This window comes from Triticum aestivum, chromosome 5D (genome assembly GCF_018294505.1).
Source record: "Triticum aestivum cultivar Chinese Spring chromosome 5D, IWGSC CS RefSeq v2.1, whole genome shotgun sequence".
NCBI lineage: Eukaryota > Viridiplantae > Streptophyta > Magnoliopsida > Poales > Poaceae > Triticum > Triticum aestivum.
In genome coordinates, this window is record NC_057808.1 from 538,581,382 (window position 1) to 538,642,994 (window position 61,613).

At 51.8% G+C, this 61,613-nt stretch overlaps 1 protein-coding gene, 1 non-coding gene and 3 pseudogenes across 4 annotated transcripts; all 5 read left to right on the forward strand.

The window, feature by feature from the left end:
- Nucleotides 1-21,501: 21,501 nt before the first annotated feature.
- On the forward strand, nucleotides 21,502-26,672 carry LOC123123613 (4-hydroxybenzoate polyprenyltransferase, mitochondrial). Of its 3 annotated transcripts, none has more exons than XM_044544150.1 (9): nucleotides 21,502-22,055; nucleotides 22,150-22,280; nucleotides 22,361-22,461; nucleotides 22,781-22,916; nucleotides 24,092-24,192; nucleotides 24,690-24,776; nucleotides 25,209-25,322; nucleotides 25,943-26,023; nucleotides 26,436-26,672. In XM_044544150.1, the coding sequence occupies exons 3-8, from the start codon at nucleotides 22,391-22,393 to the stop codon at nucleotides 25,953-25,955; spliced, it is 522 nt and encodes a 173-aa protein (XP_044400085.1). In that variant the 5' UTR covers nucleotides 21,502-22,055; nucleotides 22,150-22,280; nucleotides 22,361-22,390; the 3' UTR covers nucleotides 25,956-26,023; nucleotides 26,436-26,672. The 3 variants fall into 3 exon arrangements, with proteins under 3 accessions (XP_044400085.1, XP_044400086.1, XP_044400087.1); XM_044544151.1 differs by having other exon boundaries at nucleotides 22,361-22,458; XM_044544152.1 differs by lacking the exon at nucleotides 22,361-22,461.
- On the forward strand, nucleotides 23,194-23,269 carry LOC123126352 (uncharacterized; annotated as a pseudogene).
- LOC123126354 (uncharacterized) lies at nucleotides 23,548-23,623 on the forward strand (annotated as a pseudogene).
- LOC123126358 (uncharacterized) lies at nucleotides 23,735-23,810 on the forward strand (annotated as a pseudogene).
- On the forward strand, nucleotides 23,896-23,978 carry LOC123126918 (small nucleolar RNA SNORD24). Its single transcript, XR_006462121.1, has one exon. It is a non-coding gene; the product is annotated as a small nucleolar RNA SNORD24 (small nucleolar RNA).
- Nucleotides 26,673-61,613: the final 34,941 nt, after the last annotated feature.

Genomic DNA, 61,613 nt, shown 5'->3' on the forward strand with positions numbered 1-61,613 from the left:
GGCTCGCCTCCAAGCCGCCCCAGCGCTTGGCCCGCTCCGGTCGAGCATCCCGCGAGCGTCGCCTGCAGCGCCTCCGCTCGCCTGGTCGGCTGCCGCCCTACCTTCCGGCAGACTCCGCGCTGCCTACCACCCGCCACGCCTGCCTGCGCCGACTGCCTGGTCGCGTCGCTTCGCGCCCCCGCCTTCGCGCGACCGGCCCTAGGTCGGCTTCCCGCCGCCAGCACCGGCTCCGGCTCCTGCCCGCTGCATTCGGCTGGCCGGCTCCTGCCCGCTGCCTAGGCCGGCTACTGCGCCCGCGCATTCTGCTGCCTGCAGAGAGAAAGAAGATAGAGGGGCCGGCTGCCCCAGTGGCCGACGGGAAAAAGGGTGACCGAGTGCTAAAAAAAAGCCGACTGCCGACAGCCGACTGGCAGCGAAAAAGAAAAAAGAAATATTGTGTACATGCAGCATCATGCATGGCCGGCTGCACGCCCACATACGCGGCCGCGTGCATGGCCGACTGCACGGGCAGCAGTCCCGTCGGCTGCTCTGGTCGACTGCTCGCGTCGCCGCCTGGCTAGTAGCTGGGACCGCCCGGCCGCCTGTTCGCCTCGACACCCGTCCGGTCGAGCCTGACCGGCCGGGACCCCCGTCGAGCACCCGGAGGCTCGAAGGCCACCCCCAGCGGGTACGCCGGCGCGCTCCTCGAACGTCAAGCCGCGCTGGCTGTCTTCTTCAACCTCCGCCTCGTATGCGTCAAAGCAATGTGAGCTCCTCACCCGCTTATTTTCGCACCGCGTGCAAACCCGGATAACCCCGAGCGACGCTCGGGGACCACCTCCGCTTTATTTACAGTTGCACCATTGTTCGCCCCGGCGCCAGCCAGAGTTGGCCCGGAGGCTGGCCGCTTGGCCCGAGACGTTCGTTCCCGCAGACGGCTTAGTAGTGTGCGCGGTACCAAAGGCTCACTCTCAGCCACAGACCGCAGAGCGGCTGTTCGGCTAGCGAGAGCAAACGCTGGAGGCCACCCACGTGAAAAATGTCCGGGGAGAAAAATGGTTCGGGCGACCCGGTCATTTCCTTTATGAGTATCCGCTCGGTTAAATTCGCTCCCAGAGTCTGAGTATTGTACACTCCACTCTGCGGCCCACTCTCAGCCACAGACCGCAGAGCGGCTGTCCGACAAGCGAGAGCACAAGCCAAAGAGCGGAGGGAACATGAAAGAGATTGAAGGGGGCTTGGACGAAACCGAGTCGGCACCCTCCGCATAAAATTTTCAATGCTAAAAGCAAACATTTGATATATCTGCGCGGACTAACTTTGTTTTTTGCATGATCATTTCCGTGGGAAACCCGCCTCCTCACTCAGAGGCTCGGAGGCTACGCCCAGTGGGTAAGCTGGCGCGCCCCCACTGGAAGCAAACCGCGCCGGCTGCAGCCCGCAGCCGGCTGTCAGCAACAGCATCAGTCGGCGGACCTCGCGTCCGCGCCCAACACCATTAGTCGGCAGACCCCGCGCCCGCGCCCGATAGCACCGGTCGACGGATTTCGTGTCCGCGCCCGGCACCCTCGACGCCATCGTCTGCACCAACAAACGCGAAAAGCCTCCGCCCAACATTTCCAGGTTGCCCAGAGGCTCAGAGGCTACACCCAGCGGGTGCGCTGGCGCGCCCCCGCCCGAAGCAAGCTACGCCGGCTGCGGCCTGCAGCCGGCCATCATCGACATTTTCTACATCAACACCCGCCAAAAAACCTCCGCCCAACTTTGCCCAGTTGCCCAGAGGCTTGGAGGCTACTGACGGAGTAATTGATCACGGGTACCTCGAAGACGGCGAGACGATAATTCAAGACATCGGGGCTAGCAAAGCCCCTCAGTCCGACTGCCCGGCCGGTCTTGCCGGCTCCCCGTCCGACTGCTATGCCCGGCCGGCTGCTGGCTACTGACTGCGCCAACCAGCCGGCTGCCGACTGCAGCCCGATCCAACACCGACAAGACACCGACGAGACGGCCGTACCCGAGCACTATTCACGTGTCACCCCAGCCATCATGTACAGTGTCACTTGTCCCTGGGCACTATTTATGAAGTGACCCAGGGGACAAGCATGACATGCACCATGCCCTATACATGGCTTGGCTTGTAAGCTACCTAAGGTAGCTTACAACCAACGCCATGTCCCATGCCCACTACACACTATATATAGCTAGCTCTATCCATCCATCAGGGGATGGACTCACACTCCCACACACTCACGCATGCATGCTCATGCACTTGCGGCCATGCACACACTTGTGCTCATATGCATATACAAAGCCAGATGCCTATGGCACTGAGCTCAGATACAGCTCCAGGAGCAACTCTATACCAGATATACTACAGATACTCAGACATGCAGGAGTAGGGGTATTATCTCTCCGGAGAGCCCCGAACCTGGGTAAACTAGCGCGTGCTACTCGCATACCCGCTCCCGGTCCTATCAGCAGCAGTCTTACCCTCACACTAAGCCCTTGTGGCTTCTGTTGCCTCGCACCTCCCCCGTGAGAATACCACGACATTGAAGGAGCATATCACCGCACTCAATGGCATTATCCGCAAATTGGAGGATCTCCTACGCTCGATGTGCGACTATCCACCATCACCACCATCTTCTTCACCTCCAAAGAAAGAGACATAATCACATGGATATGGGCACTCCCCTTGGCAACTGCCAAGCTTGGGGGAGGTGCCCCGGTATCGTATCACCATCACACTCCTATCTTTACCGTTTTTCTGAGTTCAATCCTTCTAGTAATATCTTGATCCAGTAGAATAAAGTTTTAGTATGATTTAGTTTTGAGTTTTTCTTTATATCCTTCTATGTAATCGAGTCTGTGAGCTATATATAATAAAGATTAGCATTGAGTAAAGGGCTTGATTATCTTGCTATGATCTTGAGGGAAGTAAAGAAAAAGAAAGAATAAAAAGAAATAAAGAGATCATATTGATATTATGGAGAGTAATGACTTCACATATGAAGAGTATGATGAATAAAAGTTGTTGAGAGTTGACATACATAGTTTTGGTCATCGTTGCAATTAATAGGAAGTAATAAAGAAAGAGAGGTTTTCACATATAAATATACTATCTTGGACATCTTTTATGATTGTGAGCACTCATTAAAATATGACATGCTAAAGAGTTGATGTTGGACAAGGAAGACAACGTAATGGGTTATGTTCTCTTATATCTGAAATAAAGTATCTTGTCATGGATCATCCAACATGTTGAGCTTGCCTTTCCCCCTCATGCTAGCCAAATTCTTTGCACCAAGTAGAGATACTACTTGTGCTTCCAAATATCCTTAAAACCCAGTTTTGCCATGAGAGTCCACCATACCTACCTATGGATTGAGTAAGATCCTTCAAGTAAGTTGTCATTGTTGCATGCAATAAAAATTGCTTTTTTAATATGTATGATTTATTAGTGTGGAGAAAATAAGCTTTATACGATCTTGTGATGTGGAAGAAATAAAAGCGACGGACTGCATAATAAAGGTCCATATCACAGGTGGCAATATAAAGTGACGTTCTTTCACATTAAGATTTTGTGCATCCAACCATAAAAGCACATGACAACCTCTGGTTCCCTTTGCGAAGGGCCTATCGTTTACTTTTATCTTATACTTATGAAAGAGTCATGGTGATCTTCACCTTTCCTTTTTACATTTTATCCTTTGGCAAGCACCTTGTGTTGGAAAGATCCTGATATATATATCCAATTGGATGTAAGTTAGCATGAACTATTATTGTTGACATTACCCTTGAGGTAAAAGGTTGGGAGGCAACACTATAAGCCCCTATCTTTCTCTGTGTCCGATTAAAACTCCATAACCATAAGTATTGCGTGAGTGTTAGCAATTGTGAAAGACTAAATGATAGTTGAGTGTGTTGACTTGCTCAAAAGCTCTTATATAGAATCTTTTCGATGTTATGATAAATTGCAATTGCTTCAATGACTGAGATTATAGTTTGTTTGTTTTCAATGAAGTTTCTGATTCATACTTGACATTGTGAATAGATTGTCACTTGAGCATAAGAAATAGTATGACAATATTTATATATGTTGCTGTTATAAGAATGATCATGATGCCCTCATGTCCGTATTTTATTTTATCGACACCTCTATCTCTAAACATGTGGACATATTTTTCGTTATCGGTTTCCGCTTGAGGACAAGCGAGGTCTAAGCTTGGGGGAGTTGATACGTCCATTTTGCATCATGCTTTTGTATCGATATTTATTGCATTATGGGCTGTTATTACACATTATGTCACAATACTTATGCCTATTCTCTCTTATTTTACATGGTTTACATGAATAGGGGGAATGCCGGTAGCTGGAATTCTGGGCTGGAAAAGGAGCAAATATTAGAGACCTATTCTGCACAACTCCAAAAGTCCTAAAACTCCACAGAAGTTATTTTTGGAATTAATAAAAAATACTGAGCGGGGAAAATACCAGAGGGGGGCCACCCACCATCCACGAGGGTGGGGGGCGTGCCCCCTGCCCCGTGGGCCCCCTGGCAGGCCTCCGGTGCCCATCTTCTGCTATACGAATTATTTTACCCTGGAAAAAAAACATAAGCAAGCTTACGGGATGAAACACCACCGCCACGAGGCGGAACCTTGGCGGAACCAATCTAGGGCTCCGGCGGAGCTGTTCTGCCGGGGAAACATCCCCCCGGGAGGGGGAAATCATCGCCATCGTCATCACCAACGATCCTCTCATAGGGAGGGGGTCAATCTCCATCAACATCTTCACCAGCACCATCTCCTCTCAAACCCTAGTTCATCTCTTGTGTCCAATCTTTGTCTCGAAACCTCAGATTGGTACCTGTGGGTTGCTAGTAGTGTTGATTACTCCTGGTAGTTGATGCTAGTTGGTTTATTCGGTGGAAGATCATATGTTCAGATCCTTTATGCATATTAATACCCCTCTGATTATGAACATGAATATGATTTGTGAGTAGTTACGTTTGTTCCTGAGGACATGGGAGAAGTCTTGCTATAAGTAGTCATGTGAATTTGGTATTCGTTCGATATTTTGATGAGATGTATGTTGTCTTTCCTCTAGTGGTGTTATGTGAACATTGACTACATGACACTTCACCATTGTTTGGGCTTAGAGGAAGGCATTGGGAAGTAATAAGTAGATGATGGGTTGCTAGAGTGACAGAAGCTTAAACCCTAGTTTATGAGTTGCTTCGTAAGGGGCTGATTTGGATCCATATGTTTCATGCTATGGTTAGGTTTACCTTAATACTTCTTTTGTAGTTGCGGATGCTTGCAATAGGGGTTAATCATAAGTGGGATGCTTGTCCAAGAAAGGGTAGTACCCAAGCACCGGTCCACCCACATACCAAATTATCAAAGTAACAAACACGAATCATATGAGCGTGATGAAAACTAGCTTGACGATAGTTCCCATGTGTCCTCGGGAGCGTTTTGCTTCATATAAGAGTTTGTCTAGGCTTGTCCTTTGCTACAAAAAGGATTGGGCCATCTTGCTGCACCTTATTTACTTTCATTACTTGTTGCTCGTTACAAATTACCTTATCACAAAACTATCTGTTACCGATAATTTCAGTGCTTGCAGAGAATACCTTACTGACACCGCTTGTCATTTCCTTATGCTCCTCGTTGGGTTCGACACTCTTACTTATCGAAAGGACTACGATAGATCCCCTATACTTGTGGGTCATCAATATTCAGGGTACCACCAGATCAAGTTGAACCCGGCTGATAGGCTGAAGACCTCTTTCATCACACCATTCGGAGCCTTCTGCTACCTGACAATGACGTTCGGCTTAAGGAATGCCGGCGCCACATTTCAGCGTTGCATGCAGAAGTGCCTGCTCAAGCAGCTCGGCAGAAATGCCCACGTCTATGTGGACGATGTTGTGGTGAAGACGGAGAAGCGTGGAACCCTCCTAGAAGATCTCAAGGAGACTCTTGAAAATCTGCGCCGGTTTCAGATCAAGCTCAACCCAGAGAAGTGCGTGTTTGGAGTACCAGCCGGCCAGCTCCTTGGCTTCCTGGTCTCAGAGTGCGGCATTGAGTGCAACCCTGTGAAGATCAAGGCCGTCGAGAGGATGGAGAAGCCTACCCGACTGAGAGACATCCATAAGTTCGCCGGCTGCTTGGCATCCATCAGCCGGCTAGGCGAGAAGGCCCTTCCCCTGTACCAACTCCTGAAGAAAACTACTCACTTCGAGTGGAATGACAAGGCGGATGAGGCTTTTCTCCAGCTCAAGAAGATGTTGACCACGCCGCCTGTCCTGGCCGCGCCGGCTGCTAAGGAACCCATGCTCCTCTACATCGCCGCCACCAGCCAGGTGGTCAGCACAGTCATAGTAGTTGAGCGCAAGGAAGACGGCAAGGTTCTGCCGGTCCAGAGACCGGTGTATTACTTGAGTGAAGTGCTGTCGGCTTCCAAGCAGAACTACCCCACACTACCAGAAGATGTGCTACGGCGTGCACTTTACCGCCAAGAAGTTAAAGCCCTATTTTCAAGAGCACCCCATCACGGTTGTTCGCACTACTCCGCTTGTTGAGATCATAGGCAACCGAGATGCTTCAGGCCGAGTGGCCAAATGGGCCATCGAGTTGGCCCCCTACACCATCTTCTACGAGCCTCGCACCACCATCAAGTCCCAAGCGCTGGTCGACTTCCTCGTTGACTGGGCCGAGACCCAGTACCTGCCGCCAGCACCGGACTCCACCCATTGGTGGATGCACTTTGATGGTTCGAAGATGTGCACCGGTTTGGGAGACGGCATCGTCCTCACCTCTCCCAAAGGAGACAAGCTCAGATACACATTGCAAATCCATTTTGCTGCCTCCAACAATGTGGCCGAGTATGAGGCACTAGTACACAGACTCCGGCTTGCCAAAGAGCTCGGCATTCGCCGGATTCTGTGCTACGGTGACTCCGAATTGGTGGTCCAACAGTCGTCTGGTGACTGGGACGCCAAGGATGCAAACATGCCAAGCTACCGCTTCGTACAGCAACTCAGCGGATATTTTGAAGGGTGCGAGTTCCTTCACGTACCATAGAACGACAACGAGCAAGAAGATGCCTTGGCACGGATTGGCTCCACCCGGCAAGCCATACCAGCCGGCGTGTCCCTTCAGCGCCTCGTCAAGCCGTCCATCAAGCCTTTGCCAGAATCAGATTCTATCTTCATGCCGGTTGCTCCTGAAACAGTTGAATCCGACTCAAAGGCCGCAACAGTCGGCTTGGGGACTTCGGCAGGCGGCTCGGGGACTACAGCAGTCGCACCCGGCCCGGGGACTCCAGATCCCGGCCCGGGGTCTACACCAGTCGCACCCGGCCCAGGGACTTCAGATCCCGGCCCGGGGACTGCAGCAGTCGGCTCGGGGACTTCAACGACACAGCAAGCAGCGGCCGACTCCAACCCGCCACCTCCCAACCCAACCACCCCAATACAAGTGGCAGTACGGACAGTGGAGGAAATCACAGCACCATCATGGGCTCAGCCCATCCTCAACTTTTTGGTGAACAAAGAGCTGTCCGCCGATGAGATCTCGTCCCGACAGGTGCAACGCCGGGAAGCAGCATACAACATCGTCAACAAGGAACTCGTGAGGCGCAGTGTCACTGGTGTATACCAGCGCTGCGTAGAGCCGGAGAAGGGCCAAGAAATCCTCAAAGATATCCATCAAGGCGAGTGTGTCCACCACGCGGCCTCAATATCACTTGTTGCCAAAGCATTTCGCCATGGTTTCTTCTGGCCGACTGCTCTAGAAGACGCCAAAGACTTGGTCAAGAAATGTAAGGGATGCCAGAAGTTCAGTTCCAAGCAACATTTGCCGGATTCTGCACTCAAGACCATTCCCCTTGCCTGGCGTTTTGCCGTTTGGGGACTGGACATGGTGGGAACGTTCAAGACAGCACGCGGCGGCATGACTCATCTGCTTATCGCTGTGGAGAAATTCACCAAGTGGATTGAAGCGAAGCCAATCAAGAAGTTGAACGGTCCGACTGCGGTGACTTTCATCGCAGACATCACCACTCGGTACGGCGTACCTCACAGCATCATCACCGACAATGGCACAAATTTTGCCAAAGGCGCCTTGGCCCGTTTCTATGCGACGCAGGGCATCCGACTGGACTTAGCATCTGTTGCCTACCCACAGTCAAACGACCAGGTTGAGCGAGCAAACAACCTCATTTTGTCCGGAATCAAGCCCCGACTGGTCGAGCCTCTGGAATGTTCGACTGGCTGCTGGCTCGATGAGCTGCCGGCCGTCCTTTGGAGTCTGCGCACCACTCCGAACAAGTCAACCGGCTTCACACCCTTCTTCCTCATGTATGGTGCGAAGGCCGTCATCCCAACTGACATCAAGTTCGACTCACCTCGCGTCACCATGTACACAGAGGTGGAGGCAAAGGAAGCACGAGAAGATGGCGTCGATCTGCTGGAAGAGGGTCGGCTGTTGGCACTCAGCCGGTCCGCCATCTACCAGCAGGGTCTACACCGCTACCACACTCAGAAGGTCAAGCCAAGATCCTTCCAAGAGGGAGACCTTGTGTTCCGGTTGATCCAGCGAACAGCCGGCCAGCACAAGCTCTCCGCCCCTTGGGAAGGCAATTTCATCATCAGCAAAGCCTTGGGCAACGACTCCTACTACCTGATCGATGCCCTGAAGCCTAGGGCGCACAAGAGGGATGACTCCGGCAAGGAAACAGAGCGCCCATGGAATGTGAATCTCCTTCGAAGATTTTACAGTTGATGCAGTATGTACCACGCTACCTTTTGTATTAAGTACGAAGACTTCGGGTCCCTCGAGGAGCACTCGGGGCCACCCCTTTTTATCTATATGATAAGTATTATGCCTATGAATGTGTTATTTCATTCCTCCGCCTGAAACCGGGTTCGACCAGTCGGCCCGGGGGCTTGCCGCCTTGTACTATGTCAATGTTTCCTGCAGTCGGACAAGTAATGTGCCAGCACCTAAGCCCTCTCTTGCCATAAGCTGTAGCTCACAGAGCGACTATTCGATTGGCAAGAGTTAAAGGCAAGAAACAAGTGCCCACATGAAAAATGTCTAAGGACCAAAACATTGACATATGACAAACCGGCCCCTCGCCTCACCGATCGGCTGCCGAGCAGCCGGCCGGACGGCTTCCCAGTTCTTGTAGCGTCCCAGTCGGCCAAAGTACTTGTCCTCCCAAAATGGTGAAGTCCTTGACCAGGCCGCAGTCCGCCGAGCAGCTTTCCAGCTGGCAAGTAGATAACCAAGGGAGGGCGGCAAAGGAAAAAGCCAAGGAACAAAAAGCAAGAAAAGTCGGAACTCGGCAAAAGCATAGCTTGTGTGGGAAGTAATTTACATACCAAAAGGCCCTCGGCCAACATTCAACATAGTTTGAATACACCCCGCGGGTGGAATTGTGCAAATTTAACAAAAGTTTATTGAGAAGACTACTAAGCAGGAAAAGCTACGATAAGTTGGCGGCCTAGACCAAAGGGGCAGCACGCGAGTCCGGCAAGTTGGTAGAGTCGGGGGGCGCCGGCTGGTGGAGTGGCCGGCTGGCGAGTCTCAGTTTGGTCGCCTTCAGCAACAGTCGGCGAGCTTGCACGCGGCTTGGTGCTGGAGGCACGGTCGAGTTGAGGCTGGCCGCCCGCTCCAACCTCCGGCGCACCATCTTCATCATCTTCGTCTTCCTCGTCTTCACCTTCGTCGCTCGAGGTGATTTCCTCTGCCGAGTCTTCGCCATCATCTGGGTTCAGTCCGAACCATTCTAGCGGCGCCTAGGCGCCGTTCTCGTTTAGCTAATGAGGGCACGCTCCACTGCCACCAACTCGGTGCTGGCCTCCTACCGAAACGTGGCCAGCTGGGCTAGATCTAGCCCAAGATACCACGCCTTGGCAAACTCCAAGGCCCGCCGCGCTCCTGCCTGGGCTGCGGAGCCCTTCCACGCCTCAAGACGGCCGGCAGCCACTTCCAACCAGTCGGTGGTCCGACCGGGTTGCGTGGGGCCTGCCTGTCTGGCCATAGGGCATAGATCGCCTGAGCCCCAGCACACTGCAGCCGGTGGAGCATCCGGTGGGCCGGCTGGAGACGAGCTTGAATACTAAGGAGCTGCTCGCCAAGGGTCCGAGGGGCGTTGGCAGCAATCTCCGCGCCTTCCGCCCTTCGCTCCTCGCGGCGAGCCTCAATGGCCTGGTTGGCGACGATGGAATGGCCGGGGAAGAAGTCTGCACAAGCAAAGCAATAAGTCAGAAATCAGAATCTAGAGGCCAGTTCACTTAACAGCCGACAGGTGAGAGAAAGAGAAGAAAGCTCACCATCAACTATGTCTTCGATCTTGCCATAGCCGGCAGTCAGCGCTGCCTCCGTCTCAGCCCAACCTGAGCGCTCAGTCTCAAACTCAGCCAGGAGCCTGGCTTCGTTCTCTGCCGCCTGCTTCAGGGCCGCCTTGTGAAGTTCCGCCTCGTCCTTCAGTTCCTTGGCCAGGCGGTCGCGCTCCTGGGCCGCCTTGTTGCACTCGTCCTCCTTGGCACGCAACACGGTGTTGGCTTTGCCCAGTTGCTGCTGCAAGGCGGCGTTTGCTTCTGCAGGGACAAGAAAGAAAAGATATCAACAATCAAGAAGGAAGAAAAACAATTGCCGGAAGATCCGACCCGACTGCTCAGCAGTCGGCCCGCATCTCAGGGACTACAGCCCGCGGGTGCGCTGACGCGCCCCCGCAGAGGGAAAAGATGGAGCGCTTACTCCGGCTTTCCGTCAAGTCGGTGGTCCATCGGTCCAGCTCCCGGACATGGGCATTGAAGGTGGCCGCGCGGATGTTGTGGTAATCCTGCAACAAAGCAACAGAAAGAGTGAGTCAGAAGCCCAGAACCCACTGTGAAGTTCCAGGCCGCCTGCTCAGCAGCCGACCCAGAACTCGGGGACTACACCTAGTGGGTGCGCTGGCGCGCCCCCACCGAAGATTACAGGAATCAAAAGCAAGAAGCAAGTCACGTACTCGAACGGTGGCCCGCGTCTTCCCAAACGCATTCATGCATTGCGAAAGGGCGGCGGCTTCGGCTCTGAAATTGGCCTAGGCGTCCTGCGCCGCCTTGATCAAGGCGCTCGTCCCGCCCTCGTGCACCCACTCTGTTGGCGCAGCGCTTGTGGCTTCGGCTTCAGGGGCCGACGAACTGGCGCTCCCGACCTCCATCGGCCTCGGCGCCGATGCCGCTTTCTCCTCACGGCGGCGCACTGGAGGGCGGGCCGTGGGAGCTGACCCCACCACCAGCGCGCCTCCGGCTGGCGGCACCAATGGGGCAGCCGGCTGGCTGCCCTGCGCATCTGCAGTGGGCGGTTGCGGAGGCGCCTCCATCTCTGGCAGGATGGCATCACCGCCTTCCCTTTCCATGACCTGCTGCTCGTCGCCAGCTCCTCCAGCTGGCGCTGAGGTCTCTGGCGCTGGTGGCGCAGAGCGCAAAGGGGTGATGAGCCGCGGAGTCTAGTGACGCGCGGCATCCTCTGCCCGCTTATTTGCCGCGGCGTTGGCTCGGGCCTTGGCCACGGCGTCTGCATCCGCTTGCGCCGCCTTGACTACGAAAGCCTTGTCGGCCTCCGCCTTCTTGGCGGCGGCTTCTTTCTCCTCCCGCACCTCCCGTGCATTCCTTTCCTGCGCCTCCCGGAGATCGGCGGCCGGGTCTATACGGCGGGTATTGGTGGGGCCCTCCGCCGCCCTGATGACAGAGGCTGAGATTGACCGCTCAAGAGAGAGTGGGGCCCTACTCAAAAGAAAAGGAAAAAAAGGAGATTCAGAAGGAGTCGACAAGATAAAAGACTAGAAGAAGACACAAGGAAAGTTGAGAACTTACGCCGACACCATCGGAGGCTGCTTGGGGGCCTTCTGAAACTTGGCCGCCTTCGCAGCGACCTCACGCCGCTTAGTCGCGGCGGCCGTGTTCTTGGCGGCGGTCGAGTGCTTGGGCTTCTTGGGGTGGCTGCCAAATAGCAGCGCGCCTCGGCGCTTCGGCCCATCGCCTGGTGCGGTTGGTGCGGCTGAGGAGCTTGGACCCGCCCTGTCGGGCGGCGGCGGACGGCGAGGCACCTCCTCCTCATCATCATCATCCGACCAGTCCTCTACGCTGCCTCCTCCTACGGAGCCGCCTGCCCTGCCACCACCGCTGGTGGCGTCTTCTTCTAGGGTGGCTGTCCCCAAGTCGGGGTCCACCACGTCGCTCACATCCCGGTCCGGCAGGTAGTCAACGATGGCCTCCGGTTGGGAGGGGAGGATCTGCATCATGGTCAAACTGGTCAGTCGGCAAGACAGAGCCCGGCAGGAAAGAACCCGGCAAGAGGGAGAGAAAAGAATCAAGAGCTTACCACAGGCGGCGGATCTGCGCGGGAGTACGACCGCTTGCCGAACCGCCACTCCTCCTCCTCGAGCTTGCAGTCTGCGATCTCGTTCACCAGGAGGGCCACCTCTGCAGTCGGCATCTCCTTGGTGCACATCTGGCATGGATCACGATGCCCGCTCATCTGGCTTATCATATGAGGCCGGCCTTGAAGCGGGAGGACCCGGCGCACCACGAAGGCGACTAGCAAGTTGGACGCCTTGAGGCCCTCCAACTCCATCATCACCTTGAGGCGGGCGATGGCGGCGGAAGCGTCGGGCGACAACGGCTTCGTCTTGAAGCCCCAATTGGTGCGGGGCTCCGCAGGCGGACCAGCCACATAAGGCGGCAGGTTGACGAAGTCATTCGCCGGGTTGACATTCTTCACATAGAAGTACGACTTCTGCCACAGCTTGACCGACTGTATCAACTTGATGGCTGGAGAGGCATTTCCAGCACCTGGACGCCGCACCGCAATAAAGGCTCCGCACTGGGCCGCCTCGTCCTTGACGGCGGTGCCAAGCTTGGTGTAGAAAAAGGCCCCCCAGAGCTCGATGGTGGGGAGGATGCCAAGATAACCCTCGCATAGGGTGACAAAAGCCGACAGCAACACCACCGTATTCGGTGTAAGGTGGTGCGGCTGGACTCGGTAGATGGTCAAGAAAGAGTGGAGGAAGCCGCAGGCCGGCAGGCCAAAGCCACAGAGGAAGTGCGAGCGGAAGATGACGCACTCGCCTTCCTCTGGCGCCGGCGAGATCTCGTTGGCGGGTGAGGGAGTCCTGGACTAAGGTGTCCTCAGGTGTCCGGCCTATTAGCCATGGGCCGGACTGATGGGTTGTGAAGATACGAAGACCGAAGACTGCACCCGTGTCCGGATGGGACTCTCCTTGGCATGGAAGGCAAGCTTGGTGGCCAAATATGTAGATTCCCTTCTTTGTACCTGACCTTGTGTAACCCTAGATCCTCCCGGTATCTATATAAACCGGAGGACTTAGTCCGAAGGGGAGATACTCATTACCATAGTCATAAAGGCTAGGCTTTTAGGGTTTAGCCATCTCGATCTCGTGGTAGATCAACTCTTGTAATACGAATATTCATCAAGATCAATCAAGCAGGAAGTAGGGTATTACCTCCATAGAGAGGGCCCGAACCTGGGTAAACATCGTGTCCCCCGTCTCCTGTTACCATCGACCTTAGACGCACAGTTCGGGACCCCCTACCCGAGATCCGCCGGTTTTGACACCGACATTGGTGCTTTCATTGAGAGTTCCACTGTGCCGTCCCCAAAAGGTTCGATGGCCCCTTCAATCGTCAACAATGACGCTGTCCAAGGAGAAACCTTTCTCCCCGGACAGATCTTCATGTTCGGCGGCTTCGCGCTGCGGGCCAACTCGTTTGGCCACCTGGAGCAGATCGATAGCTACGCCCCTGGCCATCAGGTCAGATTTGGGAGCTTGAATTATGTTGCGGACATCCATGGATATCTGATCTTTGCCAGGTTCGAGACCACGGCGACTGCTCCTGGTCACCTTGACGAACATGACCTAAATCTGTCGTCAGACCGCATCCAGGAGATAGCTCCTGTAACCACTCTGGCCTTAGATCCAGAGCACACTGTGGCATCCAAGGATTGGAGGCTCACCCCACCATGGAGGCCACAGATTCCCCGGCGTTGGAGCCGCACATGGACTTAACCTCACACAATACTCGTGTCTCCGGAACTCCAGACTCTTCTCCGGGTATAAGTTCCGAACCATGTGAGTCTGCGGATACCGAACTCGATCGCTTATCGATCTTCGAGTTCAGTGCCGCAGACATCTTCCAGCACTCGCCCTTGGGCTATGTGCTGAACTCATTAAAGAACTTGTCCTTGGCAGGGGACTCACAGCCGAACTATGTTCGGTACGAACTAGAGGCTGATGATGGAGAATTTTGCTTCCCACCCGCCACCCACTTCATAGCCACGGTTGAGGATTTAACCGACACGCTTGATTACGGCTCCGAAGACATCGACGGTATGGACGACGATGCTGATGAAGAGCAAGACCAAAATCCGCCATATACTGGACGCTGGACGGCCACTTCTTCGTACGATGTGTACATGGTGGATACACCCAAAACAACCAACGACGATGACCAAGAAAATCCAATCGAGAATAAACCTCCTGAGACACAGCAAAAACGCCGGCGTCCTCAGCGCCGCTCTAAGTCACGTCGTTCAAAAGAAAACAATGCTGGCACTGGAGAAAATAATACTCCGGACGATGCCGAAAACAATGAAGACCTTGCCAAGGTAACATCCGAACAGGAGGAGCAAGAAAACGGGCAAGCAAGCCCCGACGAACAAGCCAGGCCCAACGACTCGGAGGACGGTAGTTACCATCCGCTCTCGAAGGATGAGGAAAGCCTCGGCAATGAAGATTTCATCGTGCCGCAGGAACCTCTCGAGCAGGAGCGCTTCAAGCGCCAACTAATAGCCACCGCAAGGAGCCTGAAAGAGAAGCACCAGCAGCTGCAAGCTGACCAAGATCTGCTCGTCGACAGATGGACTGATGTCCTGACAGCCGAAGAACACGGCCTCAGACGCCCAGCCAGGAGTTACTCGAAGCGAAGGTTGCTACCTCAGTTCGATGAAGAGGCACCGGAGCCCATACTTCCCACGCGTAATGCAGCCGACCGAACGCTACGCGGTCGAGACAGTGCGGTGGACCGACCACCTCGTGGTCGGGATAGAGAGGCAACTCAAGCCGAACAGCAGCCTGCCCCGCCGCCATGAAAAAACAGAGACAAAATAGTTCGGGGTCATACATACGACCTCCGGCAAACCCTGGATAGTAGAGCAGGATATACTCGATCGATCTATGGATCGCGAGGACGTTCCCCGACACGTGATGATGGCTACCTATTTGGACGTGACAAACCTAGTCACACCCGAGCCAACAACCGCAGACGGACTCCATTGGAGCTACGTCGCGACGCGGCCCGATATAGAGGCGCAGCACACCCTCTTTGCTTCACCGATGAAGTAATGGATCACGAATTCCCCGAAGGGTTCAAACCCGTTAAGATTGAATCATATGACGGAACAACCGATCCCGCGGTATGATCGAGGATTTCATTCTCCATATACACATGGCCCGCGGGGATGATCTTCACGCCATCAAATATCTTCCACTAAAACTCAAAGGGCCAGCTCGGCACTGGTTAAACAACCTGCCTGAAAACTCTATCGGCAGCTGGGAGGACTTGGAAGAAGCCTTCCTCGATAACTTCCAAGGTACATATGTCCGGCCACCAGACGCCGATGACTTAAGCCACATAGTCCAACAACCCGGGGAGTCAGCCAGGAAGTTCTGGACTAGGTTCCTAACTAAAAAGTACCAGATCGTCGACTGTCCGGATGCAGAAGCCCTGCGGCCTTTAAACATAGCATCCGTGACGAATGGCTCGCCCGCCACCTCGGCCAAGAAAAGCCAAAATCTATGGCAGCCCTCACGGCACTCATGACCCGCTTTTGCACGGGTGAGGATAGCTGGTTGGCTCGTAGCAAAAACACAGCCAGCGAGGCAGGCCCCTCTGAGGTTAAGAATAACAACGGCAAGCCCCGACGTAACAGACACAAACGCCAAAGCAATGGTGATAATACCGACGACACTACAGTCAACGCCGGATTCAGTGGCTCGAAGTCCAGCCAGCGGAAGAAACCATACAAGAGAAACAATCAGGGACCATCCAGCCTGGACCGCATACTCGATCGCCCGTGCCAGATACATGGCACCCTAGACAAACCAGCCAATCATACCAACAGAGATTGTTGGGTTTTTAAACAGGCCGGCAAATTAAACGCCGAGAACAGGGAAAAGGGATCACAAAACGAGGACGACGACGAGGAGCCCTGGCAACCGAACACAGGGGGACAGAACAAGTTTCCCCCTCAAGTGAAAACAGTAAACATGATATATGTTACACACATCCCCAAAAGGGAGTGCAAACGCGCACTAAGGGACATCTACGCGATAGAGCCGGTCGCCCCAAAATTCAATCCATGGTCATCATTCCCGATCACCTTTGATCGTCGGGACCACCCGGCTAGTATCCGTCATGGTGGTTCAGCCGCACTAGTCCTCGACCCAATCATCGATGGATTTCACCTGACGCGCGTCCTTATGGACGGAGGTAGCAGCCTCAACCTGCTTTATCAGGATACAGTGCGAAAAATGGGCATCAATCCATCACGGATCAAGCCGACAAAGACTACCTTTAAAGGAGTCATACCAGGTGTCGAGGCCCGTTGTACGGGCGCAATCACGCTAGAAGTTGTCTTCGGGTCTCCGGACAATTTCTGAAGCGAGGAATTAATCTTCGACATCGTCCCGTTTCGCAGCGGCTATCACGCACTGCTCGGACGAACCGCGTTCGCTCAATTCAATGCAGTGCCACACTATGCTTATCTTAAGCTCAAGATGCCCGGTCCACATGGCATCATCATGGTCAACGGAAATACGAACGCTCCCTCCGTACAGAAGAGCACACAGCTGCCTTAGCAGCAGAAGTACACAGTAGCCTTCTCAAGCAGAACCCTAATTCGGCTGCCGAGCCCTCGGACACCGTTAAGAGGGTCCGAACTACCCTGCAGTAGGACAACTCGGCTCATCATGAGCTCGACTAGCAATCTGGCCTCCGTCTCAGTCCCGATCAGGCGGTGGCATTCGCGCCGCGCATACATAACTACGCCCTCGAAATTCCATGGGCATCGACGGAGGCACAGCTAGCTTGTGACCCACACTAGGGCTCAACCGGCACCAGATACACAAATACTTTCACTTTTACTTTTTCCTTTCAGGTCTCAATCCCGCGGACCTCATCCGATGGCCTGATCAAGGGTCCTCTTGAAGGACAAACACACCAATACGGCAAGAATAAGAGCGGTTGGGACAGCTGACCCTGTTGGATGGTATTATACAAGCTCGGCACGGGAGAGCCGCAGACATATGTGGAACTTCTCTAGGTGGTTTCGTTCAACGATCACTCTACCTGTTCTTCAGGACCCATACGCAGCTCTCTCTTGGTGAAGGCATAGTAAATAGCCATTTTGCTTATTGCGCTACTTGCATAAACGCGCTTAAACACACCAAATGAAATTATAATAGAAACAGTTTGCGACCCAAATTTCCACGGCTCTACCTTAGCACTGGTTCTTCCTCTTTCTTCCTTTTTGCCTTTTCCTTCCTGGTAATTTTATCATATAACACCCGCACACTCGGCATGTTCCACCTTGCGAGGGGCTTCATAGCACCCCACAACATGGCAACCCAAGTCCGAACACTTTTACAGTATAGTTCGGCACCCCGAATTTAGCATTATATGCATTGGCACTACAAGAAATATGTCAACTAGTGACCTTCTGTCAGTGACCCTGGAAGAATTGGTCATAGATCTATGACCATTTGAGACCAATTGGTCAAAAGCTGTTCGGGGGGCTCCAAACCCTAAACTATAACGACCATTTTGGTCAGAAAGGTCGTAATTTCCTTACACGAAATGGTCATAAAGCAGATAGCACAGGTCCGCTGCCTTATTTCTAGCTGATCATGACCAATATAGATGGTCATAACCTTGTAAATTGTGGTGGGTTGCTATGACTAGGCGCCACCTCATCAGTTTTGCCTATGTGTCATGTCCATGTGGCAGTTTTTGCTCTAGGTTGTGAAGCAACCTATATTTCTGTCATTCCCAAAATTCCCAAAAAAATCTCATAAATTCTTTGGGTCATATCTTCATCAAATATGTAAAAAACCTTCCTTGCGTAGTTCAAAAATAATTAAAAAATATTCATTTTCCTATTCTGTTTAGGAAAACACTTTGTGAAGGAAGTACCACTTTGGCATGTCCAAATGGTATCACTTTCTATAGTGCTTTCCTCTACCCAAATAACCATCCTCCACCAAATGCCAGCTCAATCCATTCATTATTTCGAGCCCGGCTTCAACATTCGTATTTATGTCCAGTGTAGTACTTTGCAAAGCAAGTACCACCTAGGCTCGTCCTTTTGAGCTGAAAATTTGTGAAGACGGTCTTCTTAGTAATTGATCATCCTCAGCCAAAACTCACACCCATTACCATGTGCATTTCCCGTACCGCTAATCAAACACTTGGCTGCTTATTCATGTTTGAGCATCTATCGGTCTCCTCGTGAGAATCTTATGTTGTGATTTTCTTCCTAGCACCTACCTGGGGAGTGCCCAACCCACTAGACATGCCTAGGCAGCCCAGAACACATGGCAACGCCACGGTCACGCGGTGACCATGCGGCGGGCATGCGAGTTTACGCGCTCTAGAGTTGGGGCCCTCGGCCACCGTCCAAACCTCGACGTATCGCCACCAAACCATGTATTTATGATTAAATAGGTACTTATGTAACTAGAAATGATTTTTGGAAAAAATAAATAGCAAACTATGAGGCAGCTGCAGTTTAAATTTGACCCGCTTCCAGCTGAGTCGGCGGGAATTTGTCTTTTTCATCAGAGGTGGATCAAAACTTTTGACACACAACCATTTTGTCAATTGTGCATTAAATATGGCCTAGTATTTTATAAAATTTATTTGGTCCAATTTTGCAACAAATATATGGTAGGTCCTTCATAAAAAAAACTCATTTCAGGCACTCGGAAAATGGAAAATGAATTTTCCGTGCAAAGAAAATGAAAACTTCCTTAGGCAACATTGTTTGCCATTCCAAGATGCACCCTTGTGCACAATATGAGATCATTTGAACAAACTATGCCATGAATGTGGCCATAAGATTGATCATTTGGCTTGAAAGCCATAATCTTCACGCATGATAGCTCATTTCTGAGAACACTTTTTTAAAATAATATCCGTATTACAAGCTTATTATTTTTCCTAGAAACTTGGTCACATATAATGACACAATGCGAAGGTTTTCCAATTTTTTTGATTTTTTTTTGAATTTTTTATGCCCGTTTCAAAATGCGGTCATAACGGTGGGCTTGACCGTTCCTAGCTAGTGGTTGAATCTTGGAAAACTTTTGATGTTTCTCTGATTAAATATATACTTATGTACCTAGAAATGATTTTTGGAAAAAATAAAGAGCAAACTATAAGGCAGCTGCAGTTCAAATTTGACCCGCTTCCAACTGAATCCGCGGAAATTTGTCTTTTCACCAGAGGTGGATAAAACCTTTTTACACCCAACCATTTGGTCAATTGTGCATTAAATATGGCCTAGTATTTTAGAAAAAATGATTTGGTCCAATTTTGCAATAATTGTTTGGTAGGTCCTTCACAAAAAAAACCTCATTTGGGGCACTCGGAAAATGGAAAATGGCTTTTTTGTGCAATGAAAGTGAAAACTCCCTTAGGCAACATTTTTTGGAATTCCAAGATGCACCCTTGTGCACAATATGAGATCATTTGAACAAACTATGCCATGAATGTGGCCATAAGATTGATCATTTGGCTTGAAAGCCATGAATCATCACGCATGATAGCTCGTTTCTAAGAACACCTTTTTAAAATAATTTCCATACTACAAGTTTATTATTTTTCTTGGAAACTTTGTCACATACAATGACACTATGCGAAGGTTTTCCAATTTTTTGATTTTTTTTGAATTTTTTATGCCTGTTTCAAAATGCGGTCAAAACGGCGGGCTTGACCGTTCCTAGCTAGTGGTTGAATATTGGAATTTTTTTGATGTTTCTCTGATTAAATAGATACTTATGTACCTAGAAATGATTTTTGGAAAAAATAAATAGCAAACTACGAGGCAGCTACAGTTCAAATTTGACCCTCTTCCAACTGAATCGGCGAAATTTGTCTTTTTCACCAGAGGTGGATAAAAACTTTTGACACCCAACCATTTTGTCAATTATGCATTAAATATGGCCTAGTATTTTAGAAAATTGATTTGGTCCAATTTTGCAACAAATATATGGTAGGTCCTTCACAAAAAACACTCATTTCGGGCACTCGGAAAATGGAAAATGAATTTTCCGTGCAAAGAAATTGAAAACTCCCTTAGGCAACATTGTTTGGAATTCCAAGATGCACCCTTGTGCACAATATGAGATCATTTGAACAAAATATGCCATGAATGTGGCCATAAGATTGATCATTTGGCTTGAAAGCCATGAATCTTCACGCATGATAGCTCGTTTCTGAGAACACTTTTTAAAAAGAATTGCCGTATTACAAGTTTATTATTTTTCCTGTAAACTTGGTCACATATAATGACACAATGCGAAGGTTTTCCAATTTTTTTGATTTTTTTTGAATTTTTTAATCCCGTTTCAAAATGCGGTCAAAACAGCGGGCTTGACCGTTCCTAGCTAGTGGTTGAATCTTGGAAAACATTTGATGTTTCTCTTATTAAATAGATACTTATGTACCTAGAAATGATTTTTGGAAAAAATAAATAGCAAACTATGAGGCAGCTACAGTTCAAATTTGACCCGCTTCCAGCTGGATCAGCGGAAATTTGTCGTGAAAATGTATGTCTATTTAAATCGCACATAAAAAAATCCGGTCAAATTTCCATTGTAAATATGAATTCCTTTGTTATAAGAGCAGCTAAACCTTATTTGGCCACTACAGGAGCAACTGTTAATGGTCATTATGGAGAAATCCTTTACACTTTTTTACCAGAGGTGGATAAAATCTTTTGACACACAACTATTTGGTCATTTGTGCATTAAATATGGCCTAATAGTTTATAAAATTGATTTCATCCAATTTTGCAATAAATATATTGTAGGTCCTTCACAAAAAAACTCATTTTGGGCACTCAAAAACGGAAAATGTTTTTTGTGTGCAATGCAAATGAAGACCACAATATTATCATTGTTTGAAATCCTAAGATACACATATGAACACAATATTGGGTCATTTAAACATACAACATGAAGCTAATATGTTGAATGTTTACCCGAAATAAGAGGGTAGAAAATATAAAAGAAACAAAAGAGAAACAACACAATTACATTAGCTAGACTCTGATTGGTGGAACCACCTGTCACACGGATCGATGACATGGCAGACATCCTACCATCCATTGCTAGCAATCCCACCATCCATCCATCCATCCATCCATCTGAAGAAACCCACCGCACCAAACCCTACCCAGATCAACTCACTCACCTCTCCTCCCTTCCTTCCGCCCGCCGCCTCCCTCTCTCTCCCCGGTGCAGATCAACGCCGCCACCCCTCTCTAACCCTAGCTTCTCGTCGCTGGCGGCGCCGCCCTCCCTCCCTCGCCCTCTCCTCCTTCCCTCATCACGGCTGCCTCCACCACGCCACAAACCCCGGCGACGGCCTCATGTAGATCCCATCCTGCTCCGCGTCGCCGCTCTCCCGGCCATCTCTTCGTTCCCCCACAGCCACACCTCATCCTCCCCCCCTCCCCCGGTCCCGTCCCCAGCCCCGCCGCCCGGCGCCACCTCATCACCTTAAGCCGCCGCAGCCCATGCTTTCACCCGTCCTCCGCCTCCGCGGCAGCCTCCTCGTTCTACATCGACCGGATCCTGCTGCCCAGTAGCTTCTCGCATCCGCTCTCGACCTCCTCCCGGGACAAGGACAAGGAGGAGAGCCTCCCGCCCGCGCCGCCGGCGTCGTGGGTGTAGAGGTGGCTCCCGGCCGGTGGGGCGGGGAATTTCATCAGGTTGGTTGTCCTCGACTTGATCTGTCATCGTTAATCGCGACCCCTGGTGGCCTCTTCTCTTCTAATTGGTCCTCTCGTTGTCCTGTGGTTGCAGTGTGTTTGAGGCCGAGCTCGCCGACACCGTCCCGGTGGTCAAGGCATTCATCGGCGGCATGAGGATCCTCGGGACATTGTGCGTGGGCAACAAGAACGGCCTTCTTCTACCACACACCACCAACGACCAAGGTAAGAAAGAAAGCGGTCCTTCCTTGTCCAGTGAGTCAGCAGTGACCTGACCTGACATGGGTTTCAAATGCCTGCCATAGAGCTCCAGCACCTCAAGAATAGACTGCCTGATGAGGTGGTCGTCCAGTGTGTCGACGAGCGGCTCTCCGCCCTCGGCAACTGCGTCGTGGGTGGAGAGGTGGTACGCTTATTTCTACCGACATCACCATCTCTGAACACCAATGCGTAGAGATTGGATCAACTGCTCTGAAGGGCCAGCTCAGTAGAGATTAGAGACAGCATCCTGATCTCAAAGTTTCAGATTTGCTGTGTGCACAAACAGATAATTAATAGGTCCAGGCATGGTTAAAATTCTGACTTCATGCTGGATCTTGTGATCTAGCAAGAAAACAGAGCATGTTTGTTAGCAACAGAGCAACTTTTATTACCCTGTTACTTGTATGCCTTACCAAGCACAGTACCAGCTTACTCAAAGAGCTCCTTTGAACCTTGCTTCGTAGGTCGATCACAATAGCGGCGATGCCGGGGGAGCTCCCTGACTTGAAAATGCTGGCGCTCTTCGGATGCAGAGCTGTCCTCCTCAGGGGGGCTGGTTACACGGTGAATGATCTTCTCGACCGCGACATTGATAACAAGGTGATTCTGCTTCTTCTTTTTTCCTAGTTGGAGACAACACTTCAGATCTTGCAACCGTGAACAAAGGGATCAGCTCCAATTTTAAATCTGTCAATATGGCATATGCTTACAGCATACCATTTGGATCAGGAATGTACCAAATTAAGTGCCAAATGTCCTGACCATAGTATATCAGTAGCAGCTAAAACTAACAGCACAGTGGAACCATGGAATGAAATATTCACTAACCATGGTTCCAGGCAAGTTGATGTATGATCTGCTGGCTGAGATGTGCATGATCTGGGTGATGAAGAAAATCGTTCGAATTCCCACTGATTTTTCATGATTATTACAACCAGCTACTTCTAACGGATCATGCCATCTCTTGGACTACATATGTACTCCTTTATTATTGAGCAAATACTTTCCTTTGTTTTTTTGCAAACCTCTTAGCAGTACTTTTTGTATCCTCTTTTTTGTGTTCTGCTGGCTGATGAGATGTGCATTACCTGGGTGATGAAGAAAATCGCCGGTCACGCCATCTCCTGAAGTACATTTGCACATTTTTACTGCTTTAGACTGACTGTACATGAATTCCTTCATTGGTTATGAACCTTATTGCTCATTGTGTTCTGTGGGTTGAACTGCATGATTCCGGGTGATGAAGAAAATCGTTCGGATTCCCACTGATATTTCATGATTAGTGTAACCAGCTACTTCTGATGGATGATGGCATCTCATGTATTACATTTGCACTGCTTTATGACTAGCCGTACATGCACTCCTTGTGTTGGTCGCAACCTTGTTGCTGTTTGTGTTATATAGGGTCTTTTGCATGCTTCTGCGTGATGAAGAAAATCGTTCGGATTCCCACTGATACTTCATGATTATCACAACCAGCTACTTCTGATAGACCATGCCATTTTGTGCTCTTTAAGAGATTTTGTTCTGTTTTGGGTTTTAATTCATTCAACAGTTTGCTGGTGTTTATTTTCCTTTGAGCCTGTGATGTTATCAAAATATTTGCTACTCTTAATGGGTTTATCCCACTTGATGATCTTAACCACCAAGATCTCTGAGGCTCTTAGTTCTAGTCTAATGTTATCAGTACAGTACATCCGCTGTTGCCAGTTTTGTTCATTATGAGCTGATGTTTGTGCATACCGTTTCTCATCACTCTCTGGCCTGGTATTTAGGAGCTGGAGGAAAAGAGGAAGGAGAAGGCCAAGATCTCCTCCGACAGGAGAAAGCAACTGGCGAAGCTCCGCATCAAGGCCGAGAAGGCAGCCGAAGAGAAGTTAGGATCTCAGCTGGAGATCCTGGCCCCTATCAAATACTAAAGCTATCATGCGCCATCAGTTTTGTGAAACCTCTGTCATATTTTAAGTAGTTTGGTAACTCTGATAGTACAATCTGGTTGGTAAACCTTTGTTATGCATGCAGTTCTGCGACACTCATTTGAAATTTTCTACATGGTGAACTGTTTCGTTTATCAAATGTGTGCATTTGGAAATTCTAGTGAACGTCGTTTTTCTCTTTGCTACGGCCTTTGCAGTCCCTTGTTATGACCTATCGTGGGAAATTTTTAAGCGTGTTTTCCCTTTGTACATGTCGTTTTGGGCCATCATAGTTGTCTCTACACCAAGTTGGTAAAGTCTACTGTCACTGCGGCAAGTTCCATCTATAGAGCGGGTCTAGTAATGTGTTTTTGCTGGGTATTCCTTGGTTTGAGCTCTGTATGTTTAATGTACGTCGTCTGTGTGTTTGATGTTGATGTCGCTTGTGGTTTTGCAGGGTTCTGAGGCTGCAGCCTGGGCACAGGTACTGCCTCCTCGGCCAGCTCTCCAAGGAGGTCGGATGGAACTACGCTCATACCATAAGGTTGATCTATTTCATTGTGCTGTTTCTTGCTGTTTCTTCAGTGCTCACTAGTTGCTAGTGTTAGACTGCTACCAGTGGGTTAAGATTATTCTTCAGTGCTCACTAGTTGCAAGTGTGATCATTCTATGAAAGTTCAATCTGATTTGCTACGAATCAGTGTGTGCCGGCCGGCTACACGCAACGCTGTATGGTCTTCTGACCGCTGAGCTAGGAAGTTGCAGACGTGATCGGCAGTAGTTAATTACAAAGAGTAGAAATCAGTATCCTATTTTAATTAGTGTGGTGCATGCCACTGAAAGGATCCTGACATGTGGTTAGTTATGCTTATGAACCAAGCTGCACGTTATGTACTGCCATCATATAAATGCCTGCCATGTTCTTCATCTCCCCTCCCTCTGATTCCTCCCGCCTGTGTTTTGTTTTGTGTATCAGATCTGTAGAAGCTGCCGCCGCCGCCGCTGCCGCTGCCGCTGTTGCAGGTGGAACAGGAAGAAGCCCTCATGGCTGCCGCACATCCGAAGTGGCGAGCGCCACCCCATTTTTTTGGTACTGTGAAGTGTTAGTTGGTACTGTGAAGTGTTAGTTGATGGTTGATTAGTCTGTTAATCAAAGTATTCTTACATGCTGCGAATATATACTGCAATCCTATTTTTTGTGTGAAAACTGTACTAGTTATCTGCAATACAAGCTAGACATGAACCAGCTCTTGCTACTAAAGGAACATAGTATAAATTTAGACCTCGTGTGTGATGCTATAAATTCAGATATATTACCTTTGTGATCTGAGAAGTTGATGCCATATTTAAGGTTTTGGAGATGTACTACTGTTTATTTACTTATGTGATCAGCACCCCAATCCCAGGGTCCTCTATTTGGAGCAGCAAATCAAAGCTTGTTTGCTGCAGTTTGTTTTATACACTTCCTTTTGTAACATCAACAAATAAAATCAGTTGTTTGCATCAGATTTGATCATTCTCACTTATTAGTTGAGTTCTAAGTATGTAGTATATTTAGTTCTCTTGTTATATTATAGTCAGAATTATACCGTGTGATTGAATCATGTGTTATTTAGTTGGCTGAGCAGTATCTTTAGTTTTCTGATGATTGTTCAACTCTCAATTCTGAATAGATAAGTAGCTGACTCTATTGGTTCTTTCTTTCTTCAGGGCTGCGACTTGATGGTCATGCTGCTGTTTTGCTCTGCTTGATAATTCCAATCAGATCATTGTCAACACTATCATCATCAGGTCTGGATTCCCTTTATTCTCTCCTGCCTTGTGATGTTAGTCCGTGTGGGCTTACTAGTATTGTTATATGCTGTCAGTTGAATGGATGGTCGTGGTAGTAGAATAGTACAGTACTTTTCTTCAGGTGAATGTGTTACAGTGACGTTCATTGCATGACATGCACTTGTACCAATATACCATGCTGGTACCTGTAGGTTAGTATTGTTGCTGCCTAACATGAGCTTGAATGTTGTAGTGGAAGTGTAGAACAACAGGTTAACGTGTTGCTGTCAAGTTGTTGGAATTTGTGCTATGCCTTGCTTAATGTTTAATGAACTGAATCATTTGGGCATGTACCTATAATTGTCTAAATATTTTTTATTGGCAATAATTTAACTCCCAATGTATCTCACTAATAGTTTATGTACATCAGGATCTAATGTTGTTGAGGATGCTGGTGCTATGACAGAAGATCAAGGAAGCCTCGAGATCCGCACCACAGTTTTAGTTGATGTTGCTAGTTTGCCACCATGTTTTGAATATTTGATGTTGTTGATGTTGCTAGTTTGCCACCGTGCATATGCTATTGGACATGCAAACATGTATGTGATGTTGTGAATATTTGAGCGAATGATTCTGTATTTAATAATTTAATAGAGAATTTTTTTTCTGTTGAAATGTGTAATATTGAAATCTGTGAATGAAAAAGACCGAACACGTTCTACTGGACCAAGTAATATTTCAGGTTTAAAAAGGCTATGGCCCAAACAATAGTGGACTGGAATGTTGTGCAATAGAATGCAAAATGGCCTAGGCCTAGAAAATAAAAAGGCTGAATAGTAGGGCTTGGCCCATATAGCTGACCAAAATTAATAAGAAAAAAATATATAAAAGGTTGAATTGTTGGGCTCGGCCCATCTAAAACACCAAATTGGACCGGGCCGATTATAATTTACGACCTTTTCAATTAGTCGAAATTTTGCCACGTCGGATTGCCACGTCGGATCCGATGTGGCCTGGGCAAACAACCAGTGACCAAAAAAAGGTCATGGGTTCAACGACCTTCTGTTTTGGTCGTAAACGTCTACGACCTTATCCCGAAGAAGGTCGTTAATTTCAGTTTACACCCGCCTGCTTTTGACCTTTTGTTTTTGGTCACAAAAAGGTCGCAAATGAAAAACAATGACCTTTCAGTGGCCAATAGTGATGGTCGCAACTTGACATATTTCTTGTAGTGTGGCTCCGAATCATGTCTTTGGTCAATAGTTGGGTTGCCCGGCTCCTGTGCTTGCTACCTTACGTTCCACTATATCGGCTAAGGTAGTAAAGAGAGAACTACTGCGATTGTGCCCTGGTTTATCCAAAGGAGCACCTCAGTAGAGAAAGCCAAAAACTGTCTGTCATGATACGGCGAGAGATGGTCAGCTGTTCAGAGGTTGTAAATCGTTGGAGATTTCTCCCGCATTACGCGAAGGATCGGTACTTCCCGATCAGACATAGCACTCTGGTTCTTATACTAGGGGCTGCGCCTATGTTTTATTGTAAAACTCCTATGGCTAAGTGAGGGTGTTTAAGCCGCATAGTCTGATTGCCTGGTTCGTTGCGCTAAACAACTCCTTCAAGGACCATATAATTGGATCAAGATTGTTTAGATTCCATCCCGAACACCTCCGTACTACCTACGTGGGGGCAGAAGCCGACGACTGGCCAACCCTCAGATTCCATACAACACGGCCGCACAGGAGGAAAAAATTAAAACATAACTAGCATTATATTACAAACCGACTTTGTTTCATCATACAAGGCAAAGACAACACAAATGTCTTCATTCGAAAATAATGTCCTGCCCACACTGCGTTGCCACAATGCAAGACCCCTCTAGGACATCCGCAAAATAGCGCTCGGGTGCGCGGTGCTCCTTGCCCTCTGGCGGCCCCCTAGCCAGCTCGACGGCGTTCATCTTCGCCCACCACATCTTGCAACGGGTGAAGGCCATGCATGCACCTTCAATACAGGCCGATCGCTTGACGGCGTCCAGCCGGGGACAAGCGTTCACCAGCCGCTTCACGAGTCCGAAGTAGCTGCCGGGCATAGCTTCGGCTGGCCATAGCCGGATTATCAAATCCTTCATGGCTAGTTTGGCCACCCTATGCAGCTCCACCAACTGTTTCAGCTGATCGGTGAAGGGCACGGGATGCTCTGGCGCAAGATATTGCGACCAGAACAATTTCTTCGTGGAGCTCCCTTCCTCGGCTCGAAAGAACTCCGCGGCGTCGGACACACTGCACGGTAGATCTGCGTAGGCTCCTAGAGAACTCCGAATTCGGGTTAGTAAGAGATACTTCTTCCTCATATACTTGCTTTGCATACTAAATGCCTTACCCGCCGCAATCTTCATGGCCTCCTGGATCTCTTGGAGGGCGCCCTGGGCCTCATTCCGGGCCGTCTCCGCGCTCTGGCGAGCCTTGGCGAGTTCGGTCTCTCGAACCGACGCGTCGCGCTCCAAGGTCTCGCACTTCCTCACCGCGTCCTGGAGCTCCTGTTGAACCTCGCCGACCCAGGCGTTGAGCTTCTTATGGGCGGCCTGCTCCTTGACAGCCTTCCCCTCGGCTTCGGCCAGGGCCTTCTTCAGGGCCTCGACCTCGGTCATTGCTCCTCTACATATCATGACACTTCAGTCAATATATATCATCTTACTCTTTTCGAGTATTTCCTGGGTTATTACATACCTTGATTCTCCTGGAGCTGCCTCTTCACCTGGCCAAGCTCCTCCCTGGCCTGCTCCAGCCTCCGCTTTAGTTCAGAGACTTCGGCAGCATGTGAGGCCACTGCCAGCAGCGACGCCTGCATATTCATTCCCGACAAATTTAGTTAGCGTCCTACAATAAAGGATTGATCCTCTGTCCGGTTTTTTCCTTTCGAAACACCGGACAGTGTCTCAAGGGCTACTGTCTATATTGAGATTTTCTCTTTTCATCGCTTACCTCAAAACCTATCAGCAAGCTGCTGCAGGCTTCGGTTAGTCCGCTCTTGGCGGACTGAACCCTTTCAATTACCGTGCCCATGAGAACACGGTGCTCATCCACAATGGAAGCGCCTCGCAGCGCTTCCAGCAGATTATCTGGTGCCCCTGGTTGGACAGGGGTCACCGGTGGAATAGGCATACCCCCTTCTTTCGAAGGAGGTTGCGTTCCGGATTCCGGAACCGTATCGGTCTCCGGAATCAGGTCCGGATGAGGGCCGAACTGAGTACGACCCTCCTCCCTAGTCTCCAGGGGGATTGGTTCCCCCTGGTGTTCGGTGACGGGGGCTTCGCCTTCGGGCGCCTCTTGAGCCTTCCTCCGGCCTGGGAAGGTCCGTTGGGAGAGCACCTCGTCGTCTACTTTGGCCTTGGGAGAGTAAGCGGCCGGCGGTGTCTCGCTGGCCATCTCCTTTGAGTCCAACGAACCTCTTGATGAAGATTGCTGGGAGTTGTCGTGGGCTGGACTGCAATAGCATAATTAACCATGTCAATACATTGAAGAGGAGAGGCTGGACATATGGGTATGCGGGAGTTATAGCACTTACGATGCAGCTGGAGGCTTAGTGCGGGGGTGTCGCTCCGGACTTCTGCCGACGTCCCACGCGGAGTTATTCGTGAAGGAGCCCTTCCCTTTCTTGGACGTCCCCGCCTCCAGATTCGTGGAGGCCGCCCTCTTCTTCCTTCCCTCATCAGGGGGAGAGTTGTCTTCTTCCTCTTCCTCCTCCTCATCGTTGTCATCTTCGGCGACGGAGGAGCGGGTCTTGTCTTCGGTCGTCGCGTCCGAAGCGCCCTTGCGACGGGGGCCACTCCGGACCAGCTTGGCCTTCCCCTTGGCCTTCTTCACCGGCGCGGTATAGGGCGCCAGCACCAGCATCTTTGCTAAACGCGGAATGACTGGTTCTTCAGGTAGCGGAGCCGGACACTTGATCCGCTTCGCCCTCTCCATCCATTCCTGAAGAAGCAATGACAGTAAACGTTCAGATATCCTCCTTGAAGCAAACAAGTAGAGGACGGGTTGGGAACTCACCTCGCTGGCGGGGTGGTTAATGTCATGCCCACGGCCCGAATCCGTGGCTGGCGGTATCTCGTTGCCCTTGAAGAGCAATTTCCAGGCATCTTTGTGAGTGGTCTCGAAGAGCCTCTTCAGGGTATGGTGCTTCTTCGGATTGAACTTCCATAGCGGGAGGCTTCGGCTTTGGCACGGGAGAATCCGGCGAACTAGCATCACCTGGATTATATCGACAAGTTTGACATCCTTGTCCACCATACTTTGAACGCTCGTCTGCAGCGCTATCAGCACTACAAAAAAAGACACATCCGTGACATTTTGGGCCGAACGAATTTTTTTCTGTCATACTTATGACACTTCTATGACAATAATTGTGACAAAACACGGTATCATCATAGATGTGGTGGGGTCCTACTTCTATGACAAAAAATCATGACAGAAAATGGGATTTTCGTCCTGGGCGGGCCAGAGACGCAGCTGCATGACATTCTTTGGGACGTCCATGACGGAAAAAACTGTGGTAGAGGCAAGGGCGAGGAATATCGGGGTGTTCCCGGTTACGGTGGGTGGTCGGGGCCGAGCGATGCGAGTTTCTCTCGTACACGCACGCGCGTGGGTGCGAGGCGTTGGGCTCTAACTGAACCCGAGCGAGGCTTTGGGCTCTAACTGAACCCGAGCGATTGCACTACAGGCTATGCGTTACTGAACCCGAGCGATCGATCGATGGCTGTTAACTGAACCCGATCGAGCGATTCCTTCGTTACTGCTGCTAACTGAAGCCGATCGATGCTACCTCTGGATGAACAGTGAGCGTTGCTGGGGGGGTTGGATGAATAGTTCCCGGTGGGGGTGGATGAACAGTTCCCGGTGGGGGTGGATGAACAGGACCCCATGGTGTTTCCTCTGGATGAACAGGACCCCGATCAATCTAGCCGGTTGGGGCTGGATGAACAGGACCCCGTGGAGGGCTGGATGAACAGTAGACGATGGAGGGTTGGATGAACAGTAGCCCATGGAGGGGTGGTTGAACAGGAGCCCGTGGAGAGGGCTAGTCGAACAGTAGCCGGTGGAGTAGCGCACGGCGGAGGCTAGATGAACAGGAGCCCGTGGATGAACAGTCACATGTGGAGGCTGGAGGAGGTCGACGGTGGATGAACAATAGCCCGTGGAGGATAGAGGGGGTCTACGGTGGAGATAAACAATATCCCGTGGAGTCCCGTTTTGCGGTACGGCACAGCCCTCCCGATGAACAGGACCCCCATTTCGACCGTAGCGCTCCAACACAAGTCCGTTTCCTCCGTTTTGCGGTACGACACACCCCTCCCGATCAACAGGACCCCTGTTTCGACCGTAGGAGGTCCGTTTCCTCTATTTTGCGGTCCGCCAGACCCCTCCCAATGAACAGGATCCCGTTTCCAACGTGGCCGGTCGAACACAAGGCCGTTTCCTCTGTTCTGCGGTACGCCAGGTCTCGTTTCCATCGGCTGTTCCGTCCAAGCCGGTTGGCTCCCACGCGTTCCGTTGCCTCCCGATGAACATGACGCATTCCGTTGCCTCCCCATGAACACGATGACGACGCAGTTTCTCCGTTCCGACCCAGCCATGTACACGAGCCCTGGCCGTATGTACGCGCGAGTAGGCGTTCGAGACCCCGCCCATATGTACGTACGTGGCTGTATTTACTTTCTTGCACCCTGGCCGCTGTACGTACGTGTACATGCTACGTGCGCGCCTCTACTACGACACGTGCGCGCCTCTACATCGACCAGTATGTACGTACACGTTCGCGACCAGAATGACAATACTACGTACGCTTCGACCAGGTGGGTCCCGGCTGTCAGGCACTTCCTTGCGTGCGAAGATGTAGCTGGTGGGTCCCAGTAGTCAGGGGAGCGGATCGTTTTTTTTGCCCGGACGCACTTCCTTGCATGCGAATATGTAGCTCGTGGGTCCCAGCAGTCAGGGGGAATCATTTTTTTTGTGAAATACGGTGGCCCATCCGATGGGTCCCCGCTGTCAGGTGGAGGAATAATTATTTTGCGCGTAATAAGAAGGCACTTCCTTGCTGCGGCCGTGGACCCAGCTGTCAGCCTCACCACGTACAGTCCACGTCCGATGGAAGCCGTTCCTTGACCACGTTGACCATGCCGCGCCAAGAGCACCAGGGCGATGGACGACGGCGAGGCCTAGGAAGGGGACGACGCGGAGCCCGGGAAGATGCGGCAGTGGATGCCCATGCGTAGAGGAGTACGAGGGTTCACTAGTTCGCTGCGGTGTGAGGCTGCCGTCGCCGCAGAATAACAGGGGGTGTGGGTGAGTAGAGGGATGGCCTGGCTAGCAGTGGGAATAGTAGGGGGCGGTGAGGCCTCCGCGGCAGCACAGCCGGCCACGGGAGGCAGGAGCATGCGGCACGACCGGCGCTGCTTTGGGCAGTTGGAGCAAGAAGACCAGAGGTTGAAGAAGCACTACGGCCGTTGGATGGACATCGTATGGTCACTGGAGCTAGAATCGTTCATATTGACTAAGTTGACAAAACACTCCTTCCCCGTCAACTTAGTAGGCCCACAAGTCAGCCTCCCACCAAGGTGGGTCCCAACTAGCAGGGGGAGTATTCATTTTTTTTGTGCGTAATAAGGAGGCATTCCGGTGGGACCGAGCTGAAAGCGGGGGGGACGTTTTTTTCGTGCAATACGGTGGCCTGTCCGGTGGGACCCAGCAGTCAGGGGGGAAACATTTGCGAAATACGGTGGCCCGTCCGGTGGGTCCGTGCTGTCAGGTGGAAGAATAATTATTTTCCGCGTAATAAGGAGGCACTTCCTTGCTGCCGTCGTGGACCCAGCTGTCAGCCTCTCCACGTACAGTCCACGTCCGATGGAAGCCGTTCCTTCACCACGTTGACCACGCCGCGCCGAGAGCACCAGGGCGGTGGACGACGGCGAGGCCTAGGAAGGGGGCGACGCGGAGCCAGGGAAGACGCGGCAGTGGAAGCCCGCGCAGAGAGGAGTACGAGGGTTCACTGGTTCGGCTGCGGTGTGAGGCTGCCGTGGCCGCAGAATAACATGGGGTGTGGGTGAGTAGAGGGATGGCCTGCCAGCACTGGGAGTAGTAGGGGGCCGTGAGGCCTCCGCGGCATCACAGCCGGCCACGGGAGGCAGGAGCAGGCGGCACGACCGGCGCTGCTTTGGCCGGCTGGAGCAAGAAGACCAGAGGTTGAAGAAGCACTACAGCCATTGGATGGACATCGTACGGTCACTGCAGCTAGAATCGTTTATATTGACTAAGTTGACAAAGCCCTTGGTACGCGTCAACTTTGTAGGCCCACAGGTCAGCCTCCGAAACGGTGCGCCCCAGAAGTCAGGGGGAGGAATCATTTTTTGGGCGGCTGAAGCAAGAATATCCAAGATTGAAGAAGAAGCACGACATTCGTTGCATGGACATCGAACGGCCACAACTCCCAGAACTATGTGTTGTTGACAAAGCCTTGCATACGCGTCAACTTAGTTTTTTTAGGGGACGCGTCAACTTAGAAGGCCCACAAGTGTGTGGCAGAGAAAATAGAGCCCATTTGCGATTCGTAAGAATGTACAACCCGTTTTTTTAATTCTAATGGAATTTACTACGGCCCATTTACAGTTTGTTAAAAGTACAACCCATTTTCTAGCTAGGACAACGATTAATAATTTCAACCAACCGCTCAAAACAGAATTCAAAAAAAAATTCCCACATTTTTATGGGATCCAAAATATTTTTATCCGAAATTTCTAGTCAAATTAAATATAATTTCAAAACAAAGTTGTATTACGTTAAAATCCAACGAAATATTGCGCGCGCAACAAGTTATGAAATTAAAATTTCAAATTCCAAAAATAATATATTTTTAAAACTAATTAGACGTTTGGTGCATTTTTTATTGTTACTGCCCAGTTATTATAATTACATCCCATTTATTATTTCTTAAAGTCCATTTTCTTGTTAAGCCTAATGCATACCTCCTAGGAAAGTTTGCAGCCCAGCGGGGCGGAGAATAATAAGTTGACCCGGATATTGTGTACAACTGTCGGCCCAGTTGCATTGCTGATGTTGAAAAAAAGGCCTGTGTAGTACAGTACAACCTAACATGGCTACTCAGCCCACATTCAGCGACGCCGGAAAGGCCCAAACAAGGCTTCTGTACAACTTTTTGAAGTCACTGAGCTCAATTAATAACTTAAGAAAAAAGTTAGATTACAGTGGAACCTAATTAAAAGTTGTCACGAGCAAAGAAATAATTCAACGGGTCCCACTTGTGCGTGTGTGTGTGTGAGAGAGAGAGACCCATCGGTCGATGCTCGTAAATACATCTTTCAGCCATATGCATTGCTGATGCTGAGTAAAAACTTATATAGTTGACACAATCATATAGAACATCATAGCACACTGAACTTGCATACAAAAATTTCACGCAGACGGCACAATCAGGATGGAAGCAGTGGAATGCTACGGGTAGGGCTATGTTGAAACCAATGAACTCGTACATAATGGTTCATCGTCTTTATCAATGACAGGGAAATATCTTGAATGCTGTGCAAAGAAAACAGAGAGACAACACAATAAGTTCTGCTAGCACACTAAGTTGACGTACAACCCTTTCTAAAGAAAGTTCAGGTACAAAATTAGAACAGGTCACAATCAAATGTACTGGCACATCAGTGCTTCACACCCATAGATCGGATTTAACTAGTATCTGACAAGATTCAGTTGTTACCTCAAATTAGATCACATCCAGGCAGCCGGCCCTGCCTCTTCTCCCAAAGAAGCAGTGGCCTCCGCCGCGCGATGGAGTAGGCCCTGTGCCATCCATCGTTCCGAGCAACACGGGGAAAGTCTGACGTTGACTCCTGTAATGGACGTCGTCGATGGACCCTGGCACCAGCGGCGGCGGCAGGACTTCGATTGATGGATTGACCACTTCTTCGACATGCACAAACACTCGATACAGGTATATCCCTAACGTGGTCCGCGGCGGCCTTGGTGGCGACGAATAGTACAACCCCGGTTCCTGCACCGGTATCTCAACACCAATTACCTTCGGTATGGTGGACGGCTTCTTCATCCATGCCATAACCGTCAGAGCCCAGCTGTCTGGAGGAACAAACATACTTACGAGCTCACCCCAAGGTCGTTCATAAGCTCATTCATGGACTCGCTGTTCCAAGCACGTCGAGGCATGCCGTGGAAGGTAAGCTTTGTTAAAAACTCAAGCTCAGAGGGCACCGACCCCCATCCTGGGTGCCACCGATCAAAGCTCACCAGCGCGCCATCGCAGAACAAACGCGGGGAAGATTCGAACACACGACTGCAGTCGAAAGTTGTCCGGAACCTGATGAAGAAATCAGCCGGTGGCGGACAGACTTCGACGAGCAAGTCACTTATTTGGATGCCGTGCGCAATGCCAAGAGCTTTGACAAGGTCGTCCGACGAGACGGGAGGCCGGTCGCCGTTGATGGTTACCATCAGCACTTTGCCGGCAAACTGGTCGTCAAGCGCCGTCATGCCACTGTTGAGCGACAGCACACAGCGACCGAAGGCAGGACGGACCTCAGGATCTCTGGCTCGGAGACCGCGTTGACCAGCGACATGATAGTGAGCTTGAGTACAGGGAGTACAGGAGGGGTATTTGGGGGAACTGGAGTAGGAATCGAGATTCCAGAGGTGGGGGAGGGGCTGGAGATTGGGGATGAAAAGGTAGCTTGAATTTCGAACACGCGCCAATATGCTCTCGGCGCACAAGCGCACGAAAACACCGGTGCCGCCCACATGTCGGCCTAAGAGTCCTTATTCTTTCTTTTTTGGAGAGTCCGGCCATTTTTTGAGGATCTTTTGAGAGCTCGGCCTGAGAGTCATAATTGACCTGTTTGGCATTGCGTTACTACTTGGCCCATATTCAACGACACCTCACTAGCCCAAACAAGTGTACATCATCGAAAAGACATTGAGCTCAAATTATATAACTTGAAAAAAGGAGATACACTCTAAACACTGGAGAATGGTGATGCCCTCATTTAGCCCACCAGTAGTTCGAGACAATAAACAGTTCGAAACAACGATATATACAACATTCAAACACTGACTAGTTACTACTACTGACATAAACAACAAGACATGATAGTTCATAAGAAGTCTTGCTACACCACCAAAACGCACCCATCTACAGCGCTCAGACTCTCGTGATCCAGACGAGGATGACATTCTAAACAGAGGCAACTATTACATATATAGTAAGAGTGACATAGACGAGGATGACCAAATGACAAGGAATATGCATAACAAAAGAAAGAACTACCCATCCAGAACAAGCAGCAAAGACAACAAAGTCATTCGAAGAGATGATCCAACACCATCATAATTTGCAGCCCCGCTTCAGCAACCAATGATCCGGAGACACCAGTACCCCACCCTTTCGACGCAACAGCCCAATTACCTATCAACCTGAAGGCTTGAACCACATCACTGCCTGTCGTAATTGAGACATCCAAGGATCAAAGTTAATCCGGATGCCTTTGTCATTCTCACCTTCTTTTGGCTGCAGGCTGTATTGTTGACAATCAGGGGAGTTTGCTCCCGAACTCCTTGGGCTCGCCGTGTAGACACAGTTTTCCATAGCAAACAGAGCCTCTCTGCCATCAAGGTCCTTGCCAACGGTGATCTCCTGGTTAATCGGATAATTGAGTCCGAGAAATAGAGAGTGTGAACCAAGGCTATTTGCCCGCCTCCAACTAAAATATCCTCAAGGCCCCAACAAGCTGGTATCCTGCTCATAGACGTAACAGCCACTGTCCGGATACTCACGTATTTCACGGTGCTTGTATACAGTGGGTTTTTTGCAATATAACTTTTCTGGCTCATGTGTCCGAATGATCATCAGTCTTTGGCTGTCGTCTGATCGAGCGAGGAACCAGTTGTGCTTCCCTGTTTTTGGCAAAGGTTGTGTGATTACAAAGGGCAGTAACTGCAGGGACACTGCATCATATCAAAAAGGACAGGCATTGTTAATGTAAGATTAGCATTGTTCAGAGTATGAGTAGGATAATGCAAGAAACAGCATTGATATGTCCCTGTTGGAACTGGGAGGAAAATACAGGGAAATGTATACTGGGTTCGAAAATATAGAAGTGCCATGCATGGTTATACTCATGTTACCTCGCAATCGATTCTTCACAGGAAACTACCATGTCATGCGTGTTATGTAATCATGTTCTGTCCTCACAAACAAATTCTTCAAGGTAACTAACAAACCATGCATTTTTATATACTCGTGTTCTGTGGGCAATTTTTTTGTGAGGATATTATTCTAGCCATTGATTGCCGAAGGGCGAATATAGGTATGTACACATGGTAAGCATTACAAGATTTCACTACTTCCAAATATAGAGTTCTCCATATGCACATTTACTTCCCTAATGTATGGTTAGATGAAACCAACAGTGTGGTGCATGTTTCTACATCATGAAAATGAGGAAACTAACATGGCCATTGATTCACACTCATATTTAGTAGTAGTATATAGATTACTGTAAAATAAGGAGAATATCCATATATTCCTAACCGTTTGATTATTCAGGGGTACAAATTGGCTATAATTACATGATCACAATCGCATGAATTAACTCATTCCAAATATAGCTGATTTACGACGTCTCTAATACATTGCCATAGTTCTACTCAAATTCTGCTCAAACAGGGATATGCCAATCATCACAAACAGTTCAAACAGTGTCATGGCGTCATCATTAACATGAGACGGAAACAACTCACACGCGCTGTCCCAGCAATACGTGGTGCCATCTGCTTTGTCGATCGCGTAGATGCTGCCATTGTGTTCAATAGCATCACAAAAGTGTGTATCAGCTTTGACGATGATCCACTGCGAGCTGAGTTGTCTCTAGCTAAAGAGGGCACCGGCGTAAAGATAGGCGATTTCGCGGTCGAACAAGGCAATTAGCTTGAAGTCTGCGTAATTCGCATGTCGTGTGGGCACTTCGCAAATTACAATCTTCTGCAAAACAAGGTCCATCCATCTGATGTGGTAATCTAGATGACTAGGACCGCGATAGTAAAACTCTATACGATCCAACGGAGGAAGGATAATCTCATGGGAGGTCTGGAAGTTCACGAGCACCAAATTTTTACCGTCTTCTCTGAAGGCAGCCATCCAGTGGGAGTTCATGCCGACCCAGTACATACCTGCCAAGAAGTTTCGGGCGATGGTGATCGGATCGAAGTCGAGGGAAATGATGTACGGCGACCCACTACATACCTGCAAAGGAGTTTTGGCTAATGGAGATCAGATTGAAGTCGAGGGGCATCATGTACACCTCCGTATCATGGTGAGCCAATCTCGCAAGACCAGATAGCAGCAAGCAGAGTGTCTTGAAAAGCTTTGGCCTCGCTTTGATGATTGCCGTGTGCATGCCCCTCGAGCATGTAGCCAGCCGCAGGGCGCTCAACATATCCATACACGAACAATAGAGGCCGAGGATGTCACTGGGGAGATTGCTCCAATCGTGGCTCATATGGATCCTGCGCGGTTTGCGTTCGGCCATGGTGGAGTTTGGAAGGTGGGGTTTTGGGGGGCTTGATTTACGGGGGAGAAGGCTGTCGGTGCTGGAGCGGCTAGCGAGGGAATATTGGTACTAGGGGAGGCGAGCGTGACGAGGGTACGCGGGGGCACAATGAGATGATGAAGAGTGACCTCAAGATCTCCGGCGAGACGGAGATGGAGATGGAGTGGTGCTAGGGGAGAGGGAGATGAGGTGAGGCTTGCTATACATCGGTGGTGACAGTGACTGCACAGTGCACAAGGTGAGGCTGACTTTGGTAACCCGAACACGCCGCCTGGACTGGTGTCACCTCGGGTGCAGGGTCTTGTCACTTCACTGTGAGGACCGGATGAATAATAGGATTTTGACCATCATGTGTACCACAGTTGTACTACTACTACTAGTAGGAGTAGTAGGAACATGAGTAGTACTCCCGTGCTAGCATGCCTCTGGGTTCACTTCATCCTCCAGCTATCATCCATATTGCGAGCAGAACCAAATTCTCGTGAATGCGGAAGCGCGAAGAAGGACTTTTATTTTTAGAGGATAACCGCATATTCCTTAACCGTAGTAGGAACATGAGTAGTACTCCCTCCGGTCCTCTTTTGTCTGTGCATAACTTTTTTTCAGTATTTCTCTAATTAGTCTGCGTATATGCCCTTTTGCATGCGCCCACTTCCCTCCATGCCCCGCATTCACAGCATTAATTAGCGTACGCATGAGCAGCAGCAACCAGACTCCAGCCAATAAACTGCAGCATGCAAGTGGGCCATTCTATGCGCGTGGGAGAGAGAAAAGGCAACCGAAGAGCATGTCCAATCCATTGCATGCAGCAGTCAAACCACCACAGCTCTCCTCATGCGTGCACATAACTTCTCCCATTTACTTCTTCATCGGGAACCGATTTTCCTCGGCCTTTTCACTACTCCTTGATCTTCATTTGCATCCAAACCACACTGCATTCACATTGTTTTAACCTCTTCACATCCTCCTGGAGTAATTCCGAAGCTCCTATAAATAATCATCTTCTTCAGTTAGACTAGCCATCTAATCCTAATTCTTCCAAACCATAGCCCTCCGGTCCAGTGGTTCCAAATGGCGAAAGAGATCGAGATGCAGGTTTTTAGCGTCCAACATGTCCTCGTCGAAGGATCGTTGAGCATAGTTGCCACAGTCACCGACCACACAAGGGTTGTTCGGAAGTGGATCAACAATGTATCCAACTCCCTCCAAAAGGTTGAGATGAATGTCATCGGTCTCGGCGCAGAGTACACGGAGCGTGCCACTGGGAAGATCCAACGCGCCCCTGTCCTTCAGCTGTGCCTCGAAGGTGATGTTTTGGTGTACCACATCATACACGTGCCCTCCATACCAGGTGAGCTTCATGATTTCTTGTCTCGGGAGGACATATACTTCTGTGGGGCAGCCATCGCAGGGGACAAACATAAGTTGGAGCCGTACAACCTTGATTTGAAAAGCATCACTGACCTACAAACCAAAATAAAAATTCCTGTAGAAGATTGTGATAAACCAACACCATCCCTATTCGACGTAGCAAATTTTGTGCTAGGAACAAATCTTCAGAAGGGTGATGAGACGCTGGCATTAAGGTCGTCTGGATGGGAGAATTATCCCTTGACATACGAGCAGATAAAATATGCTGCCCTCGATGCCCGTGTGAGTTTCGAGATAGCTGCAAGGTCCAGAGAGCTTGTTGCGAAGCCGTCTCCCACAGAAAATGAGAACAAGAAGAAGAAGAAGAAGAAGATGCTGCACCAGCAGCAGGGCATTATGGATGGATGAACTATTTCCTCCCTTGTTAAAAATATATTCCCTCTCTATGTATATTGATATAGATGGACTATTTCGATGGTGTGCATGTCTTTGGAACAAGTAGTAGCATGGGTCCGCTTGACTGTAAGGAACTATTTATCCGCCTAGCTTTCTCTACTACTCCTTCCAGTGATCGGTATGCAATGCATGTGTCCGTAGACATGACAGCTTGTCCATGGAAGTTCAACTATGGCGTCCATCACAATTCATCCACTGCCACTTGCGATTCCGACGACGCCGCTCCAACCCACGGCACCACGTCCCCCGACGTGCGCCTCACCCCTCTCGGCCGCACCGCCCCTCTGCCTTTGTGTGCATGACATGTGGGCCACCTTAAATGCGGCGAGCATCAAGTTTCTACCACAGCCACACGCGATTCCCATGACGCCGCACGAACCCATGACACCACACGTCCCCCGACCTGCGGCTCACCCCTCTCGGCCCCACTGCCCCTCTAAGTTTGAATTTGAAACTTATAAAATGAAAATATTCAAAACAAATAAACTGGGAGAGAGGGAGTATATCGTAGGATGCGTCCCATACGAAACAAGTCCCCTGGTTTGTCACTGCGAAGATGCGGTTAGAAAGGAGCACAACGTCTTTGTACTCGTACGGCAACAAATCGGCCGCAGACATCATGGTCCACCTTTGACCGCCATGTGCAAGGTTCGTGCTATCTTATTCAATCTCACTATGGTTCTATCGTACCAATTCATGCGGTGGTCCGTTGCATGGCTGATCCCAATGTGGGAAAAATGGTTCTACGGGAAGGGTGTCACCGTTGTAAATGTTGTGCAAATTGATGTTGGTACCCTCCTGTACATATGCAAGCGAATCTCCACTCGCACCGAGCCTAACCTGTAAAACAGTGGGCAGGGGGAGAATTAGGAAATGGACACGAAAGTAGTCTTTAGAATGCATTTACTACATGATCAAACTCATCTTACCTGCTCATCAGAGGAAATCCGAGTGCCTCTCAACGTCGGCATCTCAAGGGGCGTCAACTTGCAACTATGGCCAAGCCGCGCTGGAGAGACCCCCAAGGAAACATCCTCGTGTGTTCCACGGAACATCAAGATGCATTTGTATGAGTAGTTTATCTTGTGAGAGAAAAGGATGAACGAGGGAAGGCCTCTAGAGATAGAGATAGACACTACTACTACCAATGTGCTGGCCCGTGCGTTGCAATGGATCCAAAGTAGTAGAATAATACTTGTTCACGTGCTTGAAATATAAACACACTAGTTTTGATATACATGTGTCAGCAGACATGATAGCTTGTCCATGGAAGTTGAACCACGGCGACCATCACGTTTCTTGTTTCTACCACTGCCACACCCACACGCGATTCCCACGACCCCGCTCCAACCCTACCTGTAAGCACGACGTCCCCCGACGTGGACATGGATCCTCTGACGTGGCTATCACTGCCTTACCCTTCCTTTCCTTCGATGACTGGTGGGACCCACACTTGCGGGTCCCACATGTCAGTGATAAAATGGTAGGATTGTTCACATCAGGGGATCCTCATCCCCCCGACGTGCGCCTCATCCCTCTCGGCCCCACCGCCTCTCTGCCTTTGTGTGCATGACATGCGGGCCAGCTGAACTGCAGCGACCATCAACTTTCTACTATAGCCACACCCGATTGGACGCGGTTTGCCTGCTCCGCAGCTGTGCTCCGATCCGTACTCCCGCACCATCGAATTTTCATCCAGCGGCTGTGACACATTTCGTCCCGGGCATCAATCCTCAGCTGGAGTACTTCTGTACAACAGGTAGTACCTGCCGGTGTGGCCATCTATGATTCGTAACGCCCCGACGCCCAGCTCCGGCACCCTCGCCACGGCCACGCCACCACCGGCCGGTTCATCTCGAACGAGTGAGTCGCGAACCACACCACCACCATGAGAATGACATGTGGACCAGCCGCATTTAAGGTCCGCATGTCATTGACTCATAGGCCGGGCACTAAGCCACTGAAGTTTGGTCCCGTGGGCCCCGAGAGGGAAATGTAACTCCTGCGGCAGGCCTTGTGGTGCTCCCGCAGTACGAGCTCGTGCCAAACCCGGAATTTGTTTCTTACTACTACCAACTACTAGTAAGGTACACGTGCATTGCACGCATGAGATTCTGGTGGTTTGTGCATTATGCTTCTACATGTGGAGTCTTCTAGATTCTACATGTGGCAAAATTTGGTGGAATATAGATGATATCCAACGGCCAGTAGTGCTCGGATTTGCCATCTTTGTACCGTCGGATTGGCTTCATCCAACGACCAACTTTCAAAGTTAGAGCATGATTGCTTTGATGCCAAAAGTTGGCATGCCATTATTTGGCAAATGCCAAATGTTGGCTAGTGATTGGTTGGCTACCAACTTTTCTTCTCAACCTCACAAAAAGTTGCCAACATTTGGCAAATTTTGATTTTGCCAAATGTTGGCTTGCCAAATATTGGCAATGCCAATTGTTGGCATCAAACCAATTATGTTCACACACTATATGGGGGTATAGATGTTTGGTTTGCAGCCTAAGGTTGCCACTCCTAAGCTTAGGCGTGCCACGAGTGTGTTTGGTTGCTTTCTCGTCTCAGCATAGTTGTTCCCTCTTCATGCATACTCAACTCAACACCCCTCTTCATGTATGCTCTCTTCATGCATGCTTCTAGTGTATTTGTGCTAATCTAGTGTGAACTCATGCACCCTCCATACACTCTACCAAACACCCAAAAGTGGGTAGAGAAGGGAACTCTTTGGATCATGCACCCTTCATACACCCTACCAAACACACCAGGCATGTGTTTGGTTCATTGCTACACTTGTGGCTTGCCACACTTTTCTAGCTACATGGTCCACATGTCATAGACTCAACTTCTTGCCAAATCTTGCCACACTTGTGGTGGCCATTTTGTTAGCCACATTTTTTGTGGCAGACACACTTTGCCTAAGCTTAGTTGTGGCAAAGTTAGTCATGAATGAAGTTCAACCATGGAGTCTTCTAGATTCTACATGTGGCAGAATCTGGTGGAATGCAGATGATATCCAACGGCCAGTAGTGCTCGGATTTGCCATCTTTGTACCGTCGAATTGGCTTCATCCAACGATCAACTTTCAAAGTTATTCACACACTATATAGGGGGTATAGATATAGATGTGCCGGCCCGTTGCAATGGATCCAAAGTATATCTGTTTAGTGGAGTGCACTCTAAACACATTATCTATTTACTTTTCTCTAACCTTTCGTAGCCATGCAACCAAGCCACATAAGCTTCATGGGTGCCCCCCACATCATATTATTCATACTACGTTGACTGAAAAAAGATAAAGCACCCAAAACAAGATCTTCCCATTTTTTGTCCCTACGATGCTGTGCCGTGCACGTACCTACTAGTTGTATAGTGGTAGTACTAGTTGTATAGTACAAACTTGGTACTAGTAGGAGTAGAGTAGTACGGAATGCTCCTACTCTATCAACGAGCCCCATCTGACACCAAATTTCTTGGCTTCCGTGCTACAACTAGATCTTCCCCTCGTTTCTATTTTCCAACCCGGCGGTGGACGGGGTGCAGTTTGCCAATAGTCAGTTTTCTCAACGGCGGTCCCACATGAAAGTGGAAATGCTAGGCAACACGCCTTCCCTAAGCTATGTGTCGTGCCAGACGGGCCGTGCAGTACTCCCGATTCCCGGGCGTGTGTGGGGGGAGTGCGACGCGAACGTGGCAGGCCTTTTCCTTTTACTAGCAATGTGCATGTGCGTTGCAACGGATCCAAAGTACTAGAATAGTAGTACTTGTTCACAATGAAAGAAATCACTCTTGTCGGAGTAAATGACCACGGGTAGCCTAACCGACTCCCCCTGGCTCTTCAAAAATCATCAGGCCGATCGAGCCTTCAAGCACCCAAAGAACGGGGCCGCCTTCCCCTGGCCGGCCATTTCACCGGCCGACTGCTGGAAGGCGGCCCGACCCTGAAACCCTCTTGAAGAGAGCCAAATGAAGGCCGACTCCAAGAAGCCGGCCACAAGAAGACCGACTCCCGGCAAGCGGCCAAGATTGCACCCTCCAGGACAACACCCACATAACGGTGAGAAGACCGGGCGTGGCTACAGTAAAGTCTGCCACCCCCGAATCCCGGAGCACGCATGGCCACAGTGCGCCGTACGGGTCGGCCATCCCCCGTCCGGCGCGGCACAGTAGCCATGTTGACCATGACGCCACCCATGACGGGTTGTCAGTACGGCCCGTGGGCGGCGGGCCCCTACAGCTAGAGAGACGCTCGAAGGCGGTCAAGCCCCCTTTTAGTCGGCCTGGGGTGTAGCCGGCTCCCAATAGCCGGCTACCTCACTCCCTCGAAGTATGTGCATCATTAAGAAGACAAGACGAGGTAAGGCTACAGTGAGAGTCCGCCGGACGGCGGCACTGTAGCCATGCTTACCTCAGCAAAGCCCTCTTCATCAGGGGCGAGGCTACAGTAACCAGCAGCCGGCGGGACCCACCAGTCGGCGGGCCCCAACGGCCGGCGGAGAAGCCGGCGGATATAGACACTGACGGCCTGGATCCGCATCCAGCCGGATTTCCATTGTACCCCTGGGGGGTAGGCCTATATAAACCCCCAGGGCACCCATGCAAAGGGTTGATCTCTTAGAATTTTAGACACCGCGTAGAGAGAAGAGGAGAGCTAGCCTTGCCCTTCTTCCTGCTCTAGCAAAACCGCTCAAGGAGCCACTTGTAGCCACTTGTGTTGATCTAGTGATCATGCGGAGACCCCGCAGAGCAGGACTAGGGGTGTTATCTCCACGGAGAGCCCCGAACCTGGGTAAGATTCGCCGGCGTGCATGTCTTCGCCTTATCCCGTTTCCAGGCACCGGCGATGTCTTACTGGCTCCCACAATGATAAGCCACCCGTTGGCATATGTCGCACCTACCACCCAACATTTGGCGCCCACCATGGGGCCAGGTGCACCGTCGTCCGGAGACCTCTTCTGGACGGGAACCCATTTCCTTCCCAGCGAGCGTAGCCAGCCCGGCACGCCTGATGGCGCTTGCCCCGACGCGCTGCAAGGCACCGACGACGCCTGTGCGGCGAGCTGCCTCACCAATCTTATTTGCGAGGTTCGCATCTCCGACGAGCCTGCGTCCGACACGGGCACAAACTGCCCCGAAAGCCGCCTCGTCGGCCTCCTCGACCAGCTTCATGTCTCCAGCGAGCCTGCTGTGGATTTGGAGTCGGTCGGCTCCACCGACCCGATGCTTGTCGACTCTGACACGGCATCGCTTGACGCCTACCCCACCAACCTGGTGATCATCGACGACCCTCTTCCTCGAGCCGACAGTGGCGGCAGCACTGTCACTGAGGTGCTGGTCATCAGCCATGGTGTTGCCTCAGGCAAGAACGCCCACGACGCCCTACAAGCGGCGCTAGACGACCTGTCCGCCCCCATCCCGGCCGACGCCGACGCCGAGACACTGGAGGCACGCCGCCTCGCCCTCATCGCGGAGGGCGAGAAGATAGCATCCATGAGACGCCTCACTGAGGCTCACCAGCGCGAAGTCGACCGCGCCGCCTTTGGTACGCCGCCTCCTGGTAGGCCGAGCCGAGCCGGCATCGTTAAGAAGCACGGCGCCGCCATCGCCAGCATGCTGGGAGCAGACCGCCCAGTCTACGCCACGCCACTCGAGAACCTGCGTGCCGCTCAGGCGGCCGTAGACGAGCTGAACGGGCTGGGGGCCGACGAGCTCCCCTACATGACTAGACGCATCCAGCAGCTGATCGACGCGGCTGGAGAGCGGCATCAAGCCGGCGACCGCGCTGAAAGTCCTCCCCCACGCCGAGAGCACGGCGCGACATCCCAGACGCCGACTGCAAGCGGCGCCCGCGCAAGAAAAGACAAGGAGCCGGCTGCTAGCCGCAGTCGGACTCGGCTCACCATTGAGCGCGATGCAGAAGGCCGCCCCCGAGCTGTGGAACGACAAGGCAATCCGCCTCCTCCCCCGCCTCATGGGGAGAGATATCCCACCCCACCGCCTGTCACGCATCCGACTCTCGGTGACCGACTAGGCCACCGCGAAGGAGTCAGCGAGAATGACGCCCGCCATCGGATCGACCGCCTAGCGCGATCCCTGGCGCTAGAAGAAGTAGATGATGTCGTCCCGCCTTGCTTTGGCCCCCGCATCCGCGACAAGCCCTTCCCCAAAGGTTTCTCACTCCCAAGAGACACGCCAAAATACAACGGCTCCGTGAAGCCGGAAGACTGGTTGATCGACTACTCCACCGCAGTCAGCATAGCAAACGGCAACAGGCGCATTGCCGTGAAGTATGTCCTGATCATGCTTCAAGGCACGGCACGCACTTGGTTGAACAGCCTCAAGCCCTACAGCGTCAACAGCTGGCTAGACTTCACGGAAGTCTTCATCCGCAACTTCACCAGCACATACAAGCAGCCTCCCAAGCCCCGCCAGCTTTCCTTGTGCGTCCAAGGGCCCAGCGAATCAACTCGCGACTACCTCACGCGTTGGGCGAGCTCCGCAACTCCTGCGAAGGGGTGCACGAGGTTCAGGACATAGAGTACTTCACCGCCGGGTGCCGAGAGGGCACCCTCCTCAAGCACCGACTCCTCTGCGAAAAGCCGACTACCCTCGACGAGCTGCTGATCATAGCAGACAAGTACTGCACGGCCGACTCTTCAATGAAGACTGAGCTTCGAGTGGATGCCTCTGGAAAGGTGCTCGTTCCGGCTCCCAAGACGCCAGCCGGTGATTCCAATCGATGCCCGCACCCGAACGACCACAAGCGCAAGGCCCCTATGCCGCCTTCCAGCAGTCGGCAAGTAGCCACAGTCGAAGACGAACAACCTAAAGAGCGGCCCATGCCCAAGAAGCAGAAGGGCGGCAGGCCCGCTTGGCAGCCGGGTTTCTCCTACGAGCAACCCCTTGATGCCCCCGGCAAGTTCCACAGTGGCACGAAGCCGTCCAACCATACGACTCGGAAGTGTCAATGGCTCACGCGAATCTCCAAAGGCGAGGGGCTGGTGCCGCCTCCACCTGCTGGCCAGCCGCCTCCAGCCCCTCAGCAGCCGGCTGCTCGACCAGCAGTCGGAGCCATTCAAGACGAGTTCCCGAACGAGCATGCCGCCTACGTCGTCTTCACAAGCCAAGCTGAAGACAGACGTAGTCGGCGCCGACAACAGCAAGAAGTCAACGCGGTCGCCTCCAACAACCCAGAGTTTATGCATTGGTCTGAGAAGCCTATCAGCTGGAGCCGGGCCAATCACCCAGAGGTGATGCCGTCTCCCGGCTCTTATGCGTTGGTATTGGATGCCACCCTCGCGACAGAAAGGCGAGCTGCCCGTTTCTTCCAAGTACTGATTGACGGAGGGAGGAACATCAACATACTGTACCGTGACACCATGGAGAAGCTGAACATCAAGACGAAGCAACTCATGCCAAGCCAGACTGTGTTCCATGGCATCGTACCCGGCCTGTCCTGCTCACCAATCGGCAAGATCAAGATAGATGTTCTCTTCGGAGACAAGGATCACTTCCGCCGAGAAGCAGTCTGGTTTGAAGTGGTGGATCTAGAGAGCCCTTACCACGCGTTGCTTGGCCGACCTGCCTTGGCCAAGTTCATGGATGTGCCCCACTACACCTACCTCAAGATGAAGATGCCTAGTTCGAAGGGAATCATCACCATAGCCGGAGACTACAAGGAATCCTCCGAGTGTGCTGCAGCCAGCAGCCGGCTGGCCGAGTCCCTCGTGATTGCCGAAGAAAAGAAGATGCTGGACCAAGTCGTGGCCATGGTCGGCAAGCAGCCGGCCCTGTCCCCTGACCCCAAGGAGTATGATGCTCAAGGCTCCTTCCAGCCGGCCAAGGAAACAAAGAAGATACTTCTGGACCCAGAGAACCTGGAGAGGTTTGCTGTCATAGGTGCGAACCTTGACAGCAAATAGGAAGGCGAGCTCGTCGATTTGCTCCATGAGAATCGGGACATCTTTGCATGGTCCCCAAAGGACATGCCGGGTCTTCCGAAGGATTTCGCCGAGCACAAGCTACACGTCCGAGCGGACGCAAAACCAGTCAAACAACCCCTCCGCCAACCGTCGGAGGAGAAGAGAAGGATTGTAGGAGAAGAGATAGCCCGGCTTCTGGCAGCCGGCTTCATTATGGAGGTGTTTTTTCTAGAATGTCTTGCTAACCCAGTCCTCGCATTGAAGAAAAACAATAAGTGGCGCATGTGTATAGATTACACCAGCCTCAATAAAGCCTGCCCCAAAGATCCGTTTGCCTTACCTCGAATCGATCAAGTGATAGACTCCATAGTCGGATGTGAGCTGTTGAGTTTTTTGGATGCTTACTCAGGCTACCATCAGATCAAGTTGGATTCAGCCGACCTCCTGAAGACCGCCTTCATCACACCATTCGGAGCTTTCTGCTACCTGACTATGACATTCGGCTTGAGAAATGCCGGTGCCACTTTTCAGCGTTGCATGCAGAAATGCCTCCTCAAGCAACTCGGCAGAAATGCCCACGTCTATGTAGACGATATTGTGGTGAAGACGGAGAAGCGCGGCACCCTGCTGGAAGACCTCAGAGAAACATTCGACAACCTGCGCCGGTTTCAGATCAAGCTCAACCCTGAGAAATGCGTGTTCGGAGTACCAGCCGGCCAGCTTCTAGGCTTCTTGGTCTCCGAACGCGGCATCGAGTGCAACCCAGTGAAGATCAAGGCCATAGAGAGAATGCAGATTCCTACCAAGCTGCGAGACATCCAAAAGTTTACCAGGTGCCTAGCCTCCCTGAACCGCTTCATCAGCCGGCTGGGAGAAAAGGCTCTCCCCCTGTACCGACAATTGAAAAAGTACACCCACTTCGAGTGGAACGACCAAGCAGACCAAGCTTTTCACGAGTTGAAGAAGATGCTGACCACGCCGCCTGTCTTGGCGGCGCCGACTGAGAAAGAGCCCATGCTCCTTTACATTGCCGCGACTAGCCGAGTGGTCAGCACATTTATTGTGGTCCAATGCCCAGAAGAAGGCCGAGCTCAGTTAGTCCAGAGGCCGGTGTATTATTTGAGCGAAGTACTGTCCACCTCGAAGCAAAACTACCCGCACTACTAGAAGATGTGCTATAGAGTGTACTTCGCCGCCAAGAAGCTGAAGCCCTACTTTCAAGAGCACCCCATCACGGTCGTATGTACTGCCCCGCTTGCCGAGATCATAGGCAGCCGGGATGCATCCGGCCGGGTGGCCAAGTGGGCCATTGCGCCGGCTCCTTACACGATCTTCTACTAGCCTCGCACCGCCATCAAGTCCCAAGCATTGTCCGACTTCCTTGTCGACTGGGCCGAGACCCAGTACCTACCGCCGGCTCAAGACTCCACTCATTGGCGGATGCACTTCGATGGATCCAAGATGCGCACTGGCTTGGGAGCCGGCATCGTCCTCATCTCTCCCAAGGGCGACCAACTCAGATACACATTGCAAATTCATTTTGCTGCCTCCAACAACGTGGCCGAGTACGAGGCGCTCATACATGGGCTCCGGCTAGCCAAAGAACTCAGCATCCGCTAGATCCTGTGCTATGACGACTCGGATTTGGTGGTCCAACAATCATATGGCGACTGGGACGCCAAAGACGCAAACATGGTGAGCTACCGATTGCTCGTTCAGCAAATCAGCGGATACTTTCAAGGATGCGAGTTCCTCCACGTGCCACGGGCCGACAAGCTATCCCAACCAGCGTCTCTCTCCAACGCCTCCTCAAGCCGTCTGTCAAGCCGTCTCCAGAATCAGACTCCATCTTCGTACCGCCTGATCCTGATGCAGTTAGATCCGACTTGGGGAACCCAGCAGGCGGCTCGGGGACTTCAACAGGCGGCCCGGGGACTGCCGTAGTCGCACCCGGCCCGGGGACTTCAGAACCCGGCCCGGGGACTGCAGCAGTCGGCCCGGGTACTGCAACGACACAACATGCGGCGGCCGACTCCAACTCTTCACCACCCAACCCACCCACCCTGGTCGCAGTAGCCATATTGGCAATAGAAGAAGTCGCAGCTCCATCATGGGCGCAACCCATCCTCAACTTCCTGGTAAACAGAGAGCCGCCGACTGACGAGATCTCGGCAAGACAAGTTCAACGCCGAGCCGGAGCATACAAAATAGTAAACAGAAAACTCATTAGGCGCAGCGTCACTAGAGTTTTCCAGCGCTGCGTCGAGCCAGAGAAGGGCATAGCAATCCTCAAGGACATCCACCAAGGCGAATGCGGCCACCACGCGGCCTCAAGATCACTCGTCGCCAAAGCTTTCTGCCATGGGTTCTTCTGGCCGACTGCTTTGGACGACGCCAAGGAATTAGTCAAATACTTCAAAGGGTGCCAAGTCTTCAGCTCCAAGCAACACCTGTCGGCTTCTGCACTCAAGACCATCCCCCTCACATGGCCCTTTGCCGTCTGGGGGCTGGATATGGTGGGCCCATTCAAGACGGCGGACGGCGGCATGACACATCTGCTTGTCGCCGTGGACAAATTCACCAAGTGGATTGAAGCGAAGCCAATCAAGAAACTGAACGGGCCGACTGCCGTGACATTCATCGCAGATATCACAACCCGGTATGGCATACAACATAGCATCATCACCGACAATGGCACGAATTTTGCCAAAGGAGCACTGGCATGTTTCTGTGCGACACAGGGCATCCGACTGGACTTAGCGTCCGTAGCCCACCTGCAGTCAAACGGCCAAGTCGAGCGAGCAAACGACCTCATCCTCTCCGGCATCAAGCCCCGACTGGTCGTACCACTGGAGTGTTCGGCCGGCTGCTGGCTCGATGAGCTGCCCGCCGTCCTCTGGAGTCTGCGTACCACCCCGAACAAGTCAACCGGCTTCACCCCTTTCTTCCTTGTATATGGTGCCGAGGCCGTCATCCCAATTGACATTGAGTTCGACTCACCTCGGGTCACCATGTACACGGAGGCGGAGGCCAAGGAAGCGCGAGAGGATGGCGTTGACCTGCTGGAAGAGGGCCGGCTGTTAGCACTCAGTCGGTCCGCCATCTACCAGCAGGGTCTGCGCCGTTACCACAATCGGAAGGTCAAGCCAAGATCCTTCCAAGAAGGCGATTTTGTGCTCCGACTGATCCAGCGAATAGCCGGTCAGCACAAGCTCTCGGCCCCTTGGGATGGCCCCTTCGTCATCAGCAAGGCCCTAGGCAACGACTCCTACTACCTGATCGACGCACAGAAGCCGAAGGCACGCAAGAGAGATGATTCCGGCAAGGAGTCGGAACGACCATGGAACGCCAATCTCCTCCGAAGATTTTACAGCTAAATGCAGTATGCACCACGCTACCTTTTGTATTAAGTACAAGACAACGGCCCCCCCGAGGAGCACTCGGGGACTACCCTCTTTTATCTATGTATGATGAGTGTCATACCTATGAATGTATTACTACATTTGTTTTCCTGTCCGGCACCGGGTTCGATCAGTCGGCCTGGGGACTTCCCGTCTTGAGTTATATTAAAGTTCTACCTGCAGTCGGACAAGTAGTGTGCCGGCACCCAAGCCCTCTCTTGTTGAAAGTCGCAGCTCGAGGAATCGACTGTTCGACTGGCAAGAGCCAAAGGTAGGAAAGGATGCCCACACGAAAAACGGCTAAGGACTAACGAACTTATATAACACAAGCCGGCCTCCCACCCCGCCAACCGGCTGTCAGAACAGCCGGCTGGCCGGCTTCCGATTCACCTTGCTACAATCTAAAAAAGCTAGAGTATTTGCCCTCCCAAACGGCCAAGCCCTTCCCCAGCCACAGACTGCAGAGAAGCTGTCCGGCTGGGAAGGCGGCGACCAAGGAGGGCGGCAAAGGAAACATCCAAAGGATGAAAAGCAAATACAATCGGAAGCCAAAAACATGCATGATTATATTCACACAAAAGGCCTTCGAAAGGCCGGCGTTCAACATAGTTTGAATACACCCCCAGTGGGTGGAACTGTGCAAATTTAACAAATATTGTTCAAAGAGCAATAAACAGGAAAGCAAAGACGGCGGATCAGGCCAAAGGTGCAACAGGCGAGTTGGGAAGGTCAGTGGAGACGACAGTGCTGGCTGGAGGACTGGCCGGCTGGCGAGTCTCGGCCTGATCATCATCGGCTGCAGGCGGCGCGCTCGCACGTGCCTCGTTGCTGGAGGCACAATCAAGCTGAGGCTGGCCGGTCGCTCCATCGTCTGGCATGGCGTCTTCACCATCCGCTCCCTCCTCCTCTTCGCCCTCGTCACTGGAGTCGATCTCCTCCGCCGAGTCTTCACCATCCGCTGGGTTCAGCCCAAACCACTCCTCCGGCTGAGCAACGCCGTCATCATTCACTTCCGGGGCAAAGGCACTGGTGTCGATGTAGTCGGCGATCGCCGAGGCACGCTGGATGATAGCCGGCTGCACCGCCTCTAGCTCTTCATTGGCCTCCTGCCGCCAGGTGGTCAGCTGGGCCAAATCCAGCCCAGGATACCAAGCTCGGACGAACTCCAGCGCCCCCCTGGCGCCTGACCGAGCTGCAGAAGCCTTCCAGGCCTCGAAGCGGCCAACCCCTACCTCCAGCATGTCGGCAGTCCGACTGGGGGTATGGGGAATCACCTCGCCGGACCAGAGGGCGACCAGCATTTGCGCCCCAACGCACTGAAGAAGGCGGAGCATGCGGTGAGCCGGCTGGAGGCAGGCTTGGATCGCCAGAAGCTGCTCCTCAAGCGACCGACGAGCATCCGGCGCAATCTGAGCTCCGGCCTGTCTTTGCGCATCGCGGCGGGCCTCGATGAATTGGTTGGTGGCAACAGAGTAACCAGGGAAGTACTTTGCGCAAGAGAAGAAAGGAAGAAGACACAAGGTCAGAAAATGGACCAAATGGCAGGCGGCAAGCAAAGGGACGAAGAAGAGGGCAGCCTACCGTCAACCAAATCTTTGATCCGGCCATAGCCGTCGCTCAGTGCTTGCCTTGCCTCAGCCCAGCTAGCCGCCTCGGTCTCGTATTCGGCTTGAAGGGCGGCCTCACTGTCCTGTGCTGCCTTCAAGGCCGCCTTATGGCTCTCCTCCTGGTCGGCCAGCTTCTTGACCAAGCGGTCATGCTCCTGAGCCAAGGCGTTGCACTCGGCTTCCTTGGCGCGAAGGGTGGTCTGGGCCCCACCCAACTGCTCCCTCAGGTCAGCATTTGCCTCTGCAGATATGGTGAAGAAAAAAAGGGCAATAAGAAAGAAGTCGCCGGGGAAGATCCGGCCCGACTGCTCAGCAGTCGGCCCGAATCTCGGGGACTACACCCAGTGGGTGCGCTGAAGCGCCCCCACGTGAGATAAAAGACGAAGCACTTACTTCGGCTCTCGGTCAGATCAATGGTCTTCTGATTCAGCTCCCGGACCTGGGAGTTGAAGGTAGCCGCGCGGAGGTTGTGATAGTCCTGCAAATAGGACAGAGGAGCAAATAAGAGCAAGATAGCAACCAAAGTCTACTAAGAAGTTCCAAGCCGCCTGCTCAGCAGCCGACTCGGAACTCGGATCATTACCCGAAGTCGCGTGACGGCAGCGGCTCCTGCTGGCGACAGTGTTCTGGCCCGATAGGACCATTGGGGCCGCCTCCCAGTGGGCGGGCCGATTGCATAAGCCGGCAAGTTGACGAAGTCGCCTTGCAGAGCGACGTTCTTCACATAGAAGTAGGATTTTTGCCAGCGCTTCACCGACTGGATCAGTGTGATGGGAGGAAAGGGGTGTCGGCTACCGGCCTCCGCATTGTGATGAAGGCGCCGCTCTGAGCCGGCATGCCCCTCATAGCGGTACCGAGCTTGGTCTGGAAGAATTCTCCCCAGAGCTCGAGGGTGGGAAGGACGCCGAGGAAGCCCTCGCACAAGGTGACGAAGGCGGACAACAGCACCACCGTGTTTGGAGTGAGGTGGTGCGGCTGGAGTTGGTAGAATTAGAGGAAGGAGCGGAAGAAGCCGCTCGCAGGCAGACCAAGGCCGCGCAGGAAGTGCGAGCGGAAGATCACCCGCTCACCCTCCTCCGGTGCCGGCGAGATCTCCCGCGCCGGCGCAAGACGGACCCGCACATGCTCTTTGCCGGGCAATCGCCGCATCTTGTGGAGGAAGTCGATGTGGTCCTCGTGGACGTTGGAGCCGTCCCAGTCTCCGCCGCGTGACATGAGGGCAAGAAGCCGAGGAAAAAAGGCGCGGCGACGGCGAAAGCACGGCCCCGCGGCGGCGAAGCTGCGGGGTAGTGCAAAGACTGGAGGGACGGCGCGATAACAAGGGGCTGTGGCGATGAGGAAGAAGAAGAAGAAGGAGATGGCGGAGCGAGGGCGAGCGTGCGAGCGTCTCCCGCTCCGCCTCCTCCCCCTATTTATAGCCTCGTGCGGCGAAGCTAAGGAGGCGAGGCGTGGGGGGGCGTGGGATTAACTGCGCCCACTCCCCCACGTCCCGCGATTATTGCGCCCTAACGGCATGCGGAAACTACCGTTGGAAGGCGAATGGCCCGTTTTGGGCCACAGAAGATCCACACCCGGGCTGAGGCGTGGAAGTGGCGGGCCCCGGCCTGCGGCGGCGTCCCGTCACACGCGTGGGCTGGCAGGCTCTCCCAGCCGGAGGGCGCCACGTGGTGCGCGGGGGGCAAGCGGCCGGCCCGCAACCAGGCGCGCGCGCCAGCTGATTCCCGCCTTCAGATTTCGAGGCCTCGTCAAGACGGCGCGCCTGATCAAAGCCGGCTCCTAGCTGCTGGCTCCTCAAGATAGGAAGCTGATTAAGCTTCTCATCCTCCTTTTAGCCGTGAAGCCCAACCAGCTTCGGGGACTACTGTCGGAGTAAATGACCATGGGTAGCCTAACCGACTCCCCCTGGCTCTTCAAAAATTATCAGGCCGATCGAGCCTTCAAGCACCCAAAGCACGGGGCCGCCTTCCCCTGGCCGTCCATCTCACAGGCCGACTGCTGGAAGGCGGCCCGACCCTGAAACCCTCCTGAAGAGACCCAAAAGAAGGCCGACTCCAAGAAGCCGGCCACAAGAAGACCGACTCCCGGCAAGCGGCCAAGATTGCATCCTCCAGGACAGCACCCACATAACGGTGACAAGACCGGGCATGGCTACAGTAAAGTCTGCCACCCCCGAATCCCGGAGCACGCATGGCCACAGTGCGCCGTACGGGTCGGCCATCCCCCGTCCGGCGCGGCACAGTAGCCATGTTGACCATGACGCCACCCACGACGGGTTGTCAGTACGGCCCGCGGGCGGCGGGCCCCTACAGCCAGAGAGGCGCCCGAAGGCGGTCAAGCCCCCTTTTAGTCGGCCTGGGGTGTAGCCGGCTCCCAATAGCCGACTACCTCACTCCCTCGAAGTATGTGCATCATTAAGAAGACAAGACGAGGTAAGGCTACAGTGAGAGTCCGCCGGACGGCGGCACTGTAGCCATGCTTACCTCAGCAAAGCCCTCGTCATCAGGGGCGAGGCTACAGTAACCAGCAGCCGGCGGGACCCACCAGTCGGCGGGCCCCAATGGCCGGCGGGGAAGCCGGCGGATACAGACACTGACGGCCTGGACCCGCATCCAGCCGGATTACCATTGTACCCCTGGGGGTAGGCCTATATAAACCCCCCAGGGCACCCATGCAAAGGGTTGATCTCTTAGAATTTTAGACACCACGTAGAGAGAAGAGGAGAGCTAGCCTTGCCCTTCTTCCTCCTCTAGCAAAACCGCTCAAGGAGCCACTTGTAGCCACATGTGTTGATCTAGTGATCATGCGGAGACCCCGCAGAGCAGGACTAGGGGTGTTATCTCCACGGAGAGCCCCGAACCTGGGTAAGATTCGCCGGCGTGCATGTCTTCGCCTTATCCCATTTCCAGGCACCGGCGATGTCTTACTGGCTCCCACAATGATAAGCCACCCGTTGGCATATGTCGCACCTACCACCCGACAACTCTTGTTTTGATATACTCCTAATATATTACTCCCTCCATTCCTAATTATTTGTCTTTTTAGAGATTTCAAATGGACTATCACATACGGATTATATAGACATATTTCGAAGTGTAGATTCACTCATTTTGCTCCGTATGTAGTCACTTATTGAAATCTCTAGAAAGACAAATATTTAGGAACGGAGGGAGTACTTTTCACTCAGAATATATTTCTCAGGCTGTTTTGATGAGGTGAGGGAGGGATGTGGTTGCTTTCAAGATAATAAGGGGTTTTTTGCAAATTGGAGCAGAGAAGTGGGCTATTGTTGCAAAAATGCCACAACTTACCTCACAGCCGTTAGATGCAGATCTAATGGTCAGAAACAACGGATGGCAGACACACCACCATCACCAACTGAGTCTTTTGTAGGAGTAGGAGTACAGAAACATGTACAAATTGTAACATTTTGGTTCTGCTCCTTGGCACGATCAATAGATAGAAATAACGATTGGAAACGCTAGGGCGGGGCTATTTCCGCCAGATAAGCAGGGTACGTAGTAGCTAGGTTGGCGCATCGTCAGTTTGGTCACACGCAGTCCAACATGTTCTAGTGTTTCTAGCAAGATGCCCGCGCGTTGCACGAAGTTGATGGAAAAGGTAAGCACAACTTATAAATTGACGGCTGGACTACTAGTTACAGTGATGCATATAATTAAGCAAAGGGATCGCACATGTCGGTATTGACTGGAACGAGAATGCAACAACACAATAAGAATTAAGGCCACGATGATGATGCGATCGCAATGGTGGTTACAGAAGGCAACAAGAAAGATGCATCCATCAACGTACGACCTCCTCCTCCTCAACTTAGTGCGCCGGGCCACCTACCGACGCTAAGGAGCGGCGGCTTTTGTGGCGAGGTCAAGGTGCTTCTCAGCAAAGGCATCCAAGGCTTCCAGCCGGTTGAGGAAGGCAAACGTCGTAGCGTCCTCACTGGCCTTGTAGATACCTACGTACACGATTTGCTTGTACACGTGGATGTGTAGGTCGACGAATTCTTCCAGGGCGAGGCGCCTCGCGGCGAGCGCGATCTCCAGGTGGACATTCTTCGTGGTGTCGGCGGGCAGTCGCAGGGCCACCAGTGCTTGAAAGAGGTTCCGTCCATGGAGGCCAATTAGGGTGGCAAGCAATGAGGAGCCTGGGCGCGCGGGCTGGAGGAGTATGGCGATGTCGTCTGCGAGCTTCTTGAGGACGGTGAACTTTTTGGTGGTGGCAACGATCATCTGGTCCAACTGAGAGTCGTAGTTGGCGTCGACGGCGGGCATCCACCAGCCGGTCTCCAACACCGTCTGGAGACGATCCTCGGCGCCATGCCGCAGGCCGACGTCGTGGACCATCTGGCACCGCCGCTGGCCGCTCGCGCGCATCGCCGCCATGGGTCTGGAGTGAGCTCTTTTTCGCTTAGTATAGGTGCTTAGGCAAATGATTAGGTGCGTACGATGTGGTAGATGCATTGGAATGGAGGGGCGCCTTTATATGAGGGCAAACTGCGTTGCATTCACATCATGCAGCCGCTTTTCCCGGTCTTCCTCCCATTACTTCCCTCATGCATTAATTGAAGGAGGATGCATTGGACGTTCAACATTTTGGGAACCGCTACTCCCTCCCTCGTCTGCATTAAATCCGTATCAGGAACTGCGCCACCCACTGTCAAATCGAATAGTACTGCGCCGCCCGCTGCACGCCCGGCTGAACACGCCTCCTCGCCTCCATCAAACCCCTCCGGTAAACCCGCATGCAAACCGAGAAACCTACTCCGGCCATACGTCCGTTCATGAGCGGGCCGGAATTAAACGCAACACCGGCCGAGCTCCTCCCGTCCGCCCTCAGTTTAAACGAGGCCAGACCCTGGCCAAGCTCCTAGCATCTGCCATCTATTTACACGAGGCCAGACAGACAGCGGGCAAGAATCGCACCCCTCTGCCGCTCCCCCATCTCCTCCTTCACCATTTTCTCCACTCTTCCGATGGCTTCCGAGGAGCCGTTCTCCGGCATATTTCCTGGCTGGGTGGCCCGCTGAGCCCTCCGGATACGGGCAAGGCCGCTCGGTGCTTCACCAACCTCTCTTGGCCCGACGGAGCTAGTTGCCGCCCCAACCAGGCGCGTGGTTCAGCAACTCGCCGCTCCAGTTCATCTCGATGAGGAGTGGCGAGTTGCTCCATGCTGGCACGGCGGCGAGCACATTGGTACGGGCGTCGTCGCTGCCGCGTCGTACCGCGCCACAAGTGTCTGCGGTGCCGCGCCTCCCGTGCCTGCGGCAGCGCCATGCAGCCAGAGACAGAAGCCGGGTGCGTGGAGAGCGACGAGTCGGTGGCCAGCTTCTCCGTGTCCGCCACCATCATCGAGGAGAAGTAGAACACGGGAGGCCGCCGCCACTTGGGTCCCATGAAGGCCACCTCCGAGGCAAGGACTGCGCATTCAGGTGGTTTCTTTGCTTCTTCGTCTCTTCCGAGGACCATTGTCAACCCCGCAAAGTGTCTGCCGGACATGAGGAAGACAAAGGGATCCGTGGGCAGCCATTTGGATTATGTACTCCCTCTCTAGCTGGCGGGAAATTTTTGTTCTAAGAATGGATAAATTGTATGCATCTATAACTAAAATAAGTCTAGATACATCCATTTCCAGGACAAGTATTTCCGAACGGAGGGAGTATTAATTATACCAAGAGAGCCGGATTGGCACCGCTTAGTTCATGTAAATGTAATGAAATCCATCATGTTTATATGAAGATTCGGCTTTTTTATACGAAATCCTTCATGCTTATATGAAATCAGTCCGTGTTTGCACGAATTTCATCTGGTTGGTTAGAGTTGTGAAAATGTATGCCGCTGGCGTCTGATGTCGTCCTCTGCGGAAGGAAGCGGGGGGAAATTTGCTGGCTGCTGTTGGAGATGCTCTTATGCTGGAAATAATAGAGTGGCATCCAATCCATTTGAGTTAATTGCATGTATGATTGTCCCTCTATAAAAAGTTAATTGCATGTACAGTGTACACGTGACTTGCAGGGTGGCTACAGCTTCGTACAGAAAGTTAAAAAGAAACAAGTCCATCCTTAATCTTGTATTCTAAGTACACTGTGGGTTCCACTGTCAGTACAGTAGCGAAAGAAGTATATATTAAATAAGTAACATGTAATATAAAAATCTAAAGTTAAAGACAGAATTCAAACTCATGTCATCGCGTTGCGAGCATCCGGCGCTAACCAGTCCAGCACATTTTTGTTGTAGACCATGCTGGAGATATATCTCCATGTCTACTCTTATACTCCATCCGTTCCTAAATATTTGTCTTTTTTAGATTTCAAATGGACTACCACATACGGATGTGTATGTAGACTTATTTTAGAGTGTAGATTCACTCATTTTTGCTCCATATGTAGTCACTTGTTGAAATCTCTAAAAAGACAAATATTTAGGAACGGAGGGAGTAGCAAACAGAGTTTGTGATGATGGTGTGCGTGCCATCCTGCAATATAGGCCGTCGGATTTATATCTAACGGATAGGAAGAAAACTATGGCAATTTTGCAAAAATATACCCACACCCCTCTCCACGTTCGCAAATACGGCCTTCCCTTGTTCATCCTTTTCTCTCACAAGATAAACTAGTCATACAAATGCATCTTGCTGTTCCGTGCAACGCACGGGCATCTAGCTAGTTTCTTTTAAAATAGTTCCTGCGATAATTGGGTTGAAGTGATATATTTTATGTCTACCCCGAATTATTTCAGATTCACTAGTAGTAACAAAGAAAAGGTTGCCATGTTAATTAACAGAAAATAGGGTGAAAACTATTGTTGGAACACGCGGTACGCTACGCTAGCGCCAAATAAAATTTTCTACCGCGCACCCAAGATCATGCTGCTGGAAATAGATCACGGGATCGGGTTTACCACTAGACGCGCAGTCACCACAGCGGAAGTAGAGTTGGTGATGCGTGTAACCGATCTCCCGGGCCGTCTCCTCCTCGCGTTGCCGATCTCCCGCGAACAGCGAAGACCCGTGAACGGTGATCTCCCGCGAACGGCACCTCGCGGTTCCCTCGAACGGTTCGTCCAAGCACCGCAGATGCGATGCCTCCAAGGTATCCACACGTACCGGGAGCAGCATCGAGCGGCGGACTGCTAGGTCCGGTCGCGCGGCATGGGCATGGGGAGTGGCGGTGGCTAACCAGGGTTCAATCCGATCAACCCTAAGTGGTGTGCCTCTCCCCTTTATATAGTCCTCCGAGGTGGGCTCAACACTTGAGGCCACTAGGAGTCCACATCCATTTTCCACTCAGATCCAATCCGAATGGGCTGCAGCCCCTTAAGTGTGCGACCCTATAGGTTCACGTACACATGGACACGACCAGAGTCGATAGTTGGTAGCGGCTCCTAGAAGAACGTGCCAACTCCCATGTGGGCGTAAAGTCGTTTGACGAACCTCAACAATGTGGCATATCCAACATTCCTTTTGCCTCACGATATTTGTTGTCGAGCTCAAGGCGAGTACTTGTCAGCCTTGTGTTAGCTCGACCTCTCTTCTCGAAACCATGATACAGATTCCCGAACTGGGTTAACACTTAACCCAAGTCGCATGGCCATGCTTTCCAAATCTGATCACTCGAGAGGGCCCAGAGAATATCTCTCCAAATAGGAGGGGCAAATTCCATCTTGGTCAACCATGTCTCGCGGCATGTCTCACGACTCACCTGAAAGCTACCTTTATAACTACCCAGTTATGGAGTAGCGTTTGAGAGACTCTAAGTGAGTCGATCCTCATCCCGAGAACATGAGAGGACCTCAGGTCTAGGACATGGCATAGACATTGCACTTGAGACTAACAGATGACTATATCTCGCTGCGTCTCAAAGTGGGTCTGTCCGGCTTGGTGATCTCCATCCCCGAGCCCATACTATCGGTTTAGCATCTCCATGCACATGACTTGTGGATGGAAACAAACCCAGCCCCGTGTCAGCCCCCCGGTGGGACCCAGGCGCCCAACCCTAGCCGCCGCCGAACCCAGCCCCCACCTCCTTCCTCTCCTCCTGCCGCCGCCGGCGGGCGCCGCCGGGCAAAGCCCGCGCAGTGCCGGCGGCGGCGGGATCTCGTTTGCCCTCGCCTGGAACAGGGGCCGCGGGGGGCTGCTTCTTCGGGCGCGGCGGTGGAGCTCGGCGGCCGGCGTGTCGGGTGGCGCGCACTGGTGGTGTCGGTG

Coding starts and splice junctions, on each gene's coding strand:
- LOC123123613 (XM_044544150.1), top strand. CDS start 22,391: ATGAGGTGGTCGTCCAGTGTGTCGACGAGCGGCTCTCCGCCCTCGGCA. Junction 22,462..22,780: donor GCGTCGTGGGTGGAGAGGTG/GTACGCTTATTT, acceptor CTTGCTTCGTAG/GTCGATCACAATAGCGGCGA. Junction 24,777..25,208: donor AACTACGCTCATACCATAAG/GTTGATCTATTT, acceptor TTTGTGTATCAG/ATCTGTAGAAGCTGCCGCCG.